The sequence below is a fragment of the Arachis ipaensis genome, chromosome B2, assembly GCF_059453495.1.
Source record: "Arachis ipaensis isolate K30076 ecotype BB chromosome B2, ASM5945349v1, whole genome shotgun sequence".
Lineage (NCBI taxonomy): Eukaryota > Viridiplantae > Streptophyta > Magnoliopsida > Fabales > Fabaceae > Arachis > Arachis ipaensis.
The window spans coordinates 50120616-50192704 of record NC_142437.1 but is presented as its reverse complement, the minus strand read 5'-3'; the positions used below and the strand labels follow the sequence as shown (position 1 = coordinate 50192704).

Here is a 72089-nt window from a genome sequence, read left to right as displayed (position 1 = left end):
GGTCAAATATCTGACTGTGGGAGTGGATTACTTCACCAAGTGGATCAAAGCAGAGCCACTGGCCACTATCACGGCACAAAGAAGACGGAAATTCCTTTACAAGAATATAATTACTCAGTTCGGAGTCCCCCACTCTATCACTACAGACAATGAAACTCAGATTATAGACTCTACATTCAGAAGCTTGGTATTGATGAGCAGATATTTTATACACTTTTTGACATCATTTTCATAGAGTTTTTAGTAGTTTTTATTTAGTTTTTATTAAGTTTTTATAGGTTTTAGTATTAAATTCACATTTTTTATTCTACTATGAGTTTTTGTGTTTTTATTAAGTTTTTGTGTTAAATTCACACTACTCTATATACTAAATTTTATATTTAGAGGTCGTAATACCTCGCCACCTCTCTTTTATGAGTTAAGCATAAGACTTTGTATGGTAGGGTGTTACATATAGAACAACACCTCATTCTACGACTAGAGAAACACCCTTCTGACTTGCATATGGAATAGAAGCCATGATCCCAATAGAGACCAATAAGCAAAGTCCAAGGGTGAGATTTTATAATGAGGTCGGCAACATCCAAGCCCAAAAAGAAGAGTTCGAACTACTTCCAGAGGACCGAGAGCAAGCACAAATAAGACAAGCAGCGTTAAAGCAAAGGATGGCGATAAGGTACAATAAAAAAGTCATTCAAAGGAGCTTTGCCACAAATGACTTAGTCCTGATACGAAATGACATCGGAGCAAACAAGTCGGGCGAAGTGAAGCTTGCTGCAAACTGGAAAGGACCTTCCAAGATAATTGAAGTCTTGGGGAAAGGTTACTACACGGTGTCCAACTTGAATGGAGCCGAGTTCCATAGGTCGTGGCATGCTTGTAATTTAAAGAGATACTATAGCTAGAAGTGTACTCCGTTTCTTGATGTACTCTTTTTCCCGACTTCATGGTTTTTTTTCCAAGAAGGGTTTTCCTGAAGGGGGTTTTAACGAGGCATCAAAATGGAGGCTAGGGGTGAAGAATCTTATTCTCTTAGTAGCCAAAGTATCTTTGTAAAGTTACATTTCATTAATAATAGTACTTCCTCTTTTAAGAAAATTTCATTATCATTCCCACAATACGCACCGACTTAAGTTAAAAAAAAAAAAGCGAAAATCCATTGCCCGACGAGGTACAAGCCGGTGTAAAGAGGTTATAAATGACGATCATAAGAACTCAGGGATGATATGGCCAAACGACTTATAAGTCGGAAAGCCCCTGGGCATAACAAAATGCATCGCAAAAATAACCTAAGTTATAAAAATGATTCAATAGGAAAATAAGTTGAACGTTTACACTAAGTAATGGAAAACAAAAGGCTATCCAGTAAAAGCTTTCACAAAAGTTTTTACAAAGGCTATCCAAAAACATTAATGCAAACAAAGCATAGAATCAACAATCATAAAGGAAAAAATCCTTTTTCACAAAAACGGTTACTTCATTAAAGTCCTATTAAGGACTAAGCATTGATGACACGGAAATCACATCCGTACAACTACCAGCAAGTATACTGAGTCGCATCAAGTAGTAAAAATCACAAAAGTGAGGTCGATCCCACAGGGATTGATGGATCAAGCAACTTTAGTTTGGTGATGAGTCTAGTCAAGCTAATATTTGAAAGAGTTTGGTGAAATTTAATGGACGGAATATAAATTGCAAGAAAGTAAGACAACAAAATGTAAAGTACTAGAAATTTAAATGCTGGAAAGTAAAGGACTAGAGAATTAAATGTTGAAAAGTAAATGACGGAAATTTAAATGACAAGAAATGTAAATGGGCTGAATCTTAAATTGCAAGAAAGTAAAGGCATAAATGTAAATAGCACTAGAAAGTAAATTGCATGAAAAGTAAAAGGGTCTTGGGTGCTAGGAATCAAGGAAGCAGTAAATCAAAGCAATTAAAGTGAATTCAAGGTAATCAAAATGAAGAATATCAAAGAGAAAGATTCATTAGGGATTGGAGATATCATAATCCATCATGAATCAAATGGGTCTCAACTTCATTCTCAATCATATGAAGTAGATCTATGGCAGATTGTAATTGATTGAGTCCCAATTCCTTGGCAACCGAATCTCTCTAAACACAATCAATCTTGCCAATTCCTTGATCTAATTGTCATGAAAAGAGGTTAAGCACATTCTCTTATCCATAAGCCATACAAATTCTCAAGACCTCAATTCCTCCCGAATGGTGTTGGTCAAGAGATTTGTGAAGGATAGAGCTTCAATTCTAATACCTATGATTCCCCTTCCGAGGCTCACATAAGCATTCAATAGATTCAAACCCCCTTCCGGAGTGAGTGAATAACAATCAACATAGAAGATATCCTTTAGCTACAACAAGCAGATTGAGAAGAAGAAGAATTTGATTCAATCATGTGAATTACAATAGAGATCCTCCCCCTAATGATGTGGGGGTTTAGTTCATCATTGCTCAGCTAAACAAAAAGGAAAGAAAATTACATGAAACTAAAGAAAGTACAAAGAAAATGATTTCAGGGTTTCCCAATTAGGGTCCCTGCTTCCCAGCCTTTTTTCTTACTACAAAATCCATCCTAGTTATACACTTTCCAAATCAATCTTCAAGTCTTTAGATGTGGGCTTTTGGCCTTAGTTGAACCAAGTTCAGGAGTGGCTCTTTGTGACGTTGACATTGGCGTTAGTTCACTAACGTTCACAAGCTTTCATGGGTGCCATTTGGAATGAAAGTTGGTGCTGGCATTGGTGACCAACGTTTGTGCACTAATGGTGGCACAAACGTTGGGTGCGTAAACCACTTTGGCCGTTGCCACTGACGTTGGTTCCCAACGTTGGTGCACCAACGTTCATCTGGTCACGCGTGCGCGTCACCCACGTGTACGCGTCAAAGCTGTTTTTTGTCATATCACGCATGTGCGTAGCCCATGCGTGCGTGAGACTGGCTAATTTCCCACTTTCACGCGTACGCGTCATCCACGCATACGCGTCACATCAAATTTTTCTAAGTTTTTATCGAAGACATTGGTGTGCAACGTTGGACCTCCCTTGTAGCAATGTTGTTAGCAACATTGGTAAGCCAACTTTGGGCCACCAACGTTGCTTTTCATGCTTGGAACGTTGGTGAGCAATGTTGGTGAGCCAACTTTAGCCACCAACATTGCTCCCATCTTCCTTGTCAATGTTTATGGCAATGTTGGTGAGCCAACTTTGGCCACCAACCTTGCTTCCTCCTCCATAGGCAACGTTTATGGAAACGTTGGTGAGCCAACTTTGGCCACTAATGTTGCCTCCTCTGCTTCTTCTTTGCTCTTCTCTCGCTTCTTCTTACCTATCATCAACCAAACAAAATGCATCAAAGTATTGCCATAATCATAAGATAATACATCATTCATTGCATCAAGTAAATCTTGCATAAATCTCATGAAAAATGCACATAATTAACAATGTTTGATTGTATCAAGACATGCATACATTTCTCATCCAAATGGTTACTTATTGCCTAAGAAAGTGCATGAAACCAAATGAAAACTAATGAAAAAGGCTTGTGAAACTAGCCTAAGATGCATAGGCATCACAACACCAAACTTAAATCTTGCTTGTCCCCAAGCAAGCAGTAAAACATAAGAAAGAATGAATGAAACCAAAGAGGGGTTTAGGTCCTTATTGGAAGATAGTTGATCCTAGTTCATGGGGTTTCATGCATGATATCTTTGAAGCTCAACACTTATTTATTTCCAGGTTACAACATCCCCTTAAGTACTAACTCTGTTGCTTCTATGAACCTTTTTTATTCTTTGGTCCTTATTGCTTACTTTTTTGCTTTTTCTTGCTAGAAACTTATTCTTTATTTAAAGCTTAGTGTTCTATGTTGAGGCAGCTCTTTATGGTAAGCTTTCAGTCAACACTCCCGACCTAGTTGGCTCAAGGTGTTGGGTGATGAAGCACCGCTCAGACTTACTAACTCAAGCCTCTCCTCAACACATATGCACCACAGGCACTTGGCTTCCAATTCAACCTAAAGATATTGATGCCCATCACCTCCTTAGGTCACTAAATGCTTTGTAGTTAGGTTGCTCTTGATAATGAACTTTTGGTTGATAATCCCAGGTTAGTTAACCCAAGTTACCAAGTGTTAAAACACTCTTTAGAACCTAATCATCCAAGCAGATCCTAATACAAAAGCACCACAGGCATTTATCTTAGGGTTCAAGCTATTGGTGCCTAGCTTATTCCTTGTTTCTTTCTTTCTATGTTACCAACATTGGCTTTTCTTTGGCTCTTTCTTTTTCTTTCTTTATTTCAGGGATCTTTATTCACTAAGGTTTCATACGAAGCAACTAAGTTCATGCTTAAAGGACAATCTACCTTTCCACTTTATGAGTAAACTTGCTAACTATTCAAGTATGCACCACCACTTAACCTGATTTTATCTTCTAACCAAGGTGGACCTTTACGCTTTCTTTGTTGCACATCATTTTCTTTTATTCATGCAAAGGGAACAAAACATACAACTTAAGCAAGATGACATGATGTAGACACTTAAGCTAACAAGCTAAAATGGCAATTAAAAGAAAGCAAACAGAATGTAAATGACTAAAACAAAGATAAACTCATGAAGTAAATATGAAAGCATGTTCTTCCTTATTTAAGTTGATGAACAAGGAGCAGCACCACCTTTTATTCTTTAGCTTGCTTTCCCTTCTTCTTCTTCTCTCCTTCTTGGTCTCCTTCTTGTTTACCACTTGCACTTCCTTTTTCTTTTAGCCTCTTCCAAAAGCCAGCATCCTCCATCTTTTTCCTTAGCTTGGCTTCATTGCGTCGAGCTCTCTCTACTTCTCTTGACTCTATCTCCTCGCTAATGTCCTCATACTTTGGTATTCCTGGGTTCAACTAAGGCAGAAAGCCAACCAAATAATTAAGCCTGGCTTGAGTACTTGATGAGCGGATAATTTATACGCTTTTTGACATTATTTTTAGTATGTTTTTAGTAGGATCTAGTTACTTTTAGGGATGTTTTTAATAGATTTTGTGTTAAATTCACATTTCTGGACTTTACTATGAGTTTGTGTGTTTTTCTGTGATTTCAGGTATTTTTTGGCTGAAATTGAGGGAGTTGAGCAGAAATCAGATTCAGAGGTTGAAAAAGGACTGCTGATGCTGTTGGATTCTGACCTCCCTGCACTCAAAGTGGATTTTCTGGAGCTACAGAACTCGAAATGGCGCACTTCCAATTGCGTTGAAAAGTAGACATCCAAGGCTTTCCAACAATATATAATAGTCCATACTTTGGCCAAGAATTGACGACGTAAACTGGCGTTCAACGCCAGCCTTCTGCCCAAATCTGGCGTCCAGCGCCAGAAAAGGATCCAAAACCAGAGTTGAACGCCCAAACTGGCACAGGAACTGGCGTTCAACTCCACAAATGGCCTCTGCACGTGTAACACTCAAGCCCAAGCCCAAGCACACACCAAGTGGGCCCCGAAAGTGGATTTGTACATCAATTACTTACTCATGTAAACCCTAGTAGCTAGTTTATTATAAATAGGACCTTTTACTACTGTATTTGGCATCTTTGGATTACCTTATGATCCTTTGATCACGTTTTAGGGGGCTGGCCATCTCGGCCATGCCTGGACCTTCACTTATGTATTTTCAACGGTAGAGTTTCTACACTCCATAGATTAAGGTGTGGAGCTCTGCTGTTCCTCAAAGATTAATGCAAAGTACCACTGTTTTCTATTCAATTTTTCTTATTTCGCTTCTAAGATATCCATTCGCACCCAAGAACGTGATGAAGGTGATGATTATGTGTGACGCTCATCATCCTTCTCCCTTATGAACGCGTGCCTGACAAACACTTCCGTTCTACATGAATTAAGCTAGAATGAGTATCTCTTAGATCTCCTAACCAGAATCTTCGTGGCGTAAGCTAGAATGATGGCGGCATTCAAGAGAATCCGGAAGGTCTAAACCTTGTCTGTGGTATTCTGAGTAGGATTCAATGATTGAATGACTGTGACGAGCTTCAAACTCGCGATTGTTGGGCGTTAGTGACAGACGCAAAAGGAGGGTGAATCCTATTCCAGCATGATCGAGAACCGACAGATGAATAGCCGTGCCGTGACAGGGTGCGTGAGCATATGATTCACTGAGAGGAGGGGATGTAGCCACTGACAACGGTGATGCCCTTGCATACAGCCAGCCATGGAAAGGAGTAAGACTGATTGGATGAAGATAGCAGGAAAGCAGAGGTTCAGAGGAACGAAAAGCATCTCCATTCGCTTATCTGAAATCCCTGCCAATGAATCTACATAAGTATCTCTATCCCTTTTATTGTTTATTTTAATCTAATAAAATATCATGTTTAAATCCGCCTGACTGAGATTTGCAAGGTGACCATAGCTTGCTTCATACCAACAATCTCCGTGGGATTCGACCCTTACTCACGTAAGGTATTACTTGGACGACCCAGTGCACTTGCTGGTTAGTTGAATGGAGTTGTGATCACACGTGCCATTACCAGGGATTATTAAGATCCCAATTCATTACACCATGATCTCTTTGGGGTATTTTTGATTTCATACAAATACAAAGAGACTAACTTTGAGGATCACAATTTCGTCCACCAGTACTCATGTCGTACTCAACCTTGTCTAGATGCCTCCCTTCATTGAGAACCCTATACTCATGAAACGTGTTCATGTGGACATTTTGGTGTTGATTGAGCTCGTAGATTTACTTTTCTTGATGGGCTTGTTTCTCAGACACTTGGTGGATGGATTCACACAGTTGGGAGTAATATTTTTGCTGTTCCATGAGCTACATATGTAGCTCCCTTTGTTGATCCAAGATTTGGGATTGGAATCTCCTTTGTTGGTCCATGAGTTAGAGTTGAAAATTTATCTATTTCTCTTGATTCTCCAAGTATTGTCTAGATAGGCCATCAATAGCCTCTTGTATTTGACTCATCTCCACAGTGGCTGGTGTTGGGGCTCGTTGCTCTTCTTGCTGCTACCTTTCTTGGTGTTCCTCTTCTTGTTGTTCCTCCCTTCTTCTCCTCCTTTGTGGTCTCCTTTGGCTTTGGGCAGCCATGACATATGACATTCTTTGGGGGGTGATTGGCTTGTCTAGGTTTAACCAATCAGGGTCTACATCCTCAAACACCACCTTAGCTTTCTTGCATAGGCGAAGGATGGTGCTTGAATAGTGGAGACAAAAGTCAGGATCACTCTTCTCGGATATCTCTTGAATGTTCTTGGCTATGAGTTCATGGACTCTAATCTCTCCTCCTATCATAATGCAGTATACCATGGTGGCTCTCTTGATATTGACCTCTACAGTGTTTACACTAGGTAGGATGGATCTCCTTATAATCTCATACCATCCCTTGGCTTCCGGGATGAGGTCTCCTCTTCTAAGAAACCTTGGCATTCTATTGGAATCCCTCACCCAGTCATCCCCAATTACGCAAATATCATTGACAATCTGCTCACAATCAGGGTCGCCACTTACTCTTTCATGATAACTAGCCTCTTCAAAAGGTGTTGTTCTGAGGCCAAGAACCTTCATGATGGCCTTTGGACTGAAATCAACTTCTACACCTCTTACATAGCTCCTATAAGAGGTGTCTGGTGTGGGAAAATCGTGATCATTCATTCTTTGGTAACGGCGCTGAACGTCCCAGGAGGTCTTCCTCACTAGGATTCACGTCCTCCTCCTCCTCTTTGGGTTCGGCCACACCAAGTAAGGTAATGGCCTTGCACTCTCTTTTTGGATTCTCTTTTGTATTGCTTAGGGGAGTACTAGGAGGGGTTTCAGTGACTCTTTTACTCAGCTGGCCCACTTGTGCCTCCAAATTTCTAATGGAGGACCTTGTTTCATTCATGAAACTTAAAGTGGCCTTAGATAGATCAGAGACTATATTTGCTAAGCTAGATGGATTCTGCTCAGAATTCTCTGTCTGTTGCTGAGTGGATGATGGAAAAGGCTTGCTATTGCTAAACCTGTTTCTTCCACCATTACTAAAGCCTTGTTGAGGCTTTTGTTGATCCTTCCATGAGAAATTTGGATGATTTCTCCATGAGGGATTATAGGTATTCCCATAGGGTTCCCCCATGTAATTCACCTCTGCTATTGCAGGGTTCTCAGGATCATAAGCTTCTTCTTCAGAAGATGCCTCTTGAGTACTGTTGGATGCAGCTTGCAATCCATTCAGACTCTGAGAAATAATATTGACTTACTGAGTCAATATTTTATTCTGAGCCAATATGGTATTCAGAGTATCAATTTCAAGAACTCCCTTCCTCTGAGGTGTCCCATTACTCACAGGATTCCTTTCAGAAGTGTACATGAACTGGTTATTTGCAACCATGTCAATAAGTTCTTGAGCTTCTTCAGGCGTTTTCTTTAGGTGAATGGATCCACCTACAAAATGGTCCAATGACATCTTTGATAACTCAGACAGACCATCATAGAATATATCCAGGATGGTCCATTCTGAAAGCATGTCAGAAGGGCACTTTTTGGTCAGTGGCTTATATCTCTCCCAAGCTTCATAGAGGGATTCACCTTCTTTTTGTTTGAAGGTTTGAACATCCACTCTAAGCTTCCTAAGCTTTTGAGGAGGAAAGAACTTGGCTAAGAAAGCCGTGACCAGCTTATCCCAAGAGTTCAGGCTATCTTTAGGTTGAGAGTCCAACCATATTCTAGCTCTGTCTCTTACAGCAAACGGGAAAAGCATAAGCCTGTAGACCTCAGAGTCAACCCCATTGGTCTTAACAGTATCACAGATCTGCAAGAATTCAGTTAAGAACTGAAAAGGATCTTCGGATGGAAGTCCATGAAACTTGCAGTTCTGTTGCATCAGAGAAACTAATTGAGGCTTTAGCTCAAAATTGTTTGCTCCAATGGCAGGGATTGAGATGCTTCTTCCATGTAAATTGGAATTTGGTGCAGTAAAGTCACCAAGCATCTTCCTTGCATTGTTATTATTTTCGGCCATGTCTCCTTCTTTTTCGAAAATTTCTGTCAGATTTTCTCCAGAGAGTTGTGCTTTAGCTTCCCTTAGCTTCCTCTTCAGAGTCCTTTTCAGGTTCAGGATCAGCTTCAACAAGAATATTCTTATCCTTGTTCCTGCTCATATGAAAAAAAGAAGAAAATAGAAAAGAAGAGGAATCCTCTATGTCACAGTATAGAGATTCCTTTATGTGAGTAGAAGAAGAAAAGAATAGAAGAAGCAAAATTCGAACACCAAGAGGAAGAGAGGGTTCGAATTTTGAGATGAAGAGAAGTGTTAGTAGATAAATAAATAATTAGAAGGAGATGAGAGAGAGAAGAATTCGAAAATTAAATAAAATAAAATAAAAATATTTTTGTTTTTTCAATTTAAAATTAGTTAGAATTCGAAAATTTTAAAAAGAAAAATGAAATTAAATTAAATTAAAATTTAAAAAAATTAGTTAATTAAAAAGGAATTTTGAAAAAGAGGAAGGTGATTTTCGAAAACTAGAGAGAGATAATTAGTTTGGTGGTTTTGAAAAAAATTAAGAATCAAACAAAAAGATAAGATTAATTGAAAAAGATTTGAAAATCAATTTCGAAAAGATAAGAAGCTAGAAAAGATTTTAAAATTGATTTTGAAAAAGATGTGATTGACATTTATTTTGAAAAAGATTTGGAAAAGAAATTTAAAAAGATTTGATTTTGAAAATTAAAGTTGGTTACTTGACTAACAAGAAACAAAAAGATGTGATTTTAAAATTTAAAGATTGAACCTTTCTTACTAGGCAAGTAACAAACTTAAAATTTTTGAATCAATCACATTAATTGTTAGCATTAATTTCGAAAATATGAGATAAAAATAAGAAAAAGATTTTTGAAAATCATTTTGAAATTTTCGAAAATCATAAAAGAAAAATGAAAAAGATTTGATTTTTTTGAAAAATATTTGAAAAAGATATAATTTTTTAAAATGAAAATTTGATTTGACTCATAAGAAACAATTAAATTTAAAAACTTTTTGACTAAATCAAACCAAATTTTTTGAAAATTTATGAGAGAATGAGGGAAAGATATTTTTTTATTTTTGAATTTTTAATGAAGAAAGAGAAAAACAATAAGAAGACTCAATGCATGAAAATTTTGGATCAAAACAAATGATGCATGCAAGAATACTATGAATGTTAAGATGAACACCAAGAACACTTTGAAGATCATGATGAACATCAAGAACTTATTTTTGAAAAATTTTCAAGAAAAGAAAACATGCAAGACACCAAACTTAGAAATTTTTAATTTTTAGACACAATGAATGCAAGAATGCATTTGAAAAACAAGATGCAACACACAACAAGAAAATATGAAGATCAAACAAGAGGATTCATCAAGAACAACTTGAAGATCATGAAGAATTAAATGCATGAATTTTCGAAAAATGCAAGAAAGAGATAAACATGCAATTGACACCAAACTTATGACTTGACACTAGATTCAAGCAAGAAACATCAAATTATTTTTGGTTTTATGATTTTGTAAATTTTTTTTTTTTTGGATTTTTAGAAAATTAATTGAAAAAAGAAAAATAAGAACTTCAAAATTTCTAATGAGAATTCCAGGAATCATGCAATATTAGTCTAAAGCTCCGGTCCAGGAATTAGACATGGCTTACTAGCCAGCCAAGCTTTCAGTGAAAGCTCCAGTCCAAAATACTAGACATGGCCAATGGGCAGCCAAGCTTCAGCAGATACAAATCAGGCATACAACAGCTGATTAGATGAGAATCCACGGACTCTTGTGATGATAAGTTGAAATCTCGGTCCAAAGGATTAGACATCGCTTCACAGCCAGCTAGAATTCAACAGATCATCATGAAACTCTAGAATTCATTCTTAAAAATTCTGAAGCCATAGGATAATTTATTTTTTTTTTTTGAAAATTTTTCAAAAATAAAAGAATAAAAACAAAAACCTTGAAATTAAAATAAAATTACCTAATCTGAGCAACAAGATGAACCGTCAGTTGTCCAAACTCGAACAATCCCCGGCAACAGCGCCAAAAACTTGGTGTGGGAAAATCGTGATCATTCATTCCTTGGTAACGGCGCTGAAAACTTGGCACGCACGTTCATAATCTTAGTTCTTTGTCACAACTTTGCACAACTAACCAGCAAGTGCACTGGGTCGTCCAAGTAATAAACCTTACGTGAGTAAAGGTCGATCCCACGGAGATTGTCGGCTTGAAGCAAGCTATAGTCACCTTGTAAATCTCAGTCAGGCGGATTCAAATGGTTATGGTGAATTGATAATTAAAATATAATTAAAATATAAAATAGGATAGAAATACTTATGTAGTTCATTGGTGAGAATTTCAGATAAGCGTATAGAGATGCTTTTGTTCCTCCTAAACCTCTGCTTTCCTACTATCTTCATCCAATCATTCCTACTCCTTTCCATGGCAAGCTTTATGTAAGGCATCACCGTTGTCAATGGCTACTTCCCGTCCTCTCAGTGAAAATGGTCCAAGATGCGCTGTCACCGCACGGCTAATCATTTGTCGGTTCTCGATCCTGCTGGAATAGGATTCAGTAATTCTTTTGCGTCTGTCACTATGCCCAGCACTCGCGAGTGTGAAGCTCGTCACAGCCATCCCTTCCCAGATCCTACTCGGAATACCACAGACAAGTTTTAGACTTTTCGGATCTCAAGAATGGCCGCCAATAATTCTAGCCTATACCACGAAGACTCTGATCTTACGATCAGGAGGCTAAGAGATATGCATTCAAGCTTGCGTTTATGTAGAACGGAAGTGTTTGTCAGGCACGCGTTCATAAGTGAGAATGGTGATGAGCGTCACATAATCATCACATTTATCATGTTCTTGTGTGCGAATGAATATCTTAGAGAAGAAATAGGCTTGAATTGAATAGAAAAACAATAGTACTTTGCATTAATTCATGAGGAACAGCAGAGCTCCACACCTTAATCTATGGTGTGTAGAAACTCTACCATTGAAAATACATAAGTGGTGAAGGTCCAGGCATGGCCGAATGGCCAGCCTCCAAAACGTGATCCAAGGATCAAAAGATAATCAAAAGATGTAAAAACAATAGTAAAAAGTTCTATTTATACTAAACTAGTTACTAGGATTTACAGAGATAAGTAAATGATGCAGAAATTCACTTTTGGGCCCACTTGGTGTGTGCTTGGGCTGAGCATTGAAGCTTTCATGTGTAGAGGTCTTCCTTGGAGTTAAACGCAAGTTTGTAACCTGTTTCTGGCGTTTAACTCTGCTTTGCAACCTGTTTCTGGTGTTTAACTCCAGAATAGGGCAGAGAGCTGGCGTTGAACACCAGTTTGCGTCATCTAAGCTCGGGAAAAGTACGGACTATTATATATTGCTGGAAAGCCCTGGATGTCTACTTTCCAACGCAATTGAGAGCATGCCATTTGGACACCTGTAGCTCCAGAAAATCCACTTTGAGTGCAGAGAGGTCAGAATCCAACAGCATCTGCAGTCCTTCTTCAACCTCTGAATCTGATTTTTGCTCAAGTCCCTCAATTTCAGCCAGAAATTATCTGAAATCATAGAAAAACACACAAACTCATAGTAAAGTCCAGAAATGTGATTTTTATTTAAAAACTAATAAAAATATATTAAAAACTAATCAAATCATACTAAAAACTATGTAAAAATAATACCAAAAAGCGTATAAATTATCCGCTCATCAGTGTCCTTGCTTGTATCATCCCTCATCATGTTGGCATAGAATTGTCATACAAGGTTTGCATTTATCCTTGTAAATGGACTAGTGAGGAGCTCCCATCTTCTTCTTTCAATTTTATCCTTGATTTCTTGGCACTCATCCCCTGGAAGTTAGAATGGTATCTCAGGCAATATACCTTTAGGCCTCATCCATTCAAGTTGTATTTCATGAAATACAGACTTAACCTCCAGTTATCAAAGGAAATTTCTTCAATGGGCTCCTTTCCCTTTCTCCTTTTAGAACTTAATGAGGCCACCATTGGTTGCTTTGAATAAATCCGAATAGTTGAGAAAGAAGGAGTGGTGAAGAGTGGCTAGTATGGCTTATGTAAGGTAGAGTGAGAGTATGGCTTGATGGTGAAGTCAAGTGATCAATCAAGTGAAAAAAAGAGTAAGTTGAACAAAGAAGAGCATACGGGTGTAGCTTAGAATTGAAGGAATACAAGAAGTGAAATGTGAATGCAAGAGGATGTAGATTTAAGCATGAGGTCTGAACCAACTTAAGGCTATTTATAGTGAAGGTTGTGGAGAAATGGATGATGGGGATTCAACTAGGCATGGTGGAAATGGAGGGTGTGCATGTAAGATTGAATGAAGACAAGGATTGCTTCTTTATTAGGTAGGTAAGTTCGGTCTTCAAGGTGTTCTTATAACACACCTAGCTACCCAATGTGTGGAAGGTTGTGCCTTCCAAGGAGCAACTTCCAAGAACATGTGACTTGCATTTCCTCTAAAATAGCCGAGCCTCTCCTTGGCTTGTCCTCTCCATCAATCTCCTCCTCCATATGCCTATTCACCACAACAAAACAAAATTGAATCAACTTAAATGGCGGCAAAATGAAAAGAATTAACTAACTTTTGAATTTTTGAAAATTTGGCTAAGTGTTCCTCATGAATCAACAATCAAAACGTGACTTCTTATAAGCATATATGTGACATTGGTACTTAGTGTTTGGTCATGTGGTTCAAAGAATTAAATTCAATTCCTATGATGCACATATTATGCGTATGCATCATCCTAGGTGCCTTGCACACCAAACTTGTTATCTACCATATGATTCATGCAAAAGTTAAATGAAATTCGTATCACCTTTGATTCAATCATCATGAAGACTACTTTATTTTCAAACATGAACTCAAAAAGGATGGAGAGCATGGTTTAACTTTCATGAAATTCAAGGCTTAAAACAAATTTGGCTCTCATCATTTATACTCATAGCACCTGTAGGACACCAAACTTAATATTTGGCTATGTACTTCAAGAAAATTCTTGAGTACATATCCTAAGATGTCTATATGTTCATCATGCTTGAAAACCTTCTTAAGGTGCCTTTAGGCACACCAAACCTAGAAATTAATCATATGCTTTAAAATACTAAATACAGCTATCAAATTTGTTTATGAAAGCTTGAATTCATGCTAGAAAATAATTGATTATTAACACTAAAGCAGTAAATGAAAATGCTAAACATGGGCTACCTCCCATGGAGCGCTCTTTTATTGTCACTAGCTTGGCATTTGTTCTATGTTAGAGCGGCTGATGATCATAGTGTCTCAGCTTGTCTCCTCTCATTGTGAGCTTTCTTCCAGTTTCCTATTTGATAATCTCTATATGCTCCAATGAGAGGATCTTGCTGACAGTATAGAATTCAGAAGGATGTGGAGGTGTTTCCAACTGATGATATATCAGCTTCAGCTTGTCCCCCGGAGAGAATCCTTCTGTTGGGATCTTTGATGAGCGGATAATTTATACGCTTTTTGGCATTTTTTTTAGTATATTTTTAATATATTTAGTTAGTTTTTATTATGTTTTTATTAGTTTTTAAATAAAAATCACAATTCTAGACTTTACTATGAGTTTGTGTGTTTTCCTGTGATTTCAGGTATTTTCTGACTGAAATTGAGGGACCTGAGCAAAAATCTGATTCAGAGGCTGAAAAAGAACTGCAGATGCTGTTGGATTCTGACCTCGCTGCACTCAAAGTGGATTTTCTGGAGCTACAGAGGCCCAATTGGAGCGCTCTCAATTGCGTTGGAAAGTAGACATCCTAGGATTTCCAGAAATATATAATAGTTCATACTTTGCCCGAGATTTGATGGCCCAAACAGGCGTTCCAAGTCAGCTCAAGAATTCTGGCGTTTAACTCCAAAACTGGCACAAAAGCTGGAGTTAAACGCCCAAACTGGCACAAAACCTGGCATTTAACTCCAAGAAAAGTCTCTACACATGAAAGCTTCAATGCTCAGCCCAAGCACACACCAAGTGGGCCCGGAAGAAGATTTCTGCATTAATTACTTATTTCTGTAACCCTAGGCTACTAGTTTTCTATAAATAGGACCTTTTGCTATTGTATTTTCATCTTTTACTCATACTTGGATAGACCTTTTCACGTTTGGGGGCTGGCCTCACAGCCATGCCTAGACCTTGTTGTTATGTATTTTCAACAGTGGAGTTTGTACACACCATAGATTAAGGTGTGGAGCTCTGCAATTCTTCAAGAATTAATACAAAGTACTATTGTTTTTCTATTCAACTCAAGTCTATTTCTTCTCCAAGATATTCATTCGTTCTTCAACTTGATGGATGTGATGATCCGTGACACTCATCATCATTCTCACCTATGAACATGTGCCTGACAACCACCTCTGTTCTACTAGCAATGGCTTGAATGCGTATCTCTTGGGTTTCTAATCTAAGATTGGACCTTCGTGGTATAGGCTAGAATTATTGGCGGTCATTCTTGAGATCCAGAAAGTCTAAACCTTGTCAGTGGTATTCCGAGTAGGATCTGGGAAGGGATGACTGTGACGAGCTTCAAACTCGTGATTATGGGGAATGTGACAGACGCAAAAGGATCAATGGATCCTATTCCGACATGATCGAGAACCGACAGATGATTAGCCGTGCGGTGACAGCGCATTTGGAACGTTTTCACTGAGAGGACGGGAAGTAGCCATTGACAACAATGATGCCCAACATAAAGCTTGCCATGGAAAGGAGTATGAATGATTGGAAGAAGGCAATAGGAAAGCAGAGGTTCAGGAGGAACAAAGCATCTTCATACGCTTATCTGAAATTCCAACCACAGAATTACATAAGTATCTCTATCTTTATTTTATATTTTATTTATCTTTTAATTATCAATTCTCCATAACCATTTGAATCCTCCTGACTGAGATTTACAAGGTGACCATAGCTTGCTTCAAGCCGACAGTCTCTGTGGGATCGACCCTTACTCACGTAAGGTTTATTACTTGGACGACCCAGTGCACTTGCTGGTTAGTTGTGCGGAATTGTGACAAAGTGTGATTCACGTTTAAGAGCTCCAAGTCCTTTGGCGCCATTGTTGATGATCACAATTTCGTGCACCAAGTTTTTGGGGCCGTTGCCGGGGATTGTTCGAGTTTGGACAACTGACGGTTCATCTTGTTGCTTAGATTAGGTACTTTTCAGAATTTTTAAGAATGAATTCTAGAGTTTCAAGGTGATGTTCTTAGCATCACAAAAGCTGATTGATTCTCATCAATTTAGCTGCTGAATGTAATGTCCTGCTGAAGCTTGGCCAAACATGTCTAATCTTTTTAGACTGAAGCTTTAGACTAACATTGCATGATTCCTGAAATTCTCATTAAAAGTTTTGAATCCCTTTATTTTCTTCTCCATATAAGTTTCGAAAATCACAAAAAAATTTATAAAATTATAAAAATTAAAAAATATTTTATGTTTCTTGTTTGAGTCTAGTATCAATTTTTTAAGTTTGGTGTCCTGCATGCATTGTTTATTTGATCTTAGTTGCAATTTTTATTGTTTCTCATCATTAAAAATTCAAAAATATTTTCAAAATTGTGTCTTTTCAAGTCAATAATACAAAGAATTGAAGAATCAGAACATTCAATAGAGGAATCAAACAGAAAAAGCTGGGCGTTCAAAACTCCCAGTGAAGAAGGAAAACTGGCGTTTAAACTCCAGCCAGGGTACCTGGCTGGGCGTTTAACACCCAAAAAGGTAGCATTTTGGGCGTTAAACGCCAGAATGGATGCCATTCTGGGCGTTTAACGCCAGAAGGACACAAGAGGGAAGTTTTTGTTTTTAATTCAAATTTTTTTAAAATCTTCATAATTTTTCATAATCAAATCTTTTTCAAATCACATCTTTTCAATCATATCTCTTCAAAATCAATTTCTTTCCATTTTTTTAATTTTCAAAAATCCTTGTTATAATTAATGATTTACTTCAAAATTTTCAAGTTGTTACTTGCCTATTAAGAAAGGATCAAACTTTAAATTTTAGAATCATATCTTTTAATTTCTTGTTAGTCAAGTAATCAACTTTAATTTTAAAAACTTTCTTTTTTAAATTGATTTTCAATCATATCTTCTCAATCAAATCTTCTCAATCACATCTTTTTCAAAATTAACTCTCAATCATATCTTTTTTATTTCTAATTTCAAAATTTTTTTCAAAAATCACTTAATTTCTTTCCCAATCTTAATTTTCGAAAATCATCAATTAAATTTTCAAAATTTCTTTTAATTATTTACTTTAATTTCGAAAATTCTTCCCCTCTTCTCACATCCTTCTATTTAAAGGACTAACACTCTTCCTCAAGGTACAATTCGAACTCCCTCCTTCTTTATATGTTCGAATTCTCTTCCATCTACCTCCTCCTTCTATTCTTCTTTTCCTCTGAAACCTCAAGGAATCTCTATACTATGACATAGAGGATTCCCTACTTTCTTGTTCTCTTCTCTTTCATATGAGCAGGAACAAAGATAAAGGCATAATTGTTCAAGCTGATCCTGAACCTGAAAGGACCTTGAAGAGAAAGCTAAGAGAAGCTAAAGAACATCTCTCTTTAGAGGGCCTAACAGAGCTTTTCAAGGAAGAAGAAACCATGGCAGCCGAAAACAACAATGCCAACAATGCAAGGAAGGTGCTTGGTGACTTTACTGCACCTACTCCCGACTTCTATGGGAGAAGCATCTCAATCCCTACCATTGGAGCAAACAACTTTGAGCTTAAGCCTCAATTAGTTTCTCTAATGCAACAGAATTACAAGTTTCATGGACTTCCATTGGAAGATCCTCATCAGTTCTTAGCTGAATTCTCGCAAATCTGTGATACTATCAAGACCAATGGAGTTGACCCTAAAGTCTACAGACTTATGCTTTTTCCTTTTGCTGTAAGAGACAGAGCTAGGACATGATATGACTCACAACCTAAAGAAAGCCTGAACTCTTTGGAAAAGCTAGTCAATGCCTTCTTGGCAAAGTTTTTTCCACCTCAAAAATTGAGCAAGCTTAGAGTGGAAGTCCAAACCTTCAGACAGAAGGAAGGTGAATCCCTCTATGAAGCTTGGGAAAGATACAAGCAATTGATCAGAAGATGTCCTTCTGACATGCTTTCTGATGGAGCATCATAGGTATTTTCTATGATGGTCTATCTAAACTATCCAAGATGTCATTGGATAGCTCTGCTGGAGGATCTCTTCATCTGAAGAAGACGCCTGCAGAAGCTCAGGAACTCATTGAAATGGTTGCAAATAACCAATTCATGTACACTTCTGAAAGGAATCCTGTAAATAATGGGACAAATCAGAAGAAAGGAGTTCTTGAGATTGATACTCTGAATGCCATATTGGCTTAGAATAAAATATTGACCCAACAAGTCAATATAATTTCTCAGAGTCTGTATGGAATGCAAGCAGCAACAGGCAGTACTAAGGAAGCTTCCTCTGAAGAAGAAGCTTATGATCCTGAGAACCCAGCAATGGAAGAGGTGAATTACATGGGAGAACCCTATGGAAGCACCTATGATCCTTCATGGAGAAATCATCCAAATTTCTCATGGAAGGATCAACATAGACCTCAACAAGGTTTCAACAACAATAATGGTGGAAGAAACAGGTTTAGCAATAGCAAGCCTTTTCCATCATCTTCTCAGGAACAGACAGAGAACTCTAAGCAAAGCCACTCTGACTTAGCAACCATTGTTTCTGATCTAATTAAAACCACTCAAAGTTTCATGACTGAAACAAGGTCCTCCATTAGAAATTTGGAGGCACAAGTGGGTCAGCTGAGTAAGAAAATTACTAAACTCCCTCCTAGTACTCTCCCAAGCAATACAGAAGAGAATCCAAAGAGAGAGTGCAAGGCCATAAACACGTCTCACATGGCCAAACCTAGAGAGGAGGAAGAGGCAGTAATCTCCACTGAGGAAGACCTCAATGGACGTCCACTGACCTCCAAGGAGTTCCCTAATAAGGAACCATGGGAATCTGAGGCTCAGACTGAGACCATAGAGATTCCATTGAATCTACTTCTGCCATTCATGAGCTCTGATGAGTATTCTTCCTCTGAAGAGGATGAAGATGTTACTGAAGAGCAAGTTTCTAAGTACCTTGGAGCAATCATGAAGCTAAATGCCAACTTGTTTGGTAATGAGACTTGGGAGGATGAACCTCCATTGCTCATCAAAGAACTGGATGACTTGACTAGGCAGAAATTACCTCTGAAGAGATAAGACCCTGGAAAATTCTCAATACCTTGTACCATAGGCACCATGACCTTTGAGAAGGCTCTGTGCGACCTAGGGTCAAGCATAAACCTCATGCCTCTCTCTGTAATGGAGAAGCTAGGGATCATTGAGGTACAAGCTGCAAGAATCTCACTGGAGATGGCAGACAATTCAAAGAAACAGGCTTATGGACTTGTAGAGGATGTCTTGGTAAAGGTTGAAGACCATTACATCCCTACTGATTTCATAATTCTAGAGACTAGGAAGTGTATGGATGAATCAATCATCCTTGGCAGACCCTTCCTAGCCACAGCAAAAGCTGTGATTAATGTTGACAGAGGAGAATTGATCATTCAAGTGAATGAAAACTCCCTTGTGTTTAAAGCTCAAGGATATCCCTCTGTCACCATGGAGAGGAAGCATGAAGAGCTTCTCTCAATACAGAGTCAAACAGAGCCCCCACAGTCAAACTCTAAGTTTAGTGTTGGGAGGCCACAACCAAACTTTAAGTTTGGTGTTGAACCCTCACATTCAAACTCTAAGTTTGGTGTTGGGAGGTTCCAACATTGCTCTGAATATCTGTAAAGCTCCATGAGAGCCACTGTCAAGCTATTGACATTAAAGAAGCGCTTATTGGGAGGCAACCCAATTTTTACTTATCTATATTAAATTTCTATTTTCTTTTGTTATTTTATGTTTTCTATAGGTTTATGATCATGTGAAGTCACAAAAAACAATTGAAAAAGCAAAAACAGAAGAAAAAATAGAATGAAAAATAGAACACCCTGGAGGAGAAACTTACAGGCGTTTAAACGCCAGAAATGGGCACCAGACTGGCGTTTAACGCCAGAAATGGGCACCAGACTGGCGTTTAACGCCAGGAATGGGCAGCAGCCTGGCGTTTAACGCCAGGAATGGGCAGCAGCCTGGCGTTTAACGCCAGGATTGGCAGCAAGGGGCATTTTGCACGCCACATGGTGCAGGGATGAGAAATCCTTGATACCTCAGGATCTGTGGACCCCACAGGATTCCCACCCACCCCACCTCTCTCTCACTTCTTCACCCATTCACCAATCACCTCAATACCTCTTCCCCAAAAACCCCTCACCTACCCTCTTCTCCATAAACCCTTCACCAATCCATATCCATCCATCATAAAACCTCCACCTACCTCACCATTCAGATTCAAACCACTTTCCTACCCAAACCCACCCATAATGGCCGAACCATACCCCCCTCTCCACTCCTATATAAACCCATCTTTACTCCTTCATTTTCACCTAACATACACACTACCTATCCCCCTTGGCTGAAACACTAATCCCCCTCCATCTCCTCTATTTCTTCTTCTTCTACTCTCTTCTTTCTTCTTTTTCTCGAGGACGAGCAACCTTCTAAGTTTGGTGTGGTAAAAGCTAAAGCTTTTTTGTTTTTCCATAACCATTTATGGCACCAAAGGCCAGAGAAACCTCTAGAAAGAGGAAAGGGAAGGCAAAAGCTTCCACCTCTGAGTCATGAGAGATGGAGAGATTCCTCTCAAAGGTGCATCAAGACCACTTCTATGAAGTTGTGGCCAAGAAGAAGGTGATCCCCGAGGTCCCTTTTAAGCTCAAAAAGGGCGAATATCCAGAGATCTGACATGAGATCCGAAGAAGAGGTTGGGAAGTTCTCACTAACCCCATTTAACAAGTCGGAATCTTAATGGTTCAAGAATTCTATGCCAATGCATGGATCACCAAGAACCATGATCAAAGTGTGAACCCGGACCCTAAGAATTGGCTTACAATGGTCCGAGGGAAATACTTGGACTTTTGTCTGGAAAATGTAAGGTTGGCATTCAATTTGCCTATGATGCAAGGAGATGCACACCCATACACTAGAAGGGTCAACTTTGATCAAAGGTTGGACCAAGTCCTCATGGACATATGTGAAGAGGGCGCTCAATGGAAGAGAGATTCAAGAGGGAAGCCTGTTCAACTGAGAAGGCATGACCTCAAGCCCGTGGCTAGGGGATGGTTGGAGTTCATCCAACGCTCAGTCATTCCTACTAGCAACCGGTCTGAAGTTACTATAGACCGGGCTATCATGATTCATAGCATCATGATTAGAGAGGAAGTAGAAGTTCATGAGGTTATATCCCAAGAAATCTACAAGGTGGCAGACAAGTCCTCTACTATGGCAAGGTTAGCCTTCCCTCATCTCATTTGTCACCTCTGCAATTCAGCTGGAATTGACATAGAGGAAGACATCCTCATTGATGAGGACAAGCCCATCACTAAGAAAAGGATGGAACAAACAAGAGATCCCACTCATGGACAAGAGCATGAGGAAACTCCTCATGAAATCTCTGAGATACCTCAAGGGATGCATTTTCCTCCACAAAAATATTGGGAGCAAATCAACACCTCCCTAGGAGAACTAAGTTCCAACATGGGACAACTAAGGGTGGAGCACCAAGAGCATTCCATCCTCCTCCATGAAATTAGAGAAGACCAAAGAACCATGAGAGAGGAACAACAAAGGCAAGGAAGAGACATTGAGGAGCTCAAGCACTTCATAAGATCTTCAAGAGGAAGAACAAGCCACCATCACTAAGGTAGACCCATTCTTTAATTTCCTTGTTCTTTATTTTCTGTTTTTCAAAAATTGTGCTTTATGTTATTTATGTTTGTGTCTTTATTACATGATCATTAGTGTCTAAGTGTCTATGCTTTAAAGCTATGAAAATGAATCCATCACCTTTCTTAAATGAAAAATGTTTTTAATTGAAAAAAAAAAGAAGTGCATGAATTTCAAATTTTAAAACAGTTTAGTTATTTTGATGTGGTGGCAATACTATTGTTTTTCTGAATGAATGCTTAAACAGTGCATATTTTTGAATTTAATTGTTTATGAATGTTAAAATTGTTAGCTCTTGAAAGAATGATGGGAAAAGGAGAAATGTTATCTGATGATCTGAAAAATCATAAAATTGATTCTTGAAGCAAGAAAAAGCAGTGAAAAGCTTGCAGAAAAAAAAAGAGGCAAAAAAAAGAAAAAAAAAAGAGAAAGAAGAAGAAAGAAAAAAAGAAAAGCAAGCAGAAAAAGCCAATACCCCTTTCAACCAAAAGGCAAGGGTGATAAAAAGGGATCCAAGGCTTTGAGCATCAGTGGATAGGAGGGCCCACAGGAATAAAATCCTGTCCTAAGCGGCTAAACCAAGCTGTCCCTAACCATGTGCTTGTGGCGTGAAGGTGTCAAGTGAAAACTTGAGACTGAACGGTTAAAGTCGAGGTCCAAAGCAAAAAGAAGAGTGTGCTTAAGAACCCTGGACACCTCTAGTTGGGGACTCTAGCAAAGCTGAGTCACAATCTGAAAAGGTTCACCCAGTTATGTGTCTGTGGCATTTATGTATCCGGTGGTAATAGTGGAAAACAAAGTGCTTAGGGTCACGGCCAAGACTCATAAAGTAGTTGTGTTCAAGAATCAACATACTTAACTAGGAGAATCAATAACACTATCTGGATTCTGAGTTTCTATAGATGCCAATCATTCTGAACTTTAAAGGATAAAGTGAGATGCCAAAACTGTTTAGAAGCAAAAAGCTAAAAGCCCCGCTCATCTAATTAAATACTGATCTTCATAGATGTTTTTGGAATTCATTGTATATTCTCTTCTTTTTATCCTATTTGATTTTCAGTTGCTTGGGGACAAGCAAAAATTTAAGTTTAGTGTTGTGATGAGCGGATAATTTTTACGCTTTTTGGCATTGTTTTTAGTATGTTTTTAATATATTTTAGTTAGTTTTTATTATGTTTTTATTAGTTTTTAAATAAAAATCACAATTCTGGACTTTACTATGAGTTTGTGTGTTTTTCTATGATTTCAGGTATTTTCTGGCTGAAATTGAGGGACCTGAGCAAAAATCTTATTCAGAGGCTGAAAAAGGACTGCAGATACTGTTGGATTCTGACCTCCCTTCACTCAAAGTGGATTTTCGGGAGCTACAGAAACCCAATTGGCTCGCTCTCAATTGCGTTGGAAAGTAGACATCCTGGGCTTTCCAGCAATATATAATAGTCCATACATTGCTCAAGATTTGATGGCCCAAATAGGCGTTCCAAGTCAGCTCAAGAATTCTGGCGTTTAACTCCAAAACTGGCACAAAAGCTGCAGTTAAACGCCCAAACTGGCACAAAAGCTGGCGTTTAACTCCAAGAAAAGTCTCTACACATGAAAGCTTCAATACTCAGCCCAAGCACATACCAAGTGGTCCTGGAAGAAGATTTCTGCATTAATTATTTATTTCTGTAACCCTAGGCTACTAGTTTTCTATAAATAGGACCTTTTGCTATTGTATTTTCATCTTTTACTCATACTTGGATAGACCTTTTCACGTTTGGGGGCTGGCCTCATGGTCATGCCTAGACCTTGTTCTTATGTATTTTCAACGGTGGAGTTTCTACACACCATAGATTAAGGTGTGAAGCTCTGCTGTTCTTCAAGAATTAATACAAAGTACAATTATTTTTCTATTCAACTCAAGTCTATTTCTTCTCCAAGATATTCATTCGTTCTTCAACTTGATAGATGTGATGATCCGTGACACTCATCATCATTCTCACCTATGAACATGTGCCTGACAACCACTTCTGTTCTATTAGCAATGGCTTGAATGCGTATCTCTTGGGTTTCTAATCTAAGATTGGAACCTTCGTGGTATAGGCTAGAATTATTGGCAGTCATTCTTGAAATCCGAAAAGTCTAAACGTTGTCTGTGGTATTCCGAGTAGCATCTGGGAATGGATGACTGTGACGAGCTTCAAACTCGCGATTGTGGGGCGTGTGACAGATGCAAAAGGATCAATGGATCCTATTCCGACATGATCGAGAACCGACAGATGATTAGCCGTGCGGTGACAGCGCATTTGGAACATTTTCACTGAGAGGACGGGAAGTAGCCATTGACAACGGTGATGCCCAACATAAAGCTTGCCATGGAAAGGAGTATGAATGATTGGAAGAAGGCAATAGGAAAGTAGAGGTTCAGGAGGAATAATGCATCTTCATACGCTTATCTGAAATTCCAACCAAAGAATTACATAAGTATCTCTATCTTTATTTTATATTTTATTTATCTTTTAATTATCAATTCTCCATAACCATTTGAATCCGCCTGACTGAGATTTACAAGGTGACCATAGCTTGCTTCAAGCCGACAGTCTCCGTGGGATCGACCCTTACTCACGTAAGGTTTATTACTTGGACGACCCAGTGCACTTGCTGGTTAGTTGTGCGGAATTGTGACAAAGTGTGATTCACGTTTAAGAGCTCCAAGTCCTTTGGCGCCATTGTTGATGATCACAATTTCGTGCATCAATCTTCTTGTACCTCCATCCCTTCGACACCTTTTTCTTACTCTTCTTCCCCTTTTTCTTTGGCTCTCCCTTCTTGGCCAGCTTAATGTCATGACCCTTCTTCTCAATTGTCATCTCTGGGGCTTCTGTTTGCACTTCTTCTTCAGCTTCTCTATTCCCGTGATCCTTTTGCTTTTCTTCAATCTCTTTCTTCTCTCCCAAGGTTGAGTTTATGAGTGATTCCTTGGGCTTCTCCTTCCAGTTCAAGTCCTCACCCTCAATTCTCAGGCAGTTTTCTCTCAGCAGGGAGTTGCACCTCCTTGAAGATATTGAGAGTTATTTGTTCATCGTGTGCCCTTAAGATCATCTCTCCTTTTTCTACATCAATGATGGCTCTTGCTGTGGCTAGAAAGGGTCTTCCCAGTATGATTGAATCACTTCCTTCTTCATCTAAGTCCAGAATCACAAAATCTGCTGGGAAGATGAACTTGCCCACCTTGAATAGAAAGTTCTCTACCACTCCATTGGGTATGATTAGGGATCTATTAGCTAGCTGTAATGACATTCTGGTTGGCTTCACCTCTTCTATAGATAGCTTTCTCATCATCGAAAGTGGCATCAAGTTGATACTTGAGCCCAAGTCACACAAAGCTTTATCAATTGGTATGTTGCCAATGGTACATGGTATGAAGAAACTCCCTGGATCTTTGAGTTTTGGTGGTAGGCCTTTCTGAATCACAGCACTACACTCTTGAGTTAGGATCACAGTTTCTTTTTTTTTCCAGCTTCTCTTCTTGTTGATGAGCTCCTTGAGGAATTTTACATATAGGGGCATTTGTTCTAATACCTTAGCAAGTGGAAGGTTGATCTCTGGCTTCTTGAAAATCTCCAAGAATTTGGAGAATTTTGGGTCCTTGATCTCTTTGTGCAATCCCTGAGGGTATGGTAGATGAGGGACATATGGCTTCACCTCCTTTCTCCGCTCTTGTGGTTGTTCCTCTAAGACTTGCTTGCCCTTCAGTGAAGTTTGTGGCGCATCCCTCTTCTTGGAATCCTCAATGTCATTCTCTTCAACTTCTACTTCTTTCATGTTGTCAGCTTTGTCATTCTCCAATATCTTTTCACTCCTTAGTTGTATTGCCTTGCATTCTTCCTTGGGGTTAGGAATGATGTCACTTGGGAATGTGTTGCTTGGTCTTTCAGCTGGCTGCTTAGACAATTGCCCAATTTGCCTTTCCAGATTTCCCGTTGAAGCTTCATAATTCTTGTTGGCCATTTCTTGATTCTTCATTAATTTCTCCATCATCATTTCCAAGTTGGAGATTCTTTGGGCTTCTTGATGCGGTTATGGTTGAGTGTGGGATGTTGATGGTTGATGGAAGTTATTTTGGTTATTTGGGGGGTTGTGTTGCAGATAGAAAGTGGATGGGGAAGGATTGTTTTGTGGTTTTCTATATGGATTGTGGTTAGTGATTGGATGGTTTTGGTGGTTTGTATTGCAGAAGTTGCTTAGGTTAAAATTCCTTTGCCATGGATTCTAGTTTTCTCCCCATTTTAGGTTGGGATGATTCCTCCATGAGGGGTTGTACGTGTCCCCATGGAAGTCATTTTGGCCAGAACCTGGGTTGTGCATGTATTGAACTTGTTCAGGTTACTGTTCACTGTTGTATACTTCATAGCTCTCTTCATTCTGCCACCACACCATTGGAGGTTGGTTGGTTATGCTCATTGCAGCTAGTTGCAATCTATCCATCCTCTTTAACATCATCTCTATTTGTTGTTGAAGTTGCTGGTGCATGAGCTTGTTTTGAGCTAGGATTGCATCCACTCCTTTAAGTTCATAAAGCCCTCTTTTGGGAGATGCTTGTCTTTCCAAAGAATAGAAGTATTGATTGTTGGCAACCATGTCTATGAGGTCATATGCTTTATGTACAGTCTTCATCATTTGCAATGACTCTCCTGAAGAGTAGTCCAAGGCCTTTCTTGCCTTCATGGATAGAACTTCATAGAAGTTTTGGAGCTTAACCCACTCACTAAACATGTCCTCAGGACATCATCTAATCAATGCTTTATACCTTTCCCAAACCTCATATAGTGACTCTCCCTCTAGTTGTCTGCACTTCAATTTTGAGCTTGATGATTCTTTGAGGGGGGTGGAACTTGGCTAGGAACTTGCTGACCAAGTCATCTCAGTTCGTAATGCTTTCTTTTAGGAAGGTTTCTAACCATTGAGTGGCTTTGTCTCTTAGAGAAAATGCGAATAGGAGCAGCTTGTAAATGGCAGGATGTACTCCATTGGTCTTGACTGTATCACAGATCCTCAAAAAAATAGAGAGATATTGATTTGGGTCTTCAGCAGCACTTTCTCCATATTGGCAGTTGTTTTGAACTAGAGTGATGAGCTGGGGTTTCAGCTCGAAATTATGGGCATGACCATTGGGTGTAAGGATGCTGCTCCCACAATTTCTTAGGTTAGGGATGGTATAGGAGGCTAACACTCTCCTTGGAGGCTGGCCATTGTTGTTGGCAACCTTTTCAAGTAGATTATAGAGGTTGTCCTCCATCTCTTGGTCTCCTTTTTCTGAGTCTTTGATGCACCACTATTTCGTGGTACATTTTAGGCTGAATTGAGTGGATTTTATCCATTATTCTCACATTTATGCATATAAATTACATGTTTTATATTTTCCTTCCTAATTTTGTGCGTTGATTGAAAATATGCTTCTTTGGCCTTAAATTACTAATTTTTAATCCTCTCTTATTACCATTTGATGCCATGATATGTGTGTTCAGTATTTTCAGATTTTTCCAGGGTAGGAATGGTTTAGAGGATGGAAAGGAAACATGCAAAAGTGGAAGGAACACAAGAAATTGGAATTTTGATAAGCTGGCAGCGACGCTGATGAGTGGATAATTTATACGCTTTTTGGCATTATTTTTACATAGTTTTCAGTATAATTTAGTTAGTTTTTAGTATATTTTTATTAGTTTTTAAATAAAATTCACATTTCTGGACTTCACTATGAGTTTATGTGTTTTTCTGTGATTTCAGGTATTTTCTGGCTGAAATTGAGGGACTTCAGCAAAAATCAGATTCAGAGGTTGAAGAAGGACTGCAGATGCTGTTGGATTCTGACCTCCCTGCACTCAAAGTAGATTTTCTGGAGCTACAGAATTCCAAATGGGGCGCTGTTAATTGCGTTGGAAAGTAGACATCCAGGGCTTTCCAGCAATATATAATAGTCCATACTTTGCCCGAGTTTAGATGACGCAAACTGGCGTTCAACGCCAGTTCCATGCTGCATTCTGGAGTTAAATGCCAGAAACAGGTTGCAAAGTGGAGTTAAACGCCAGAAACAGGTTACAAACTGGCGTTCAACTACACGAGAAGCCTCTACACATGTAAAGCTCAATGCTCAGCCCAAGCACACACCAAGTGGGCCCCAGAAGTGGATTTCTGCATCAATTACTCATTTTGTAAACCCTAGTAACTAGTTAGTATAAATAGGACTTTTTACTATTGTATTTAGAATCTTCGGATCATCTTTAGTTTCATCTTTAGAACACGTTTGGGGGCTGGCCATTCGGCCATGCCTGGACCTTCATCACTTATGTATTTTCAACGGTAGGTTTTTACACTCCATAGATTAAGTTGTGGAGCTCTGCTGTTCCTCATGAATTAATACAAAGTACTACTGTTTTTCTATTCAATTCAAGCTTATTCCTATTCTAAGATGTTCATTCACACCCAAGAACATGATGAATGTGATGATTATGTGACGCTCATCATCATTCTCACTTATGAACGCGTGCCTGACAAACACTTCCGTTCTACATGCAAACAAGCTAGAATGAGTATCTCTTAGATATCTAATACAGGGGACCGAGTCTGAGATATTAGAGTCTTCATGGTATAAGTTAGAACCCATAGATGGCCATTCTTGAGATCCAAAAGTCTAAACCTTGTCTGTGGTATTCCGAGTAGGATCTAGGAAGGGATGGGTGTGACGAGCTTCAAACTTGCGAGTGCTGGGCGTAGTGACAGACGCAAAAGGATAGTAAATCCTATTCCAGTATGATCGAGAACCGACAGATGATTAGCCATGCAGTGACAGCGCATTGGACCATTTTCACAGAGAGGATGGGATGTAGCCATTGACAACGGTGATGCCCTACATAAAGCTTGCCATGGAAGGGAGTAGGAATGATTGGATGAAGACAGCAAGAAAGCAGAGGTTCAGAGGAACGAAAGCATCTGTATACGCTTATCTGAAATTCTCACTAATGAATTACATAAGTATCTCTATCCCAGTTTATATTTTATTTATGTTTTTATTATCAATTCACCATAACCATTTGAATCCGCCTGACTGAGATTTACAAGGTGACCATAGCTTGCTTCAGGCCGACAATCTCCGTGGGATCGACCCTTACTCACGTAAGGTTTATTACTTGGACGACCTAGTGCACTTGCTGGTTAGTTGTGCGAAGTTGTGATAAAGAGTTGAGATTACAATTGTGCGTACCAAGTTGTTGGCGCCATTGATGATCACAATTTCGTGCACCAAGTTTTTGGCGCCGTTGCCGGGGATTGTTCGAGTTTGGACAACTGACGGTTCATCTTGTTGCTCAGATTAGGTAACTTTATTTTAATTTTAACCTTTTTGCTTTTATTATTCTTATTTTCGAAAAAAAATTTATAAAATCATAAAATCAAAAATATTTTTGTGTTTCTTGTTTGAGTCTAGAGTCAAGTTTTAAGTTTGGTGTCAATTGCATCTTTTTAATTTTCTAAAAATTATTTTCAAAAATTTCATGCATTGCATTCTTCATGATCTTCAAGTTGTTCTTGGCCAGTCTTCTTGTTTGATCTTCCTATTTTCTTGTTTTGTGTCTTTTCTAGTTTTTCATATGCATTTTCAATTTGTTAGTGTCTAAAGTTTGAAAATTTCTAAGTTTGGTGTCTTGCATGTTTTTCTTTTCTTAAAAATTTTCAAAAATAAGTCTTGATGTTCATCTTGATCTTCAAAGTGTTCTTGGTGTTCATCTTGACATTCATAGTGTTCTTGCATGCATCATTTGTTTTGATCCAAAATTTTCATGCATTGAGTCTTTTTGATGTTTTTCTCTCTCATCATTAAAATTCAAAAATCAAAAAAATATCTTTCCCTTTTTCTTCTCATCAAATTCGAAAATTTGAGTTGACTTTTTCAAAAAATTTTCAAAATTAGTTGTTTCTTATGAGTCAAATCAAATTTTCATTTTAAAAAACTCTATCTTTTTCAAATCTTTTTCATTTTTCTTTCATAATTTTCAAAAATTTCAAAATCGATTTTCAGAAATCTTTTTCTTATTTTTATCTCATATTTTCGAATTTAATACTAACAATTAATGTGATTGATTCAAAAATATTAAGTTGTTACTTGCCTATTAAGAAAGGTTCAATCTTTAAATTTTAAAATCATATCTTTTAGTTTCTTGTTAGTCAAGTAATCAACTTTGATTTTCAAAATCAAATCTTTTTAAATTTCTTTTTCAAATCTTTTTCAAAATAAATTTCAATCACATCTTTTTCAAAATCAATTTCAAAATCTTTTCTAACTTCTTATCTTTTCAAATTTGATTTTCAAATCTTTTTCAATTAACCACTTAACTTTTTGTTTGATTATTATCTTTTTCAAAACTACCTAACTAACTCTCTCTCTCTAATTTTCGAAAATCACATCCCTCTTTTTCAAAATTCAATTGTAATTAACTAATTGTTTTAAATTTCAATTTAAATTAATTTCATTTTTCTTTCTAATTTTCGAATTCTAACTTTGATTTTAAATTAAAAACAAAAATACTTTCATTTTAATTTATTTAATTTTCGAAATTCCCTCCCCCTCATCTCTTTCTAATTATTTTATTTATTTACTAACACTTCTCTTCAGCTCAAAATTCGAACCCTCTCTTCCTCTTGGTGTTCGAATTTCTCTTCTTCTATTCTTTTCTTCTTCTACTCACATAAAGGAATCTCTATACTGTGACATAGAGGATTCTATATTTTCTTTTCTGTTTTCTTCTTTTTCATATGAGCAGGAACAAGGATAAGAACATTCTTGTTGAAGCCGATCCTAAACCTGAAAGGACTCTGAAGAGGAAGCTAAGGGAAGCTAAAGCTCAACGCTCTGGAGAAAATCTGACAGAAATTTTCGAAAAAGAAGGAGACATGGCCGAAAATAATAATAATGCAAGGAAGATGCTTGGTGACTTTACTACACCAAATTCCAATTTACATGGAAGAAGCATCTCAATTCCTGCCATTGGAGCAAACAACTTTGAGCTTAAACCTCAATTAGTTTCTCTGATGCAACAGAATTGCAAGTTTTATGGACTTCCATCTGAAGATCCTTTTCAGTTCTTAACTGAATTCTTGCAGATCTGTAATACTGTTAAGACCAATGGGGTTGATTCCGAGGTCTACAGGCTTATGATTTTCCCGTTTGCTGTAAGAGACAGAGCTAGAATATGGTTGGACTCTCAACCTAAAAATAGCCTGAACTCTTGGGATAAGCTGGTCACGGCTTTCTTAGCCAAGTTCTTTCCTCTTCAAAAGCTTAGTAAGCTTAGAGTGGATGTTCAAACCTTCAAACAAAAGGAAGGTGAGTCCCTCTATGAAGCTTGGGAGAGATACAAGGAACTGACCAAAAAGTGTCCTTCTGACATGCTTTCAGAATGGACCATCCTGGATATATTCTATGATGGTCTGTCTGAGCTATCAAAGATGTCATTGGACCACTTGCAGGTGGATCCATTCACCTAAAGAAAATGCCTGCAGAAGCTCAACAACTCATTGACATGGTTGCAAATAACCAGTTTATGTACACTTCTGAAAGGAATCCTGTGAATAATGGGACGCCTATGAGGAAGGGAGTTCTTGAATTTGATACTCTGAATGCCATATTGGCTCAGAATAAAATATTGACTCAGCAAGTCAATATGATCTCTCAGAGTCTGAATAGATTAAAGGAATCATCCAACAGTACTAAAGAGGCATCTTCTGAAGAAGAAGCTTATGATCCTGAGAACCCTGCAATAGCAGAGGTGAATTACATGGGTGAACTCTATGGAAACACCTATAATCCCTCATGGAGAAATCATCCAAATTTCTCATGGAAGGACCAACAAAAACCTCAACAAGGATTTAATAATGGTGGAAGAAACAGGTTTAGCAATAGCAAGCCTTTTCCATCATCCACTCAGCAATAGACAGAGAATTCTGAGCAGAATCCATCTAGCTTAGCAAATATAGTCTCTGATCTATCTAAGGCCACTTTAAGTTTCATGAATGAAACAAGGTCCTCCATTAGAAATTTGGAGGCACAAGTGGGCCAGCTGAGTAAAAGAGACACTGAAACTACTCCTAGTACTCTCCCAAGCAATACAGAAGAGAATCCAAAAAGAGAGTGCAAGGCCATTAATTTAACCATCATGGCCGAACCTAAAAGGGAGGGAGAGGACGTGAATCCCAGTGAGGAAAACCTCCTGGGACGTCCAGTGATCAACAAGGAGTTTCCCTTTGAGGAACCAAAGGAATCTGAGGCTCATCTGGAGACCATAGAGATTCCATTGAACCTCCTTATGCCATTCATGAGCTCTGATGAGTATTCTTCTTCTGAAGAGAATGAAGATGTCACTGAAGAGCAAGTTGCCAAGTACCTTGGTGCAATCATGAAGCTGAATGCCAAGTTATTTGGTAATGAGACTTGGGAAGATGAACCTCCCTTGCTCATCAATGAACTGAGTGATCTGGATCAACTGACATTGCCTCAGAAGAAACAGGATCCTGGAAAGTTCTTAATACCTTGTACCATAGGCACCATGACCTTTGAGAAGGCTCTATGTGACCTTGGGTCAGGGATAAACCTCATGCCTCTCTCTGTAATGGAGAAACTAGGAATCTTTGAGGTGCAAGCTGCCAGAATCTCATTAGAGATGGCAGACAACTCAAGAAAACAGGCTTATGGACAAGTAGAGGACGCGCTAGTAAAGGTTAAAGGCCTTTACATCCCTACTGATTTCATAATCCTAGACACTGGGAAGGATGAGGATAAATCCATCATCCTTGGAAGACCCTTCCTAGCCACAGCAAGAGCTGTGATTGTCACAAGTACAAACCCCAATAAGAATTAACCGAAGTATTTAGACTCTGGGTCGTCTCATGAGGATAGCAATGAAGTGGTCAATTATTAGCTATGAAGGGGTAAAAGGGGGTTTGGTTGGTAAGAGGGCAAGAAAATAAATGAGCAAGATGCATAAATCAAACAAGCAATTGAAGAAAACAAATAATAAAGGATCCTTGGCTAAGACTTAGGTGATCGAGATCACAATCCTTGTCAACAATTCAAACATTGATAATCATGTGGAACCGATCTCATTAGGTCTACTGCCTAAAACCTTAAGTACGTGATGTCTACTCCTAGGCTTGGTGTACGTCAAATGGCTTGATCAACATCAATCCATAAGTCCCAACCTAGCTACTAATTGACTTAGTATTAGGTTAGAGTCAATGGTTATCAATTTGATCCCCAAGGGTTCTAGAATTACCAATTCCATGAAAACCAAAAACTCAAGATCACTCAATCCCCTTAGCCTAGGCCAAGGGTCAAGAGAACTACTCAAAAACTAAAGGGAACATTTTATCAAACACCTAGTGTGCCCTAAGAGAAATCATCACAAAATGCTAAAATTAAGGAGACCCATAACTATCATAAGCAAGAACTCAACAGTAGCAAGCAAGATCAACATGAAAGAAACATCAACATCAAATTACATTAATTGTAAACCAAATTCAACATGAGTTCATCGTCACAAAAGAAAACAAGATGAGAAATTCACATTATAACTAAAGAGATCAAGTTATGAACATAAGAAACTATAAAAGAAACAATATGAAAGTAAGGAATTAAAAATGGATCTATAACAATTTAACCTAATCCTAACCTAATTCTAGAGAGAAAAGGGAGCTTCTCTCTCTAGAAAACTAACTAAAGGCTCATGTTGACTAACTAATTGCTCCCCCCTATTCTTGGACTTCAATTCTGCAAGAAATATACTCAGAAATAAGTTGGATTTGGGCCAGGGCAGCTCAAAAATTGCCCCAGCGTTTTGCCTTTAAGTGGGCCACGTAAGAGTATCGGCGCGTGCGCACCATGTGCGCGTGCGCGTCGATTGACTGTTTCTTCATCCGCGCGTACGCGGCATGGACGCGTGCATGCCTTGTACGCATGCGCGCCCATTGATGCATTCCCAAATCTTTGTTTCTTCATGCATTCTCCACTTTGTATGCTTTTCTCCTTATTTCTTCCATCCGATACTTGCCTTCTGAACCTGAAATCACTTAACAAACACATCAAGGCATCGAATGGAATTAAAGTGAATCAAAATCACCAATTTAAGGGCCTAAAAAGCATGTTTTTACACTTAAGCACAATTCAAGGGAGAATTACAAAGCTATGCTATTTTATTGAATAAATGTGGGAAAAGGTGGTAAAATCCCCTAAAATAAGCACAAGATAAACCACAAGATCGGGGTTTATCAAATCTCCCCACACTTAAACTAAGCATGTCCTCATGCTAAAATCAAGAAAGAAGCAAAGGGGTATCAACATTTATTCAATGCAAACTAACTAAATGCAATCTATCTATATGTAACCTATTTACATGAATGCAATGGCTCAGTCAAAATAATTAATCTCCAAGAATACACATGCAAGCACAAGGGCTAAGGCATTAGCAATCAAAGCAAACCACAATTAGATTGAATCATTGAAAGATCTTACAAACTTGCAAGAGAAGATGATCATGGGTGGAAACATGTAATTGAGCGATCGAACCCTCACCGGATGTGTATCCGCTCTAGGCACTCAAGTGTATGGGGTTGATTCACTCAATTTCCCCCCCAATCATGCTTTCCAAGATTTGTTTTTCATCTAACAATCAACAATTACTTTATGCATACATACAAATATCATGAGGACTTTCCCATAGGTTGTAATGGGGTTAGGGTCAAGGTAAGATGCATATGGTCAAGTGAGCTTGAAATTTGAATCTTTGATTAACTTAAACTTCCCACCTAACCTATGACAATTTATACAATTCTAAACAATCCTAAATACCCATTCTTCACTTTTACATACACTCATGCATTCTCTTTTGATCACCACACACATGCATTGATCATTATTAAGCCTTGAACTTTGGGGTATTTTTGTCCCCTTTTTATTGCAATTCCTTTTCTAGTTTTTTTTTTTTTTTGAAAGCTAAAATATATACAAGGATATCAATGCATATGGTTTACACATGATTACTACATGAGTATGCACCCAATTCTCAAGATTTTCACACAACTACAAAGAATGCTTTTATCTCTACCAAATGTACCCAATTTTCCCAAATTCTAATGATGAACACTCTCACTAGCCTAAGCTAATCAAAGATCCAAACAAGGGACATTTATTGTTTTTCACTTAGGCTTGTAATGTGCTACGATTAAGAACAAATGGGTTAAGCATAGGCTCAAAATTGGCTAGCAATGGAAGATAAAAGGTAGGCTATTTGGGGGAGTGAGCTATTTAAACAATGGCCTCAATCATATAAATGCATGTATACTCAAAATAATGGACATAAAGAATCAAACAAATCAAGGATTACAATCATAGGAAGAGAATAATGCATACAAGAAGGAAAGTAAGTGGTTATATGATGCAACCACACAATTAGGCTCAAAACTCTCATGCTTGTGTTTTCAGCTCAAAAATGATCCACAAAGTATATTAATCAAGCAAGTTCTAAAAAAATTTTTCAACCAATTGGGGTGGTGCCTTAGAAATAGAATTCTTAGAAAATTTTCATCATATTGACTAAGCTTATTCTAATGCAATGTAGTGATTTAGAAAATTTTAAAAATTTCCCCTAATTTACTCTTTTTTTCAATCAAAACATAATTTTTATACAAAGAGGGTCAACTAAGTTCTAACAATCCAAAAATTTTCAAATCACAATCAAAAGCCAAAATGCAACATGTATGTATATAATAATAAAAGTGTGCATCAACCAAAATAAGGGTGTTTACCATGACAAATGTGTACAGTAATCCCAAAATGATCTCAAAGATAAAGTGAAAAATAAAATAAAGTAGCAGAAACTAGAAATGGATGTCTGAAAGTTCACCACATAAATGCAATACACCGGTCACGAACGGTGACCTCCCCACACTTTAGGATGAAGCATCGTCCTCGATGCTACTGCTGAAGCTCGGGATGGGGGTCAACAATCGCGCTGGGCTGTGGCTCAGGCTCAGGCTGCGGCTCCTCAGGAGGCTGCTGGGCCTCAGTGGTGGTCTGTGTCTCTGGTGGTGCCTCCTGCTGAATCGGCTCCTCAGTATGCTCCTCCTCCTGATCCTGCTCGTCGGAGGCGGGAGAGTCTGGGAGTGGGGGTAGCTCGATACCCTGTGATACGAACACCTGGTCTATGCGATCGAGACGTCGCATGACACAACACTCGCTGCGCTCCATGAAGCAAAATTGGTGATGTACCAACAGGTAAGTCGGCTCAGGTGCTGGTGGTGGTGGTAAGGATGCTGCGGCTGCTGAAGTAGAGGAGGGTCCTGCTGCTGCTGTTGATGATGAGGGCTGAGCTGCCTCCACCACTACTCTGGCTCGAGAACGGCATCTGGGTGGAGGCTTCTCGTGCACCCACCCACCCCATGGAATAGTAACCTCCTTGTCGTCGTCATCTGGGGGTGATGGTGTCACGTCATCATCCTCCCACTGGACATCAGCTAGTGCCAGCATGCTGGTAACTAATGTAGGAAACGGCAGCAGGCCACGAATGTGAGCGCGCCACATACTCTGCCTAATCAACCGGGGGAAGTTTACCTCCTTCCCCTCCATCACACAACCAATCAGAACTAGCAAGTTCCTAGGAATCTCTGAGAAGTGAGTGGTGGGGAAGACATAGTGGCCGAATATATGCTGCCAAGTCATGGCCTCTCTCGACAGATAAGTGAATAACATCCCCTTGGGCTTCTTGTTCCTAGAATCCATCACCCAAGGGGCGTCGGGTGAGGCAATCACGCGCTTCAGCACCTCAGAGTCAAATGTCATGCAGTGGATGGCCACCTCTGCCTGCTTATAGGCGCATGTGTCATCAGGACGAAGTTGGCAAAGCAATGCCTCCCCAATAGCTACCTCAGTGATCAAAATCTCTCTACCCTTCACTTGGACTAAATCAAGATTGGCACGAAAGAAGTTGCAGTAGAATTCTCTCACCCATGAGGTGTTGATCCTCCCCAAGTCTCTATCAACAAAGTCCAATACCAACTCCAGAATATGGCCGTTGATGGCGCATCTCACATCATTGGGAAGGTGATAAACCCCGATTTCGTGGTTCATCTTGTGCTTAATTTGGGGGATTTTATCACTTTTTCCACATTTATTCAATGAAATAGCATGGTTTTGCAATTCTCCCTTGATTTGTGCTTAAATGTGAAAATATGCTTTTTAGGCCTTAAAATAGCTAAATTTAATCCACTTTAATTCCATTCGATGCCTTGACATGTTTGTTGAGTGATTTCAGGTTCATAAGGCAAGTATTGGATGGAAGAAGTGAGGAGAAAAGCATGCGAAGTGGGAGAACTTATGAAGAAATGAAGGAACCGTAAAGCTGTCAAGCCTGACCTCCTGGCACTCAATCGACCATAACTTGAGCTACAGAGGTCCAAATGAGGCGGTTCTAGTTGCGTTGGAAAGCTAACATCTGGGGCTTCGAAATGATATAAAATTTTTTATATGTTGCTTCGCGTTCAGGGGCGCGCACGCGCCATGTACGCGTGCGCGCCGATGCTGCTCGTGGCCCACTAAAGTGAAATCGCCCCCAGCGATTTCTAAAGCATTTTGGGGCCAATCCAACTCATTTCTGATGCTATTGAACCTAAGGATTGGAGGGGGAATAAACCAAGTAGTCATAGTTTAGTTTTCATCATGTTTTAGGAGTAGAATTCTAAAGGGAGAGGCTCTCTCCTCTCTCTAGATTTAGGATAGAAATTAGAGTAGAGTTAGGTTAATCACTCTCAAATTTCTCTTTCAATTATTGTTTTGATCTTAATTCTCTTTCATTTTAGTGTTCTATTGTCTTAATCTTCTTAGTTTCTCTTGTTAATTTCTTGTTTTGCTCTCTTTTATGTTTATAAACAATTGTTGGATCTTATTTTTCTTTAATGCAATTTTATGTTTCCGTGCTCTTCTATGTTCATCTTCATTGTTATTGTTGATTTCTTGCTTATGATAATTATGGGTTTTACTCATTCTTGCAATTGATGATGTTTACTTTTCTTGCACTCTAGGTGTTTGTTAAAATGCTTTTACTAGTTTTTGAGTAGTTTTCTTCACTCTTGGCCTAGGCTAAGGGAATTGAGTGACCTTGAGCCATTGGGTCTCAATGATTTGGTGATTTGAGAATCCTTGGTGGTCAATTTGATACTCATTGACACCAACCCACTACTAATCTAATTAGTAGATAGGTTGGGACTTATGGGTTGATGTGATCAAAGCCATTTGACGTACTTCAAGTCTAGGAGTAGATATTACGTACTTAAGGCTTTTGGAAGTAGACTTAATGAGCTCGGTTCCTCATAATTGTCAATATTTGGTTTGTAGACAAGGATGGTAATCTCAATTACCTATGTCTAGCCAAGAGTACTTTCCTTTATTTTATTAGTTCATTGTTTATTTACTTTTCTTGCCATTTATTTTCTTACCAAAACACAAAATCAAAACCCCTTACCCCTTTATAGCCAATAATTAAGCACTTCATTGTAATTCCTTGTGAGACGACCCGGAGTTCAAATACCTCGGTTAATTCTTATTTGGGGTTCGTTACTTGTGACAACCAAATTTAATTTGATTCGAGGATTGACTATTGGTTTGGACTATACTAACAACGGAATTATTTTGTGGAATTCCGAACCGGTATAAATACTTGTGTCAAATTAATGGCGCCGTTGCCGGGGAATTGCAATGGTGTTATGTTATTGGTTATTGTATATATGTGAATATTGCGAATAGGATTGTCTTTTGCTTGCTTACTAGAATTTGTTAGTTTTATTTTGTTTTGCTACTATGAATTCTCACCACTTTGGCTATGAGTTTGGTTCAAATTATGTTGTAGGCAATGGGAACTATAATGACAATATGCATCAAGGATGGAACAATCAAAGGTGGGAGGAGCCTCAAAGGATTGATCACCCTTTTTGGCAACAACCACCTCCGGATTCTTATGGGTATAATCTTAATCCTAATGCATATCAATCTAATGGATATGGTGACCCTTATTGTGATTGTCAACAACCACCACCATATGCCTATTGATGAGCGGATAATTTATACGCTTTTTGGCATTGTTTTTACATAGTTTTCAGTATGATTTAGTTAGTTTTTAGTATATTTTTGTTAGTTTTTAAATAAAAATCACATTTCTGGACTTTACTATGAGTTTATGTATTTTTCTGTGATTTCAGGTATTTTCTGGCTGAAATTGAGGGACTTGAGCAAAAATCAGATTCAGAGGTTGAAGAAGGACTGCAGATGCTGTTGGATTCTGACCTCCCTGCACTCAAAGTGGATTTTCTGGAGCTACAGAACTCCAAATGGCGCACTCACAATTGCGTTGGAAAGTAGACATCCAGGGCTTTCCAAAAATATATATAATAGTCCATACTTTATCTGAGTTTAGATGACGCAAACTGGCGTTCAACGCCAGTTCCATGTTACATTCTGGAGTTAAACGCCAGAAACAGGTTGCACAGTGCAGTTAAACACCAGAAACAGGTTACAAACTGGCGTTCAACTCCAAGAGAAGCCTCTACACATGTAAAGCTCAATGCTAAGCCCAAGCACACACCAAGTGGGCCCCAGAAGTGGATTTCTGCATCATTTACTCATTTCTGTAAACCCTAGTAACTAGTTTAGTATAAATAGGACTTTTTACTATTGTATTTACATCTTTGGATCATCTTTGGATTGTCTTTTGATCCCTTGATCACGTTTAGGGGGCTGGCCGTTCGGCCATGCCTGGATCTTATTCTTATGTATTTTCAACGGTAGAGTTTCTACACACCATAGATTAAGGTGTGGAGCTCTGCTGTTCCTCATGAATTAATGCAAAGTACTACTGTTTTTCTATTCAATTCAAGTCTATTTCTTCTCTAAGATATTCATTCGCACCCAAGAACATGATGAATGTGATGATTATGTAACGCTCATCACCATTCTCACCTATGAACGCGTGCCTGACAACCACTTCCATTCTACATGAAGATGAGATAGAATGAGTATCTCTTAGGTATCTAATATAGGGGACCGAGTCCAAGATATTAGAATCTTTGTGGTATAAGTTAGAATCCATGGATGGCCATTCCTGAGATCTGGAAAATCTAAACCTTGTCTGTGGTATTCCAAGTAGGATCCGGGAAGGGATGGCTGTGACGAGCTTCAAACTCGCGAGTGCTGGGCGTAGTGACAGACGCAAAAGGATCACTAAATCCTATTCCAGTATGATCGAGAACCGACAGATGATTAGCCATAAAGTGACAGCGCATTGGACCATTTTCACTGAGAGGACGGGATGTAGCCATTGACAACGGTGATGCCCAACATACAGCTTGCCATGGAAAGGAGTAGGAATGATTGGATAAAGACAGCAGGAAAGAAGATGTTCAGGAGGAACGAAAGCATCTCTATACTCTTATCTGAAATTCTCACCAATGAATTACATAAGTATCTCTATCCTAGTTTATATTTTAATCATGTTTTTATTATCAATTCACCATAACCATTTGAATCCCCCTGACTGAGGTTTACAAGGTGACCATAGCTTGCTTCAGGCCGAAAATCTCAGTGGGATCGACCCTTACTCATGTAAGGTTTATTACTTGGATGACCCAGTGCACTTGCTGGTTAGTTGTGCAAAGTTGTGACAAAGTGTGATTCACGTTTGAGAGCACCAAGTCTTTGGCGCCATTGTTGATGATCGCAACTTCGTGCACCAAGTTTTTGGCGCCGTTGCCGGGGATTGTTCGAGTTTGGACAACTGACGGTTCATCTTGTTGCTCAGATTAGGTAATTTTATTTTAATTTTAAGCTTTTAGTTCTTATTTTCAAAAAATACAAAAAAAAATTTCTTCTTTTTTGTTCTTCCCAAAATAATTTTTGAAAAAATCCAAGAAAAAATTAATAAAATCATAAAAACCATTAATATTGTGTTTCTTGTTTAAGTCTTGTTTCAGTTTTTAAGTTTGGTGTCAATTGCATGTTTATCTCTTTCTTGCATTTTTCGAAAATTCATGCATTGCATTCTTCATGATCTTCAAGTTGTTCTTGGTAAGTCTTCTTGTTTGATCTTTAAAATTTCTTGTTTGATGTCTTTTCTTGTTTCTCATATGCATTTTTGAAGTATTAATGTGTCAACATTGAAAATTTCTAAGTTTGGTGTCTTGCATGTTTTTCTTTTCTTAAAAATTTTCAAAAATAAGTTCTTGGTATTCATCTTGACATTCAAAGTGTTCTTGGTGTTCATCTTGACATTCATAGTGTTCTTGCATGCATCATTTGTTTTGATCCAAAATTTTCATGCATTGAGTCTTTTTGATGTTTTTCCCTTTCATCATTAAAAATTCAAAAATAAAAAAAATATCTTTCCCTTTTTCTCTCATAATTTTCAAAAATTTGAGTTGACTTTTTCAAAACTTTTTAAATTTAGTTGTTTCTTATGAGTCAAATCAAATTTTCAATTTAAAAATTCTATCTTTTTCAAATCTTTTTCAAAAATCAAATCTTTTTCATTTTTTCTTTCATAATTTCGAAATTTTCAAATTTATTTTCAAAATATTTTTCTTATTTCTATTTCATATTTTCAAAATTAATGCTAACAATTAATGTGATTGAATCAAAAAAAATTTTAAGTTTGTTACTTGCCTAATAAGAAAGGTTCAATCTTTAAATTTTAAAATCAAATATTTTTGTTTCTTGTTAGTCAGTAATCAACTTTAATTTTTAAAATCAAATCTTTTTAAATTTCTTTTTCAAATCTTTTAAAAATAAATTTCAATCACATCTTTTTCAAAATCTTTTCTAACTTCTTATCTAACTTCCTATCTTTTCAAAATTGATTTTCAAATCTTTTTCAATTAACTACTTGACTTTTTGTTTGATTTTAAAAGTTTTCTATTTCAATCATATCTTTTTCAAAACTACCTAACTAATTTCCTCTCTTTAATTTTCGAAAATCATCTTCCTCTTTTTCAAAATTTCTTTTTAATTAACTAATTGTTTTAACTTTTAATTTAATTTCATTTTTCTTTTTTTTATTTTCAAATTTTTTATCTTAATTTTAATTTAAGAAAAATATTTTTCTTTTCTTTTCAATTATTTTCAAAAATTCTCATCTCTCATCCCATTCTGTTTATTTATTCATCTACTAACACCCCTCTTTCACTCAAGAATTCAAACCCATTCCTCTCCCCTGTGTTTGGATTCTTATCTTTTCCTTCTTGTATTCTTCTCTTCTTATACTTACATAAGGAATCTCTATACTGTGACATAGAGGATTCTATATTTTCTTTTCTGTTTTCTTCTTTTTCATATGAGCAGGAACAAGGATAAGAATATTCTTGTTGAGGCTGATCCTGAACCTGAAAGGACTCTGAAGAGGAAGCTAAGGGAAGCTAAAGCACAACTCTCTGGAGAAAATCTGACAGAAATTTTTGAAAAAGAAGGAGACATGGCCGAAAATAATAACAATGCAAGGAAGATGCTTGGTGATTTTACTACACCAAATTCCAATTTACATGGAAGAAGCATCTCAATCCCTACCATTGGAGCAAACAATTTTGAGCTAAAGCCTCAATTAGTTTCTCTGATGCAACAGAACTGCAAGTTTCATGGACTTCCATCAGAAGATCCTTTTCAGTTCTTAACTGAATTCTTGCAAAATTGTGATACTATTAAGACCAATGGGGTTGACTCCGAGGTCTACAGGCTTATGCTTTTCCCGTTTGCTGTAAGAGACAGAGCTAGAATATGGTTAGACTCTCAACCTAAGGATAGCCTGAACTCTTGGGATAAGCTGGTCACGGCTTTCTTAGCCAAGTTCTTTCCTCTTCAAAAGCTTAGTAAGCTTAGAGTGGATGTTCAAACCTTCAGACAAAAAGAAGGTAAATCCCTCTATGCAGCTTGGGAGAGATACAAGGAACTGACCAAAAAGTGTCTTTCTGACATGCTTTCAGAATGGACCATCCTGGATATATTCTATGATGGTCTGTCTGAGTTATCAAAGATGTCATTGGACCATTTTGTAGGTGGATCCATTCACCTAAAGAAAATGCCTGCAGAAGCTCAAGAACTCATTGACATGGTTGCAAATAACCAGTTCATGTACACTTCTGAAAGGAATCCTGTGAGTAATGGGACGCCTCAGAGGAAGGGAGTTCTTGAAATTGATACTCTGAATGCCATATTGGCTCAGAATAAAATATTGACTCAGCAAGTCAATATGATTTCTCAGACTCTGAATGGATTGCAAGCTGCACCCAATAGTACTCAAGAGGCAACTTCTGAAGAAGAAGCTTATGATCCTGAGAATCCTGCAATAGCAGAGGTGAATTACATGGGTGAACCCTATGGAAACACCTATAATCCCTCATGGAGAAATCATCCAAATTTCTCATGGAAGGATCAACAAAAGCCTCAACAAGGCTTTAATAATGGTGGAAGAAACAGGTTTAGCAATAGCAAGCCTTTTCCATCATCCACTCAGCAACAGACAGAGAATTCCGAGCAGAATCCATCTAGCTTAGCAAATATAGTCTCTGATCTATCTAAGGCCACTTTAAGTTTCATGAATGAAACAAGGTCCTCCATTAGAAATTTGGAGGCACAAGTGGGCCAGCTGAGTAAAAGGGTCACTGAAACTCCTCCTAGTACTCTCCCTAGCAATACAGAAGAAAATCCAAAGAGAGAGTGCAAGGCCATTGATTTGACCATCATGGCTGAACCTACAAGGGAGGAGGAGGGCGTGAATCCTAGTGAGGAAGACCTCCTGGGACGTTCAGTGACCAATAAGGAGTTTCCCTTTGAGGAACCAAAGGAATCTGAGGCTCATCTAGAGACCATAGAGATTCTATTGAACCTCCTTTTACCATTCATGTGCTCTGATGAGTATTCATCTGCTAAAGAAGATGAAGACATTGCTGAAGAGCAAGTTGTTCAGTATTTAGGAACTATCATGAAGCTGAATGCCAAATTATTTGGTAGTGAGACTTGGGAGGATGAACCTCCATTGCTCATCAAGGAACTAAATGCCTTGGTTCAGCACACTTTATCTCAAAAGAAACAGGATCCTGGTAAATTCCTAATTCCCTATAACATAGACATACCATGACCTTTGAGAAAGCTCTGTGTGACCTGGGGTCAGGAATAAACTTAATGCCACTCTCTGTAATGGAGAAACTTGGGATCTTTGAGGTGCAAGCTGCCAGAATCTCTTTAGAGATGGCAGACAACTCAAGAAAATAGGCTTATGGACAAGTAGAGGACGTTTTAGTAAAGGTTGAAGGCATTTACATCCCTGCTGATTTCATAATTCTAGACACTGGGAAGGATGAGGATGAATCCATCATCCTTGGAAGACCCTTCCTAGCCACAGCAAGAGCTGTGATTGATGTGGACAGAGGAGAATTGGTCCTTCAACTGAATGATGACAACCTTGTGTTTAAAACTTAAGGATCTCCTTCTGTAATCCTAAAGAGGAAGCATGAAAAGCTTCTCTCACTGTAGAGTCAACCAAAGCCCCCACAGTCAAACTCTAAGTTTGGTGTTGAACCCCCACATTCAAACTCTAAGTTTGGTGTTGGGAGGTTCCAACAATGCTCTGAACATCTGTGAGGCTCCATGCTCACTGTCAAGCTATTGACATTAAAGAAGCGCTTGTTGGGAGGCAACCCAATGTTATTTAATTATATCTATTTTATTTTTATTGTTACTTTCATGTTTTATTAGGTGGATGATCAGGTAGAGTCACAAAAACTACTAAAAAATCAAAAATAGAATGAAAAAATAGCATTAAAAATAGCACACCTGGAAGAGGAGCATTTTGGTGTTTAAACGCCAGAAACAAGCACCAAGCTGGCGTTTAACGCCAGAAACATGCATCTACCTGGCGTTAAACGCCAGAAACAGGCTACATTTGGGCATTTAACGCCAGAAACAGGCAGCAGTCTGGCATTAAACGCCAGGATTACACAACAAGGGCGTTTTACACACCTAATTGGAGCAGGGATGTTAAGTTCTTGACCCCACAGGATTCCCATCTTCTCCCCTCTTTCTTCTTTTGCTCGAGGACGAGCAAACATTTTAAGTTTGGTGTGGTAAAAGCATTGCTTTTTGTTTTTCCATAACCATTAATGGTACCTAAAGCCAGAGAAACCTCAAAAAAGAGGAAAGGGAAGGCAAAAGCTTCCACCTCTGAGTCATGAGAGATGGAAAGATTCATCTCAAGGGTCCATAGCTCAGTAGTAGAGCATTTGACTGCACATCAAGAGAGCCCACTCATGCACCTCAACAAGAGCATGAGAAATTCCTCACCATGAAATCCCTGAGATGCCTCAGGGGATGCACTTTCCTCCACAGAATTATTGGGAGCAAATCAACACCTCCCTAGGAGAATTAAGTTCCAACATGGGACAACTAAGGATGGAGCACCAAGAGCACTCCATCATCCTCCATGAGATTAGAGAAGATCAAAGAGCTATGAGAGAGGAACAACAAAGACAAGGAAGAGACATAGAGGAGCTCAAGAGCACCATTGGTTCTTCAAGAAGAGGAAGACACCACACTTACTAAGGTGGACCCTTTCCTTAATCTCCTTGTTCTTATTTTACTATTTTTCGGTTTTTGAGCCTTATGTTTTATTTATGTTTGTGTCTTTACTATATGATCATTAGTATTTAAGTGTCTATGTCTTAAAGCTAGGAATGTCCTATGAATCCATCACCTCTCTTAAATGAAAACTGTTCTAAAAACAAAAGAACAAGAAGTACATGGTTTCGAATTCATCCTTGAAACTGGTTTAATTATTTTGATATGGTGACAATACTTTTTGTTTTCTGAATGAATGCTTGAACAGTGCATATGTCTTTTGATGTTGTGGTTTATGAATGTTAAATATGTTGGCTCTTGAAAGAATGATAAAAAAGGAAAAATGTTGTTGATAATCTGAAAAATCATAAAATTGATTCTTGAAGCAAGAAAACGCAGTGAATACAAAAGCTTGCGAAAAAAAATGGCGAAAAAAAGAGAAAGAAAAAGAAAAAGTAAGAAGAAAAAGCCAAAAGCTCTTTAAACCAAAAGGCAAGAGCAAAAAGCCAATAGCCCTTAAAATCAAAAGGCAAGGGTAATAGAAAAGGATCTAAGACTTTGAGCATCAGTGGATAGGAGGGCCTAAAGGAATAAAATCCTGGCCTAAGCGGCTAAACCAAGCTGTCCCTAACCATGTGCTTGTGGCGTGAAGGTGTCAAGTGAAAACCTGAGACTGAGCGGTTAAAGTCAAGGTTCAAAGCAAAAAAAGAGTGTGCTTAAGAACCCTGGACACCTCTAATTGGGGACTTTAGCAAAGCTGAGTCACAATCTAAAAAGGTTCACCCAGTTATGTGTCTGTGGCATTTATATATCCGGTGGTAATACTGGAAAACAAATTGCTTAGGGCCACGGCCAAGACTCATTAAGTAACTGTGTTCAAGAATCAACATACTGAACTAGGAGAATCAATAACACTATCTGAATTCTAAGTTCCTATAGATGCCAATCATTCTGAACTTCAATGGATAAAGTGAGATGCCAAAACTATTCAAGAGGCAAAAAGCTACTAGTCCCGCTTATCTGATTGGAGCTAAGTTTCGTTGACATTTTGGAATTTATAGTATATTCTCTTCTTTTTATCCTATTTGATTTTCAGTTGCTTGGGGACAAGCAATAATTTAAGTTTGGTGTTGTGATGAGCGGAAAATTTATACACTTTTTGGCATTGTTTTTACATAGTTTTCAGTATGATTTAGTTAGTTTTTAGTATATTTTTATTAGTTTTTAAATAAAAATCACATTTCTATACTTTACTATGAGTTTGTGTGTTTTTCTGTGATTTCAGGTATTTTCTGGCTAAAATTGAGGGACTTGAGCAAAAATCAGATTCAGAGGTTGAAGAAGGACTGCAGATGCTGTTGGATTCTGACCTCCCTGCACTCAAAGTGGATTTTCTGGAGCTACAAAACTCCAAATGCTGCGCTCTCAATTGCGTTGGAAAGTAGACATCCAGGGCTTTCTAGAAATATATATAATAGTCTATACTTTACCCGAGTTTAGACGATGCAAACTGGCGTTCTACGCCAGTTCCATGTTGCATTCTGGAGTTAAACGCCAAAAACAGGTTGCAAAGTGGAGTTAAACGCTAGAAACAGGTTACAAACTGGCGTTCAACTCCAAGAGAAGCCTCTACACGTGTAAAGCTCAATGCTCAGCCCAAGCACACACCAAGTGGGCCCTAGAAGTGTATTTCTGCATCATTTACTCATTTCTGTAAACCCTAGTAACTAGTTTAGTATAAATAGGACTTTTTACTATTGTATTTACATCTTTGGATCATCTTTAGATTGTCTTTTGATCCTTTGATCATGTTTAGGGGGCTGGCCATTCGGCCATGCCTGGATCTTATTCTTATGTATTTCCAACGGTAGAGTTTCTATACACCATAGATTAAGGTGTGGAGCTCTGCTGTTCCTCATGAATTAATGCAAAGTACTACTGTTTTTCTATACAATTCAAGCCTATTTCTTCTCTAAGATATTCATTCGCACCCAAGAACATGATGAATGTGATGATTATGTGACGCTCATCACCATTCTCACCTATGAACGCGTGCCTGATAACCACTTCCGTTCTACATGAAGATGAGATAGAATGAGTATCTCTTAGGTATCTAATATAGGGGACCGAGTTCAAGATATTAAAATCTTTATGGTATAAGTTAGAATCCATGGATGGCCATTCTTGAGATCCGGAAAGTCTAAACCTTGTCTCTAGTATTCCGAGTAGGATCTGGGAAGGGATGGCTGTGACGAGCTTCAAACTCGCAAGTGCTGGGCGTAGTGACAGACGCAAAAGGATCACTGAATCCTATTCTAGTATGATCGAGAACCGACAGATGATTAGCCATGCAGTGACAGCGCATTGGACCATTTTCACTGAGAGGACAGGATGTAGCCATTGACAACGGTGATGCCCAACATACAGCTTGCCATGGAAAGGAGTAGGAATGATTGGATGAAGACAGCAGGAAAGCAGATGTTCAGGAGGAACGAAAGGATCTCTATACTCTTATCTGAAATTCTCACCAATGAATTACATAAGTATCTCTATCCTAGTTTATATTTTAATCATGTTTTTATTATCAATTCACCATAACCATTTGAATCCGCCTGACAGAGGTTTACAAGGTGACCATAGCTTGCTTCAGGCCGACAATCTCCGTGGGATCGACCCTTACTCATGTAAGGTTTATTACTTGGACGACCCAGTGCACTTGCTGGTTAGTTGTGCGAAGTTGTGACAAAGTGTGATTCGCATTTGAGAGCACCAAGTCTTTGGCGCCATTGTTGATGATCGCAACTTCGTGCGCCACCTATGAACCACTTCCTCAACATAATTTTGCACCACCTTACTCACAAGCCCTTTTTCACCAAACACCCCCATATGACCCCAACCCATATCCACCATACCAACCACCTTGTGAACCATATTAACCATATGAAGAACCACCCCAATTCCACCACCAATACCCTCAAGAACCACCACCTCCATATTATCACCAAGATGAATCACCTCCCATGTATGATAACTTTCAACCACATAATGAATTTCCCTTTCCACCACAACCCTCCATGGAAGAACACCCATATCCATCCATCCAAGAGCTAATGGATCATCTCAATTAAGCAATAGATCGGCTTCAAGAAATAATCCATCAAAAGGAGCAAGAGGAAGCCCAAAAGAATTATGAAGCTATCGAGGCTAACCTTGCCAAAATTAAAGCCAACTTGGACTCATGGGACTCATGCAACAAGCAAAGCATCTCCACAGATGAATGTGAGAAATCAACCGAAGAGAGGAGTATGAAGGAGATTTTAGAATCTCAACATGAGGACAAGGAGATGGGGTATGTCTTGCAACAAGTGGAGGAGGAAGAGATGGTTGAAAAAGAAGAAGTGGTTGAAGAGTTAAAGGAAGTTGAACAAGAGGTGGATTTCAAACTTGAGAGCACTTCCACACCAACTGACATTGTTGATGATTTTGTGGAAGTTTTTGAACCTTCTTCCAATGAGCTTGAATTTGGTGTTGAGGAGGATAATGCGCAACCTCATAAGCATATAATGAATGATAAAGAATTGAAAGAAGGTGATCAATTAACAAATCTTCCTCTTGGAGATGAGGCCACACCAACACATGATCCTTTGGTATTTGAGAAATCTTCTCCTCTTGAATTTGAGGTGGATGTTGAGACAAGTTCCACATTACCTCCAAGTTTTGATATGAAGAATGGAGAAGAGTTAGAAGAGGTTGGTGAGGAAGTAATTGGACATGAAGAGTCTTGTCAAGAGGTGAACATGGAAGAAGCTTGCCAAGAGGTGGAGGTATTCAAAGAAGAGCACAAGGGAATGGAACTTACAAGACCATTGGAGACGTCCCTTCCTAAGTCACCATCCAACATAATATTCAAGTGGGTAAAATTCTTATCTCTAATCTTTACTTTCCCACTTGAATATGGTTTGATTGAGACGGATGGACAACTTAGAGCTCTTTGTGGGGTTAAGAGCAAAAGAGAATTTATTAGTGGGTGAAAATGCCAATCAAGGTTTGTTATGGTTGAAAACTCAAAGCCTAAGTGCAATGGTTGGTATAGTTCTCAACTAAAGGGGTCTAGGAAGATGCTTTGGTGTTTACTTGAGAATTCGGATCACTTGTCACCTAATTAGAATTGTGATGATCAACTTGAAGATGGGTGTAGAAACAAGATTTGGGATCCGGAAATATATGAAGACCAATTTTGGAAGCTCTTAGCTTGTGTAGAACTTCATCAAGGCTTGATCTTGAATTTTGGAGCTTACTTGAAGTCCAAGCATTGGTGGAAGTTTCAAGATGAGTTCAAGCATAAGCCACCATGACAAGGAGCTTCCCAAATGTCCAACTTAAGGACTTAAACTAAAAGTGCTAGGTGGGAGACACCCCACCATGGTAAACTCTTTCCATTCTCTTGTAAATATAATCAATGGATGAATTGGGTTGCCATTGTTAGGTAGTTTTCTTCTTTGCATACTCTTGTTTTAATATTTTGGTTGTTGGTTTGTTTGATTAGATTTGTGCCTTAAGTTGTAGTTCAGTTGTTATTAAGTAGTGTTTTGCTTGTAGTATAAGTTATGTTTTTAGTGTATTTGAAAATTTTTCAAAAACCAAAAAGAATTTTTGTTAAATTTGATTTTTGATTATTTTAGAATGCTTGTAGATTAGGAGAGTACCTTGTTTTTATCCTAAGCTTCTTAAAAGAAAAAAAAAAGGGAATCCGCGCGCGAGCGTGCTATGCGCGCGCGCGCGCCGGTGTTGCATATGCACTCCTGGTACAAAAACCAGAGAGTTGTGCCAAAGTGGTGCCTATTCTGTGCCTGCGACCACGCGTAAGAGTGCATGACACGTACGCGTCGGTCGCCATCTTTACATCCACGTGTATGCGTGCTATGCGCATACGCGTCGCTTGTCATGCCTGCCCACCCACGCGCACGCGTGCGTGACGCGTACGCGTCGCTCTCCGCGCCCTGTTTTTTCCCCTGTTCTGCCCTATTTTCTTTCTCCCTTCTTCTCTTCTTTTCCTTCTAGTTTCTTCCTCTTTCTTTCTCTTCCTTTCTTCCTTTCTTACTTTCTTTCCCTTCTTCTTTTCTTTCCAAAATTCCACTTTTTATTTTTCTTATTTTCATTTTCTTCTATATGTTGCATTCGCATATTATCACCCGTTGCATTTTAATTTTGTTTTTATAGCTTGTTCTTGTTTTCTTTTCTAAGTTCTTGTTTTAATAATGGTGTTGGATTCTTATATTCAATTGTTGAGGATTTCTTGGTTAATCTTGGTGCTTTGTGACTTGTTTGACATTAATTGTAATATTTGCTCTACACACAAGATTAGTGCTTTAGTCCTTCCTGACTCATGATCCCTTGTTTTTGTACCTCATCATCATTGAGTTAGGATGGGACCAAATGCTCTCATGCTTATCACTAATCTTGTTTGTGTCAATTGTTGATTAACCTTGATGCAACATGCTCTTCATGTCATTTGCCTATGCTTTGACTTTGTTCTTGCATCAAGTATTAGTTAATATGCCTTTGCTTGAATTATTTTCTCACTTACAAGCGTAGCTAACATGTAGTGAGAACCTTACTCTTATTTGGCATTAGCCCCCGCCTATGTTCTACTTGCTTTGCTATCTTTGTTGTAGGCTTAATTTTCTTTCTTTTTCTTTCCTTTTAGGTTGGCCACCAAGAAGGGAAGGAATGGAAAAGCTTCTAAATGGGGCAACAAACAAGTTCACTCACACACCCTTTTGAAGGAGCTCATCAATTGTAGCAACCCATCCACCTTGCTCTCCTTTGTATGCACCGAGGACGGTGCAAATTTCTAAGTGTGGGGAGGTCGTTCGACCGACCTCCATGGGTAACAACTTCCTTTTTCAACACCAATTCTTAATTTTTGTCTTTGTTAGTTAGTTGTTGCATTGCATGATAGGTTTCATGTTAGTTAGAATTTGTACATATTTCACCATTTCTTTTTATGTTAGGACTACTTGGTTAGGGTGATGATTTCTTTTTCAAGAAAAATTATTTTTAGGGCACCCTACCAATTTTGAAAAAAAAATTGTTGAACTTGCTTGGAAGAATGTATTTTGGAACATGGTTTTTGAGCTAAGAACACAAGCATGTGAGTTTTGAGCCCAATTGCGTGGTTACATCATATAACCACTTATTTTCATTCTTGTGTGCATTATTCTTTTTCTATGATTGTAATCTTTGATTTGTTTGATTCTTTATGTCCATTATTCCCTGTATACATGCATTTATATGATTGAGGCCATCATTTCATTTAGCTCACTTACCCAAATAGCCTACCTTTCATCAACTATTGTTAGCCAATTTTGAGCCTATTTAATACCTTTTGTTATTAATGTTAGCACATCACTACCCATAAGCGAAAAATAATAAATGTCCCTTAATTTGGATCTTTGATTAGCTTAGGCTAGTGAGGGTGTGTATCATTTAGGTATGGGAAACTTGGGACATTGGTTGAGGTAAAAGTGTAGTTTTTATTTTTGTTGAAAATATTGGAAATTTGGTACATATTCATGCACTATATGTAAAACCATATGCATTGATACGTTTGTATATACTTTAGAAAAAAATGATAAAGGAAAAAAAAAAAAATATATATATATATATATATATATATATATATATATGTGGAATATATATATAGAAAAAGGGAATGCATATAGAAAAAATGTCCCAAAGTAAAGTTCAATAAATATAGAAAAAAAAATCAATGCATATGGAATATGAATAAAAAAATATATATATAGAAAAAATATAGAAAAAAAAAAGAGAAAAAAAATAAAAAGGGGACAAAAATGTCCCAAAGTAAAGTTCAATAAAAATCAATGCATATGGAATATGAATTAAAGAGAATGCATGAGTATGTGAAAAGTGGGAATCATATGTACCTAGGGTGTGTATTAGAATTATATAAGTTGTTATATGTGTTTGGTGAGATCTTAGGCTAATCAAAGATTCAAATTTCAAGCTCACTTGACCATATACATCCCTAGCTTTACCCTAGCCCCATTACAACCTATGAATAAGACCTCATGATGAATGTATGCATGCATTGAATAATTGTTGATTGTTAGATGAAAAACAAATCATAGAAAGCATGACTAGAAGAGAATTGAGTGAATCGACCCTATACACTAGAGCGACTAGAGCGGATACACTTCCGGTGAGGGTTCGATGCTCAATTCCTTGTTCTCGTCTTTCATGAGCTTTTCTTCTTGCAAGTCTATTTGTACTTTATTTTGATATTCAAATTGGTAGGATCCATGAATCGTCATATGATCTTAGCCCTACTTGTTCATATGTGTTCTTGGAGATTGATTTACCTTTAACCAAGTAGGTAGAATCATTTTGCATTTAGTTGCATTCATATAGATAGGTGCACATAGTTTATTTGCATTGAATAAATGTTCATACCCCTTTTCCTGTCCTTCTTTATTCTTAGCATGAGGACATGCTTGGTTTAAGTGTGGGGAGATTTAATAAACTTCAATTTCGTGGTTCATCTTGTGCTTAATTTGGGGGATTTTATCACCTTTTCCCACATTTATTCAATGAAATAGCATGGTTTTGCAATTCTCCCTTGATTTGTGCTTAAATGTGAAAACATGCTTTTTAGGCCTTAAAATAGCTAAATTTAATCCACTTTAATTCCATTCGATGCCTTGACATGTTTGTTGAGGGATTTCAGGTTCATAAGGCAAGTATTGGATGGAAGAAGTGAGGAGAAAAGCATGCAAAGTGGGAGAACTTATGAAAAAATGAAGGAACCGTAAAGCTGTCAAGCCTGACCTCTTGGCACTCAATCGACCATAACTTGAGCTACAGAGGTCCAAATGAGGCGGTTTCAGTTGCGCTAAAAAGCTAACAACTGAGGTTTCGAAATGATATAAAATTTTCCATATGTTGCTTCACGTTCAGGGGCGCGCACGCGCCATGTACGCGTGCGCACCGATGCTGCTCGTGGCCCACTAAAGTGAAATTGCCCCCAGCGATTTCTGAAGCATTTAGGCCCAATCCAACTCATTTCTGATGCTATTGAACCCAAGAATTGGAGAGGGAATGAACCAAGTAGTCATAGTTTAGTTTTCATCATATTTTAGGAGTAGACTTCTAGAGGGAGAAGCTCTCTCCTCTCTCTAGATTTAGTATAGAAATTAGGGTAGAGTTAGGTTAATCACTCTCAAATTTCTCTTTCAATTCTTGTTTTGATCTTAATTCTCTTACATTTTAGTGTTCTATTGTCTTAATCTTCTTAGTTTCTCTTGTTAATTTCTTGTTTTGCTCTCTTTTATGTTTATGAACAATTGTTGGATCTTATTTTTCTTTAATGCAATTTTATGTTTCCATGCTCTTCTATGTTCATCTTCATTGTTATTGTTGATTTCTTGCTTATGATAGTTATGGGTTTTACTAATTCTTGCAATTGATGATGTTTACTTTTTTTGCACTCTAGGTGTTTGTTAAAATGCTTTTACTAGTTTTTGAGTAGTTTCCTTCACTCTTGGCCTAGGCTAAGGGAATTGAGTGACCTTGAGTCATTGGGTCTCAATGATTTGGTGATTTGAGAACCCTTACTGGTCAATTTGATACTTGGTGCACGAAATTGTGATCTCTGGTAATGGCTCCAAAAGCTTGGTGCTCTAATCTCAATTCATAATTTGTCACAACTTCGATACAACTAACCAGCAAGTGCACTGGGTCGTCCAAGTAATACCTTACGTGAGTAAGGGTCGAATCCCACGGAGATTGTTGGTATGAAGCAAGCTATGGTCACCTTGCAAATCTCAGTCAGGCGGATATCAATTGATAATGGTGTTTTCGAATAATAATTAATAGAATAGGGATAGAGGTACTTATGTAAATCATTGGTAGGAATTTCAGATAAGCGAATGGAGATGCTTTTCGTTCCTCTGAACCTCTGCTTTCCTGCTATCTTCATCCAATCAGTCTTACTCCTTTCCATGGCTGGTTTTATGCAAGGGCATCACCATTGTCAGTGGCTACATCCCCTCCTCTCAGTGAAAAATATGCTCACATGCTCTGTCACAGCACGGCTAATCATCTGTCGGTTCTCGATCATGCTGGAATAGGATTCACCCTCCTTTTGCATTTGTCACTAACGCCCAGCACTCGCGAGTTTGAAGCTCGTCACAGTCATTCAATCATTGAATCCTACTCGGAATACCACAGACAAGGTTTAGACTTTCCGGATTCTCTTGAATGCCGCCATCATTCTAGCTTATACCACGAAGATTCTGGTTAGGAGATCTAAGAGATATTCATTCTAGCTTATTTCATATAGAACAGAAGTGTTTGTCAGGCATGCGTTCATAAGGGAGAAGGATGATGAGCGTCACACATAATCATCACCTTCATCACGTTCTTGGGTGTGAATGGATATCTTAGAAGCGAAGTAAGATGAATTGAATAGAAAACAGTAGTACTTTGCATTAATCTTTGAGGAACAGCAGAGCTCCACACCTTAATCTATGGAGTGTAGAAACTCTACCGTTTGAAAATACATAAGTGAAGGTCCAGGCATGGCCGTGTGGCCAGCCCCCATGGTCTAAGAACAATGCGTTCAAAGATGTCTAATACAATAGTAAAAGGTCCTATTTATAATAAACTAGCTACTAGGGTTTACATGAGTAAGTAATTGATGCATAAATTCACTTCCGGGGCCCACTTGGTGTGTGCTTGGGCTGAGCTCTAACTTTACACGTGCAGAGGCCATTTGTGGAGTTGAACGCCAGGTTTTGATCCATTTCTGGCGTTCAACTTTGGTTTTGGATCCTTTTCTGGCGCTGGACGCCAGAATTGGGCAGAGAGCTAGCGTTGAACGCCAGTTTGCGTCGTCTATTCTTGGCCAAAGTATGGACTATTATATATTTCTGGAAAGCCCTGGATGTCTACTTTCCAAATCAATTGGAAGCGCGCCATTTGGAGTTCTGTGGCTCCAGAAATCCATTTTGAGTGCAGGGAGGTCAGAATCCAACAGCATCAGCAGTCCTTCTTCAACCTCTGAATCTGATTTCTGCTCAAGTCCCTCAATTTCAGCCAGAAAATACCTGAAATCACAGAAAAATACACAAACTCATAGTAAAGTCCAGAAATGTGAATTTAACATAAAAACTAATGAAAACATCCCTAAAAGTAACTAGATCCTACTAAAAAGATACTAAAAATAATGTCAAAAAGCGTATAAATTATCCGCTCATCACAACACCAAACTTAAATTGTTGCTTGTCCCCAAGCAACTGAAAATCAAATAGGATAAAAAGAAGAGAATATACTATAAATTCCAAACTATCAATGAAACATAGCTTCAATCATATGAGCGGGACTTATAGCTTTTTGCCTCTTGAATAGTTTTGGCATCTCACTTTATCCATTGAGGTTCAGAATGATTGGCTTCTATTGGAACTCAGAGTTCAGATAGTGTTATTGATTCTCCTAGTTCAGTATGATGATTCTTGAACACAGCTTCTTTATGAGTCTTGGCCGTGGCCCTAAGCACTTTGTTTTCCAGTATTAGCACCGGATACATAAATGCCACAGACACATAATTGGGTGAACCTTTTCAGATTGTGACTCAGCTTTGCTAAAGTCCCCAATTAGAGGTGTCCAGGGTTCTTAATAGAGTTAGATAAATAAACATTGGGTTGACTCCACATGATCATTAACCTAAGAAAACATGAAAAACAAAAATAATAGAGTTAGATAAATAAACATTGGGTTGCCTCCCAACAAGCGCTTCTTTAATGTCAATAGCTTGACAGTGGGCTCTCATGGAGCCTCACAGATGTGCAGAGCTTTGTTGAAACTCTCCAACACCAAACTTAGAGTTTGGATATGGGAGTTCAACACCAAACTTAGAGTTTGGTTGTGGCCTCCAAACACCAAACTTAGAGTTTGACTGTGGGGGCTTGGGTTGACTCTGCTTTGAGAGAAGCTTTTCATGCTTCCTCTCCATGGTTGCAGAGGGAGATCCTTGAGTTTTAAACACAAGGGAGTCCCCATTCAATTGAAAGACTAATTCACCTCTGTCAACATCAATCAAAGCTCTTGCTGTGGCCAGGAAAGGTCTTCCTAGGATGATGGATTCATCTTCTTCCTTTCCAGTATCCAGGACTATGAAATCAGCAGGGATGTAAAGGCCTTCAACCTTTACTAATACGTCCTCTACTTGTCCATATGCCTGTTTTCTTGAATTGTCTGCCATCTCTAATGAGATTTTAGCAACTTGCACCCCATAGATTCCCAGTTTCTCTATTACAGAGAGGGGCATGAGGTTTATTCCTGAACCAAGGTCACACAGAGCCTTAAAGATCATGGTGCCTATGGTACAAGGTATTATGAACTTCCCAGGATCCTGACTCTTCTGAGGCAATGTCAGTTGATCCAAATCACTTAGTTCATTGATAAACAAGGGAGGTTCAACTTCCCAAGCATCAATGCCAAATAATTTGGCATTCAGCTTCATGATTGCACCAAGAAACTTGGCAGATTGCTCTTCAGTAACATCCTCATTCTCTTCAGAAGAGGAATACTCATCAGAGCTCATGAAGGGCATAAGGAGGTTCAATGGAATCTCTATGGTCTCTAGATGAGCCTCAGAGTCCTTTGGTTCCTCAGAGGGAAGCTCCTTATTGATCACTGGACGTCCCAGGAGGTCTTCCTCCTTGGGATTCATGTCCTCTCCTCTCCTCACAGGTTCAGCCATGGTGCTTATGTCAATGGCCTTGCACTCTCCTTTTGGATTCTCTTCTGTATTGCTTGGGAGAGTACTAGGAGGGATTTCAGTGATCCTTTTACTCAGCTGGCCCACTTGTGCTTCCAAATTTCTAATGGAAGACCTTGTTTCAGTCATGAAACTTACAGTGGCCTTGGACAGATCAGAGACTAAGTTTGCTAAATTAGAAGTATTTTGTTCAGAGTTCTCTGTCTGTTGCTGAGTTGATGGTGGAAAAGGCTTGCTATTGCTAAACCTGTTTCTTCCACCATTATTAAAGCCTTGTTGAGGCTTTTGATCCTTCCATGAGAAATTTGGATGATTTCTCCATGATGAGTTATAGGTGTTTCCATAAGGTTCACCTAAGTAATTCACCTCTGCTATTGCAGGGTTCTCAGGATCATAAGCTTCTTCTTCATAAGAAGCCTCTTGAGTACTGTTGGATGCAGCTTGCATTCCATTCAGACTCTAAGAGATCATATTGACTTGCTGAGTCAATATTTTGTTCTGAGCCAATATGGAATTCAGAGTATCAACTTCAAGAACTCCCTTCTTCACAGGCGTCCCATTATTCACAGGATTCCTTTCAGAAGTGTACATGAACTGGTTATTAGCAACCATGTCAATGAGTTCTTGAGCTTCTGCAGGCGTTTTCTTTAGGTGAATGGATCCACCTGCAGAAGTGTCCAGTGACATCTTTGATAGCTCAGATAAACCATCATAGAATATATCCAGGATGGTCCATTCTGAAAGCATGTCAGAAGGACACTTTTTGGTCAACTGTTTGTATCTTTCCCAAGCTTCACAGAGGGATTCACCTTCTTTCTGTTTGAAGGTTTGAACATCAGCTCTAAGCTTGCTCAGCTTTTGAGGAGGAAAGTACTTGGCTAAGAAAGCCGTGACCAGCTTATCCCAAGAGTTCAGGCTGTCTTTGGGTTGAGAATCCAACCATAATCTAGCTCTGTCTCTTACAGCAAAGGGGAAAAGCTTGAGCCTGTAGACTTCAGGATCTACTCCATTAGTCTTAACAGTATCACATATCTGCAAGAATTCAGTTAAGAACTGAAAAGGATCTTCAGATGGAAGTCCATGAAACTTGCAGTTCTGCTGCATCAGAGAAACTAATTGAGGTTTCAGCTCAAAGTTGTTTGCTCCAATGGCAGGAATGGAGATGCTTCTTCCATGTAAATTGGAATTAGGTGCAGTAAAGTCACCAAGCATCCTCCTTGCATTATTATTATTTTCGGCTGCCATCTCCTCTTCCTGTTCGAAAATTTCTGAAAGGTTATCTCTGGATTGTTGTAATTTAGCTTCTCTTAATTTTCTCTTCAGAGTCCTTTCAGGTTCTGGATCTGCTTCAACAAGAGTATTTTTGTCCTTGCTCCTGCACATATGACAAAGAAGAGGGCACAGAAAAAATAATAATAATAGAGACCCTTTATACCACAGTATAGGGATCCCTTTGTGAGTGGAAGAAAAGAGGGGGAGATGAAGAATGTAATGTAATGGAAGAAACACAACTGTGAGGAGGGTTGATATGTGAGATGAGATGTTAGTAAATGAATAAATAAATAGAATAAGATGGGAGAGGGAGAATTTTCGAAAAATATTTTTGAAAAAGTGTTAGTGATTTTCGAAAATGGTTTTTGAAAAATGTTAGTATTTTTCGAAAAAAATTTTTTAAAATCAAAAATAAAAATAAAAATAATTAGTTAATTAAAGAGAAATTTTTGAAAAAGGGGGGAGATATTTTCGAAAATTCGGGAGAGAGAGTTAGTTAGGTAGTTTTGAAAAAGTTAAGAAACAAACAAAAAGTTAGTTAGTTAGTTGAAACAAATTTTTTTTTGAAAAGATAAGAAGTTAGGAGGTTAGAAAAGATATTTTGAAACCAACTTTTTGAAAAAGGTAAGATAAGAAGATATTTTTAGAAATTAGTTTTGAAAAAGATTTGATTTTTAAAATCTCAATTAATGACTTGATTCATAAGAAATCACAAGATATGATTCTAGAACTTAAAGTTTGAATCTTTCTTAACAAGCAAGTAACAAACTTCAAATTTTTGAATCAAAACATTGATTGATTATGTTATTTTCGAAAATAACTAAGAATTTTGAAAAAGATTTGATTTTTGAAAGAGATTTTGAAAAAGATAAGATTTTCAAATTGAAAATTTGATTTGACTCATAAGAAACAACTTGATTTTAAAAATTTTTGAAAAAGTCAACTCAAATTTTCGAATTTGATGAGAGAAAAAGGGAAAGATATTTTTTTTTTTTGAATTTTTATGATGAGAGAGAAAAACACTAAAATGATGCAATGCATGAAAATTTTAGATCAAAACTATGAATGTATGCAAGAATGCTATGAATGTCAAGATGAACACCAAGAACACCGTGAATATCATGATGAACATCAAGAACATATTTTTGAAAAATTTTTAATGCAAAGAGAACATGCAGGACACCAAACTTAGAATTCTTTAATGCTTAGACACTAGGAATTCAAGAATGCATATGAAAAATACTATACAACACAAAACAAAAAATCATCAAGATCAAACAAGAAGACTTACCAAGAACAACATGAAGATCATGAAGAACACTATGAATGCATGAATTTTCGAAAAAATGCAAGATGCATATGCAATTGACACCAAACTTATAACATGACACATGACTCAAACAAGAAACACAAAAATATTTCTGATTTTTATGATTTTCTAAATTTTTTGGATTTTTATTTTATATTTTTCGAAAAACTATTTTGGAAAAGAAAAATAAGGATTCCAAAATTTTTAATATGAATTCCAGGAATCTTATGTTCTAAAGCTCCAATCAAAGGGTCAGGCATGGCTTAATAGCCAGCCAAGCTTTAGTATATAATTACATGGACTGGAGTGATTAGTTGAATACCAATCCCAAAGCAGTTTGGGTATGGCTTTACAGCCAGATAGGATTCAACATGTTTCATGAAACACTAGAATTCATTCTTAAAAATTTTGAAGCCATAGAATAATTTATTTTTGAAAACATTATTTTTATTATTATATTTATTTATTATATATTTTTTTTTCGAAAACAAAAGAAAAATTTTTGAAAGATTTTTGAAAAATTTTTGAAAACAAAACAAAAAGAAAATTACCTAATCTGAGCAACACGATGAACCGTCAGTTGTCCATACTGGAACATTCCCCGGCAACGGCGCCAAAAACTTGGTGTTGTTGCCGGATCAAACTTGGCACTGATGTTACCGGACCAAAAGCTTGCCGAAAACTCAAACAATCCCCGGCAACGGCGCCATAAACTTGGTGCACGAAATTGTGATCTCTGGTAATGGCTCCAAAAGCTTGGTGCTCTAATCTCAATTCATAATTTGTCACAACTTCGATACAACTAACCAGCAAGTGCACTGGGTCGTCCAAGTAATACCTTACGTGAGTAAGGGTCGAATCCCACGAAGATTGTTGGTATGAAGCAAGCTATGGTCACCTTGCAAATCTCAGTCAGGCGGATATCAATTGATAATGGTGTTTTCGAATAATAATTAATAGAATAGGGATAGAGGTACTTATGTAAATCATTGGTAGGAATTTCAGATAAGCGAATGGAGATGCTTTTCGTTCCTCTGAACCTCTGCTTTCCTGCTATCTTCATCCAATCAGTCTTACTCCTTTCCATGGCTGGCTTTATGCAAGGGCATCACCGTTGTCAGTGGCTACATCCCCTCCTCTCAGTGAAAAATATGCTCACATGCTCTGTCACAGCACGGCTAATCATCTGTCGGTTCTCGATCATGCTGGAATAGAATTCACCCTCCTTTTGCGTTTGTCACTAACGCCCAGCACTCGCGAGTTTGAAGCTCGTCACAGTCATTCAATCATTGAATCCTACTCGGAATACCACAGACAAGGTTTAGACTTTCCGGATTCTCTTGAATGCCGCCATCATTCTAGCTTACACCACGAAGATTCTGGTTAGGAGATCTAAGAGATATTCATTCTAGCTTATTTCATGTAGAACAGAAGTGTTTGTCAGGCATGCGTTCATAAGGGAGAAGGATGATGAGTGTCACACATAATCATCACCTTCATCACGTTCTTGGGTGTGAATGGATATCTTAGAAGCGAAGTAAGATGAATTGAATAGAAAACAGTAGTACTTTGCATTAATCTTTGAGGAACAGCAGAGCTCCACACCTTAATCTATGGAGTATAGAAACTCTACCGTTTGAAAATACATAAGTGAAGGTCCAGGCATGGCCGTGTGGCCAGCCCCCATGGTCTAAGAACAATGCGTTCAAAGATGTCTAATACAATAGTAAAAGGTCCTATTTATAATAAACTAGCTACTAGGGTTTACATGAGTAAGTAATTGATGCATAAATTCACTTCCGGAGCCCACTTAGTGTGTGCTTGGGCTGAGCTCTAACTTTACACGTGCAGAGGCCATTTGTGGAGTTGAACGCCAGGTTTTGATCCATTTCTGGCGTTCAACTCTGGTTTTGGATCCTTTTCTGGCGCTGGACGCCAGAATTGGGCAGAGAGCTAGCGTTGAACGCCAGTTTGCGTCGTCTATTCTTAGCCAAAGTATGGACTATTATATATTTCTGGAAAGCCCTGGATGTCTACTTTCCAACGCAATTGGAAGCGCGCCATTTTGAGTTCTGTGGCTCCAGAAAATTCATTTTGAGTGCAGGGAGGTCAGAATCCAACAGCATCAGCAGTCCTTCTTCAACCTCTGAATCTGATTTCTGCTCAAGTCCCTCAATTTCAGCCAGAAAATACCTGAAATCACAGAAAAACACACAAACTCATAGTAAAGTCCAGAAATGTGAATTTAACATAAAAACTAATGAAAACATCCCTAAAAGTAACTAGATCCTACTAAAAAGATACTAAAAACAATGTCAAAAAGCGTATAAATTATCCGCTCATCAATACTCATTGACACCAATCCACTACTAATCTAATTAGTAGATAGGTTGGGACTTATAGGTTGATGTGATCAAATCCATTTGACGTACTTCAAGTCTAGGAGTAGATATTACGTACTTTAGGCTTTTGGAAGTAGACTTAATGAGCTCGGTTCCTCATAATTGTCAATATTTGGTTTGTAGACAAGGATGGTAATCTCAATTACCTATGTCTAGCCAAGAGTACTTTCCTTTATTTTATTAGTTCATTGTTCATTTACTTTTCTTTCCAAAACACAAAATCAAAACCCCTTACCCCTTTAAAGCCAATAATTGAGCACTTCATTGTAATTTCTTGTGAGACGACCCAGAGTTCAAATACTTCGGTTAATTCTTATTTGGGGTTCGTTACTTGTGACAACCAAATTTAATTTGATTCGAGGATTGACTATTGGTTTGGACTATACTAACAACGGTTACTAACAACGGAATTATTTTGGACTATACTTTTCTCTCATGGAAGATAACCTATATCTTCTTCCAATGTTGGAGATGACGAAATAAGATAAATTCTTGTTAAGTATTGTTATGATTAATGACTAGGATAGAAAGCCTATGATCTCAAACCTTGCCATGAATGTCTCTCTTTATTAATTGCTTTCTTTAATTGCTCTTTTTACTTTTCTTGTCATTTAAGTTTTCTTGCCATTTATTTTATTGTCCCTTTACCAAACCAAACCCCTTATCCCCTTCATAGCCAATAATTAAACACTTCATTGCAATTCCAAATCAAATACTTCGGTTAATTTTTATTGGGGTTTGTACATGTGACAACCAATATTTTTTTTATGTGAGAATTGTTTGTTGGTTTGGAGCTATGCTTACAACGAAGTAATTCTTTCTATAAGAAGAAAATATAGACCAACAACAAATTTTCTCATAATCAGAAGGACCAGTTTCTTTTCAATATTCAAGTTCGCCTTCCGAAATTTGAGTGGGAAGCGAAGCTCACAGTAGAGGTTGGGGAATTTGATCGGGTCAGTGGATGGAAGTAGCTGATTCTCTTCGTCCATATCATTCAGAGGGTTCTTAGCATAGTTCGCGTAAGGTGAAGGGGTAGAGGCTTTAGAGCGCTTTCTCTTCTTTGAAGTAGTGGCTATAGCTTTTCCTTTATCTGACATCCTGAAAAACAGATGTAATATTATATAAGCAATAAGCCAAATAGATGTATAGTACTCAAAGTGAAACATATTCATGAAGTGAGTGAAGAAAAGAGAATTCTTGGAATGCAAGTAACAGAGTTTAAAATTCAAGCAAAGTCACAAACCAAGAATTCAACCCATAATTGCACAATACTTGTTCATTGAGCCTAAAAAATGCCATATTCAAAAAGAATGCTTAATGAGTTATGTTCAAAACAAAAGGAAGAAATCAGTTGGTTAATCAAGTTAGAATTAGAAATTAGTTCAAAAATTAGTGATATGACCATTATCGGCTCAATCGAAAGAAGTGTACAAAACAGGGTTGCAAGCATACTCACAATCATGAAATGCATATAGTCATTGATGATGAAATATAATATTGCTAAAAAGCAACTAATATGAAAACAAGTCATCAATCAATGTAAAGATCACTAGAATTATATGAATTGGTGTTGGTAAAGTCAAAACATTAAAGAATGAGTCACTCAAGAAGTATTCAACACCAAATTCACTGATGCATAAAAGTCACAAGTTGAGACAAGAGTGGAAAATCTTATGATCTATGTGGCTTAATGTAAATTATGTATGAATAAAGTGAATTAAATCAGCCACATAGTTTGAAAACCTTCAACTTGTGTGTTCATGCAAAAGAGGCACAAAATCTTAAAAGAGTTACAAGTGATGGCCAATCTGAAAAATTCATTCAAACTATTCAATGCATATAAGCAAATCAGCATGAATAATAAGCAAAGAATATGATAAACATGACCAAAACTTGTTCTTGAGGAGTTTCCCAAACCATTTAGCTAACAAAGTTCTATTGACACAGAGATCGTCAAATAGAAGTTTGTTGCATCAATCAAAACAATGTCATTTCATGAAAGATGGTTAGGAAAAATCTGGCAGTATTTCAACAGTAAATTGGCTATTTTCCAAATTCAAACAGTCAAATCAATTTCCATATGAATTCATTAAAAATCAAAAGCACAAAAACTATGTATGAGTTCATATGAATTGAACAAATAGCCAATCTTTAGCAGCAAACATCAGAAATCAATTCAAACCAAACCAGCCAGCTACAAACAGCATTCTTTCTTTAAACAATGCAGAAAATACTAGCTTTCAGCACAGCACCAGAATGGAATCATGAACAAAATAAAATAGAAATTCAGCAATAACAGGGTCTTGAAACAAGAATACAATGGAAAATTGAAGTGGAGCAGTTGACAATTCAATTTGAATTCGAGAAAAACAGCATCACTCCATCAACAATGAACCATTCAATAAGCAAGCAATCTGAATTCCAACACTTCAAACCAGATTGAATTCAGGGAATTGGGTTCAAATTAGAACAAGACTCAGTATCACCAGGCATGACACAGCAGCATTAAACCAGCCAAACGTACAGCACAAACAAAGCAGGAAAATCAATGGATGGCAACACTTTCAATCATCATCATTGTTCAAACAAACCTAAATCCATTACTCAGCCCAGGTTCTCTAACCACCTAATCAACTAACATGCAATTCTAACTAACTAAGCTAATTACATAATTAATATAACAGTAAAGGAAACAGAACAGGGGAAGGCAAAAACCAGGAAGACAGAGAAGAAGCAGAAATGTAGGAAGGGAAAACTGACAGGGGAAACAGCACGGAAGCACTGCCAGCAGCGGTACTCATGGCGGCGCTCTTGGTCGCGGTGGCGGCGCAGGTTGCTGGCGAGATGAAAAAACAGAAACAGAACAGGGAGAACGGGTGAGATAGAGAGAGAGCAGAGGGGTGAGAATGGAGAGAGAGAGAGAGAGAGAGAGAGAGAGGGTGTGTGTACGGCGACGGTGGTGCTTCGCCGGAGGTCGCAGGGATGATGGTTGAAAATGGAGGGAGAAGAAGAAATGGAACGTTGGAGAGAAGAAGAGGGTTGGGGCACGACTGCGCTAGGGCTTTCGTGTCCCTAGTTAAATGGGATTTTTTAAATCCACGCGTGCGCGCACCGTGCGCACCCGCGTGGGTGGGAGAATAAGGAAGTGGCGCGGAAGCGCCATATGCGCCCGCACGTAGATGAGAGAATTGCCAATGGGCGCGAACGCGTACGGTGCACGTCCGCGCGGGTGTGCTGGGCCAGAGGCACAAAAGGGGCCCAGAGTTGGCATAACTCTCGGGCCCTTTGGCCTGGGTGATGCAAAAATGAATCCACGCGCGCACACTGTGCGCTTGCGCGTGGATGAGTTGAATGATGGTGAGGCGCGGAGGCACAAAGTGCGCCTACGCGTGGGTATGGGAAACGCAAAGGGACGTGGACACGTACAACACGCGTCCGCGTGGGTTAAGGCACAGAGTTGGCCCAAAAGTGGCACAACTCTCTGGTCCTTGGCCCATAAAGCTCAAAGGCGCAGCCGACGCGCGCGCGCTATGCGCTTGCGCGTGGCTGCTCAATTTTCATTCTTTTCATTCATTTTTTTTACATAAAGCACTAAGAAGTCCTCAAAATCCTCCTAGCCTTCTCTAGGACTCATAAACCAGCCAAAATGCAAAGTCAAACAAATTTTTGAATTTTTGGAGATTTTTCAAATAAATTGAGGAAACTTGCAATCCAAGCAAAAACTAATTAAGGCATAGATTCTATAAAAAAATTAGCAAGCAAGACAAAATGTACTACGGAGGAAAGAACTATATACAATGGAACCCAATTTATTCATTCATTATTCCTACAAGAGAATGGAAAGAGTTTACCATGGTGGGGTGTCTCCCACCAAGCACTTTTGGTTTAAGTCCTTAAGTTGGACATTTGGAAGGTTCCTTATCAAGGTGGTTTATGCCGGTATTCATCCTTGAACCTCTAAGAGTGCTTGACCTTCAATTGGTTGTCAGAAGTCCCAACCATTTTCACCAAGCTTTGGTGAGATTCTCTCCAGGATATGAGCTCCCAAAATCGATTTTCATGGTGTGATCCAGGATCCCATATCTTATCTTCGCACCCATCTTCTAGTTGATTGCCTTGATTCCGTCCGGGTGACAAGAAAGCAGAATTCTCGTAGAAGCACCAGACTATCCTCCTAGACCCATTTAATTGAGCATTACACCAATCCACGCTCTTCAATTTTGAGCTTTCAACCATAATGAGTCTAGATTTACAACGCCAACCACTAAACATCCTCCTTTTTTGCTTAATTCCACAAAGCGCCCTAAGTTGGCCATCCATCTCAAGCAAACCATATTCAAGTGGGGTAATAAAACTGAGAGTTAGAAGTTTTACCCACTCAAATGAAGGATTAGATGATAACATAGGTGGAGGAGTTCCCAATGATCTTGACAAAGCACGCTCCACTCCCGTCCATCCTTTTCTAGAGTTTTCCACCACTTGGCAAGGTTCTTCGAGCTTTACTTCTCGCCAAGCTTCTTCAAGTTCACACTCTTCTTCACCAATTTCTTCTATTCCCCCCCCTCCCCATCACTCTCATCATAGACAGGAGGTTTAGCGAAGTCTACCTCGTCATCAATTCCAAGCACAGTGGGGAAGGACTCATCAAGCTCAAAAGGATCATATGTTGATTCGGAATCATCATAAATAGGAGGGCTTGTTGCTTGGGACTCTTCTTCCAATTCTTCATTCACAATATGCCTTGGAAGTTGCACGTCCTCCTCAACATTGCTTTCTAATTCACTAGAAGAAGGCTCAACAAGATCATCAAGGGGATTGATCAAAGTGGACAAAAATTCACTAATGATGGGATCCACTTCTTGATGAATTTTCTTCGACTTTCTATCCACTTCCTCAACATCACTCTCCTCTTTAGCATCCCTCCCAAACTTCGTGGAAGGTGGCTCTTTAACTTGAGATTCCTTTATGTGCTCAACGTATCCTAAACATCCAACCACTACTTCCTTTTGTTCACTAATTTCTACCTCCTCCTCTTTTTTTACTTCTTGTTTTCATTCCTCCTCCTCTCCATGGAGCTTCAAGTTCACTCTCTCGCCAAGCTTAGGCGGGATGAAACCATGTTGCCAATCGCCTCTACCATGGTAGCCATTTTTGCTCTTAACTCTGCAAACTTCTTTTTATCCTCCTCTTGTCGCCTTAAGATATGAGATTCAAGATCTTTCAATTCCAACAAGGGGGCTTCATCGAAAGGTGATGGTGAAAGAGAGAATTCATTGTTTGAGGGAAGGTTGTTATAGTCAAAAGGTGGTTCATATTGGTGAAATTCTTGAGGTGGTGTGTATGGAACTTGTGGTTCATGAGAGTATTGGTATTGGAAAGGTGGTGGTTCTAGATATGGTTCATATGGTGGTTGGTATAGTGGGTATGGGTTGGGGTTATATGGAGGTAAATGGTGGTAGTAGGCTTGTGAGTAAGGAGGTTCAAAATTATGTTGTGGAGGGGGTTCATATGCATGTGGTGGTTGTAGTTGACAATCACAATAAGGGTCATCACACACATTGGATTGGTATGCATTAGGATCAGGATTATACCCATATGAGTTCAGAGGGGGTTGTTGCCAAGAAGGTTGTCCTTGAGTTTGGGGTTCCTCCCATCTTTGATTTCCAAATCCTTGATGCACATCCTCATTGAAGCTTCCATTTCCTACAACATAGTTTGAACTATACTCATAGCCAAAGTGAGGAGAATTCATGGTGATAAGAGAAGACAAAAATAAAACTAACAAGAAACAAAGAAAACAAAATCCTACAACAAGTAAAAGCCAACAAACAAAACCAAAAATCAAACTATTCACAATATATACAATAGTTAATAGTATAGCGCCATTGCTATCCCCGGCAACGGCGCCATTAATTTGATGGGGTGAGAATCGTTGTCGATCTAGATTTTCTTCCTAAAGAAAGGAATTACTTCGTTGTAAGCATAGCTCCAAACCAACAAACAACTCTCACATCAAATTAAAATATGGTTTTGTCACAAGTACAAACCCCAATAAGAATTAACCGAAGTATTTGGACTCCGGGTCGTCTCACGAGGATAGCAATGAGGTGGTCAATTATTAGCTATGAAGGGGTAAAAGGGGGTTTGATTGGTAAGAGGGCAAGAAAATAAATGAGCAAGACGCATAAATCAAACAAGCAATTGAAGAAAACAAATAATAAAGGATCCTTGGCTAAGACTTAGGTGATCGAGATCACTATCCTTGTCAACGATTCAAACATTGATAATCATGTGGAACCGAGCTCATTAGGTCTATTGACTAAATCCTTAAGTACGTGATGTCTACTCCTAGGCTTGGAGTATGTCAAATGGCTTGATCAACATCAATCCATAAGTCAACCTAGCTACTAATTGACTTAGTATTAGGTTAGAGTCAATGGTTATCAAATTGATCCCCAAGGGTTCTAGAATTACCAATTCCATGAAGCCCAAGAACTCAAGATCACTCAATCCCCTTAGCCTAGGCCAAGGGTCAAGAGAACTACTCAAAAACTAAAGGGAATATTATATCAAACACCTAGTGTGCACTAAGAGAAATCATCACAAAATGCTAAAATTAAGGAGACCCATAACTATCATAAACAAGAACTCAACAGTAGCAAGCAAGATCAACATGAAAGAAACATCAACATCAAATTGCATTACTTGTAAACCGAATTCAACATGAGTTCATCGTCACAAATGAAAACAAGATGAGAAATTAACATTATAACTAAAGAGATCAAGTTATGAACATGAGAAACTATAAAAGAAATAAGATGAAAGCAAGGAATTAAACATGGATCTATAACAATTTAACCTAATCCTAACCTAATTCTAGAGAGAAGAGGGAGCTTCTCTCTCTAGAAAACTAACTAAAGGCTCATGTTGACTAACTAATTGCTCCCCCTTTGCTTGGACTTCAATTCTGCATGAAATACACTCAGAAACAAGTTGGATTTGGGCCAGGGCAGCTCAGAAATTGCCCCAGCATTTTGCCTTTAAGTGGGCCACGTAAGAGTATCGGCGCGTGTGTGCCATGTGCGCGTGCGCATCGATTGACTGTTTCTTCATCGGCGCGTACGCGGCATGTACGCGTGAGCGCCCTTATGTGAAATCACATTTGCGCGTGCACGCCTTGTACGCGTGCACGCCCATTGATGCATTCCCAAATCTTTGTTTCTTCATGCATTCTCCACTTTGTATGCTTTTCTCCTCATTTCTTCCATCCGATACTTGCCTTCTGAACCTGAAATCACTTAACAAACACATCAAGGCATCGAATGGAATTAAAGTGAATCAAAATCACCAATTTAAGGTCCTAAAAAGCATTTTTTTACACTTAAGCACAATTCAAGGGAGAATTACAAAACCATGCTATTTCATTGAATAAATGTGGGAAAAGGTGGTAAAATCCCCAAAAATAAGCACAAGATAAACCACAAGATCGGGGTTTATCACATTGTCAATCTTAATCAATTCCCGGCAACGGCGCCAAAAACTTGATGACACGGAAATCACATCCGCACAACTACCGGCAAGTATACCAGGTCGCATCATGAAGTAAAACTCACAAGAGTGAGGTCGATCCCACAGGGATTGATGGATCAAGAAACTTTAGTTGGGTGATGAGTCTAGTCAAGCTAATATTTGAAAGAGTTTGGTGAAATTTAATGGACGGAATATAAATTACAAGAAAGTAAGACAACAAAATGTAAAGTACTAGAAATTTAAACGCTGGAAAGTAAAGGACTAGAGAGTTAAATGTTGAAAAGTAAATGACAGAAACATAAATGACAAGAAATGTAAATAGGCTGAATCTTAAATTACAAGAAAGTAAAGGTACAAATGTAAATGGTGCTAGAAAGTAAATTGCATGAAAAGTAAAAGGTCACGGGTGCTGGGAATCAAGGAAGCAATAAATCAAAGCAATTAAAGTGAATTCAAGGTAACCAAAATGAAGAATATCAAAGAGAAAGATTCATTAGGGATTGAAGATATCATAATCCATCATGAATCAAATGGGTCTCAACTTCATTCTCAATCATATGAAGTAGATCTATGGCGGATTGTAATTGATTGAGTCCCAATTTCTTGACAACTCAATCTCTCTAAAGACAATCAATCTTGCCAATTCCTTGATCTAATTGTCATGAGAAGAGGTTAAGCACATTTTCTTATCCATAAGCCACACAAATTCTCAAGACCTCAATTCCTCCCGAATGGTGTTGGTCAAGAGAATTGTGAAGGATAGAGCTTCAATTATAATGCCTATGATTCCCCTTCCGAGGCTCACATAAGCATTCAATAGATTTAAACCCCTTCCGGAGTGAGTGAATCACAATCAACATAGAAGATATCCTTTAGCTACAACAAGTGGATTGAGAAGAAGAAGAATTTCATTCAATCATGTAAATTACAAAAAGAAAAGAAAAGTACATGAAACTAAAGAAAGTACAAAGAGAATGATTTCAGGGTTTCCCAATTAGGGTCCCTGCTTCCCAGCCTTTTTTTCTAACTACAAAATCTATCTTATTTATACACTTTCCAAATCAATCTTCAAGTCTTTAGATGTGGGCTTTCGGCCTTAGTTGAAGCAAGTTAGGATTGGCTCTTTGTGACGTTGACATTGGCGTTAGTTCACTAACGTTCACAAGCGTGCTTCGGTGCCATTTGGAATGAAAGTTGGTGCTAGCATTGGTGACCAACGTTTGTGCACTAACGGTGGCACAAACGTTGGGTGCATAAGCCACTTTGGGCGTTGCCACTGACGTTGGTACCCAACGTTGGTGCACCAACATTCGTCTGGTCACATGTGCGCGTCGCCCACGCGTACGCGTCAAAGCTGCTTTTTGTCATATCACGCATGTGCGTCGCCCATGCGTGTGCGAGACTGGCTAATTTCCCACTTTCACGCATACGCGTCACATCAAATTTTTCCAAGTTTTTATTGAAGACGTTGGTGTGCAACATTTGTGGCAACGTTGGCACACCAACATTGGCACTTCCTTTGCTTGCAACGTTGCCAGCAATGTTGGTGAGCCAACTTTAGGCTACCAACATTGCTTTTCATGCTTGGAACGTTGGTGAGCAACGTTGGTGAGCCAACTTTGGCCACCAAAGTTGCTTCTATCTTCCTTGTCGACGTTTGTGGCAACGTTGGTGAGCCAAATTTGGCCACCAACGTTGCTTCCTCCTTTCCTTGTTAACGTTTATGGCAATGTTGGTGAGCCAACTTTGGCTACCAACCTTGCTTCCTCCTCCATAGGCATTGTTTATGGCAACGTTGGTGAGTCAACTTTGGCCACCAACGTTGTCTCCTCTACTTCTTCTTTGCTCTTCTTTGGCTTCTTCTTACCTATCATCAACCAAACAAAATGCATCAATGTATTGCCATAATTATAAGATAATGCATCATTCATTGCATCAAGTAAATCTTGCATAAATCTCATGAAAAATGCACATAATTAACAATGTTTGATTGAATCAAGACATGCATACATTTCTCATCAAAATGCTTACTTATTGCCTAATAAAGTGAATGAAACCAAATGTAAACTAATGAAAAAGGCTTGTGAAACTAACCTAAGATACCTAGGCATCAAGCATCTAAAAAATTAATAGTAGCTGTTGTTAAAGATCCCTTTAAGAGATCGAAAGTCATAGGCCAACACAAAT

General features: G+C 38.4%; 4 non-coding genes across 4 annotated transcripts; 2 read left to right on the top strand and 2 right to left on the bottom strand.

The window, feature by feature from the left end:
• Nucleotides 1-8517: 8517 nt before the first annotated feature.
• On the top strand, nt 8518-8625 carry LOC148573936 (small nucleolar RNA R71). The gene has a single exon (XR_015906127.1). It is a non-coding gene; the product is annotated as a small nucleolar RNA R71 (small nucleolar RNA).
• A 9448-nt stretch (nt 8626-18073) lies between these two features.
• LOC148573935 (small nucleolar RNA R71) lies at nt 18074-18181 on the bottom strand. Its single transcript, XR_015905561.1, has one exon. It is a non-coding gene; the product is annotated as a small nucleolar RNA R71 (small nucleolar RNA).
• A 13052-nt stretch (nt 18182-31233) lies between these two features.
• LOC148573934 (small nucleolar RNA R71) lies at nt 31234-31341 on the bottom strand. The gene has a single exon (XR_015906705.1). It is a non-coding gene; the product is annotated as a small nucleolar RNA R71 (small nucleolar RNA).
• A 26786-nt stretch (nt 31342-58127) lies between these two features.
• Nucleotides 58128-58235, top strand: LOC148573933 (small nucleolar RNA R71). The gene has a single exon (XR_015906811.1). It is a non-coding gene; the product is annotated as a small nucleolar RNA R71 (small nucleolar RNA).
• Nucleotides 58236-72089: the final 13854 nt, after the last annotated feature.